The 72,089-nt window shown below is 32.7% G+C and overlaps 4 protein-coding genes and 1 long non-coding RNA gene across 5 annotated transcripts in view; 2 read left to right on the top strand and 3 right to left on the bottom strand.

Annotated features, from left to right (window-relative positions):
* Window positions 1–1,488: 1,488 nt before the first annotated feature.
* Window positions 1,489–9,986, bottom strand: LOC127848286 (perlucin-like protein). The gene is made up of 6 exons (XM_052380658.1): window positions 9,827–9,986; window positions 9,571–9,671; window positions 4,085–4,178; window positions 2,876–2,962; window positions 2,256–2,376; window positions 1,489–1,643 (listed from the first exon to the last, which is right to left on the bottom strand). Exons 1-6 carry the CDS (start codon window positions 9,870–9,872, stop codon window positions 1,610–1,612), a joined length of 483 nt encoding a protein of 160 aa, XP_052236618.1. The 5' UTR covers window positions 9,873–9,986; the 3' UTR covers window positions 1,489–1,609.
* Window positions 9,987–24,588: 14,602 nt separating this feature from the next.
* On the bottom strand, window positions 24,589–26,168 carry LOC127846932 (uncharacterized). Its single transcript, XR_008033738.1, has 3 exons — window positions 26,047–26,168; window positions 25,217–25,311; window positions 24,589–24,944 (listed from the first exon to the last, which is right to left on the bottom strand). It is a non-coding gene; the product is annotated as an uncharacterized LOC127846932 (long non-coding RNA).
* A 1,318-nt stretch (window positions 26,169–27,486) lies between these two features.
* On the top strand, window positions 27,487–33,544 carry LOC127848067 (perlucin-like protein). The gene is made up of 6 exons (XM_052380360.1): window positions 27,487–27,630; window positions 27,966–28,066; window positions 28,642–28,732; window positions 29,646–29,732; window positions 32,041–32,161; window positions 32,880–33,544. Exons 1-6 carry the CDS (start codon window positions 27,585–27,587, stop codon window positions 32,911–32,913), a joined length of 480 nt encoding a protein of 159 aa, XP_052236320.1. The 5' UTR covers window positions 27,487–27,584; the 3' UTR covers window positions 32,914–33,544.
* Window positions 33,545–35,160: 1,616 nt separating this feature from the next.
* LOC127848970 (uncharacterized) lies at window positions 35,161–63,366 on the bottom strand. Its single transcript, XM_052381698.1, has 16 exons — window positions 63,307–63,366; window positions 51,123–51,236; window positions 50,570–50,686; window positions 49,136–49,220; window positions 48,416–48,571; window positions 46,500–47,080; window positions 45,926–46,047; window positions 45,591–45,682; window positions 44,890–44,930; window positions 44,002–44,163; window positions 43,293–43,406; window positions 42,142–42,750; window positions 41,501–41,618; window positions 39,326–39,385; window positions 36,101–39,015; window positions 35,161–35,821 (listed from the first exon to the last, which is right to left on the bottom strand). Exons 1-15 carry the CDS (start codon window positions 63,364–63,366, stop codon window positions 38,711–38,713), a joined length of 2,736 nt encoding a protein of 911 aa, XP_052237658.1. The 3' UTR covers window positions 35,161–35,821; window positions 36,101–38,710.
* A 2,631-nt stretch (window positions 63,367–65,997) lies between these two features.
* Window positions 65,998–72,089, top strand: part of LOC127848969 (uncharacterized) — a 10,864-nt gene continuing 4,772 nt past the window's right edge. The window contains exons 1-4 of the mRNA XM_052381696.1: window positions 65,998–66,114; window positions 66,332–66,461; window positions 69,021–69,167; window positions 71,485–71,553. Coding sequence (XP_052237656.1) covers window positions 65,998–66,114; window positions 66,332–66,461; window positions 69,021–69,167; window positions 71,485–71,553 — 463 coding nt within the window. The remainder of the gene's footprint in view (window positions 66,115–66,331; window positions 66,462–69,020; window positions 69,168–71,484; window positions 71,554–72,089) is intronic.

Genomic DNA, 72,089 nt, shown 5'->3' with positions numbered 1-72,089 from the left:
ATATGATGCGTGAGCACACTCAACTGTGAAACAAAGAAAGAATTTTGTTTTTTAGAACAGCCTTCCTTTAAAGGAGAAATTCCATAAATGTAGAATGTATGTGTAGATCCCTGAATAGCCTTAGAGAATTGTAACGGCCGATCTGGGACGACACCTTTTGCACATGCATGGTACTTATATGTAAGGAATGTTAAACGCTTCTTAAATAACATTACAGGTTAATTTCATACGACATTGTCTGTTGTTTCTACAATCATGTCAGATTTTCGAGGTATTATCTATACGAAATCGTGAAAACAAATAAGATTATCCGACGTGCACAGTTGTCAAACCTAATTTGTTAACAGATTAAAGTACTGTTCTGTTAAACAAAAAGGACAAGGTCACCTGGTAAAATATCATCTGGATGCTCGCACAATTTTCTCGCATTGTGACATTCGGCGCCCAACGTAACCTGTGTATTTTTTAATTAACCCATGGTGAATTGTATAACACCCACAATCCCTGTATTCGAGAATGAATACATATTTATAGTTGAGTATGTATGTCAAGGTATCAACATTGTCCCGTAAAAGCAGAAGTTTTGTGGCGGCCCAATGCTCAGTCGGGGAGCACTCGCTCTTATAGTTCAATTTCCTGGTTTTGAGTTCCAGGCTGCTTGCACATTTTTACCCCCCCCCCCACCTGTGTGATGTTAGAAAAACATTTTTTTCCACTCTAGGAGCCACATGCATCATATACTTTTATTATATTTTATAATATCTAGGGAATGTTAGAATGTGGGTCTTATGGGTCAAAACCCAGGAAACGAGGTACAATTTAAAGAACAATTCATACATGTCCACACAAAATTTAAAAGGAGTGAAATGGGGTAAAAGCAATCTTAACCCTGGCAAAAATATAATAAAACATATTTAAAACCTTTGCCTCATGTGTGACCTTGTTACAGCTCAATAAACATGTTAAACAGCCAGTGCCGTTTTTAAAGTACGGTCATGCATATGCACGTTTTAATTTGAATACTAAGTAGGTCCATCGGGAAAGAGAAACAACTCGGTATCTTGATCGCTATCCAAACACGATAAGGCGGTGACACGCAAGTGATACATTTTAATTATTTAATAGTGAATTTTGTGTATTATGTTTTGTCCGGTATAATATAGGCAACTGATCACTTGCCGTACATATTAAAAAGACGTGCGGATGTAAGCAACAATCTCCTGATAATGTTTCTCATACATTTCACATATGTGTAATCGGAAGATCGATGTGAAATAATATAACTTATGACCATTGCTTCTCCGTAAACCAAGTACAACTGGTAAGGTTTCCCAACCGAGAGCATGTTATCAGAAAGTTATGCAGTCATCAATACAATACAGAGGTTCGAAATTCCGTATACCATGGAAACCATTTTGCAGTGTTGTATTGCAAACCTTGACCTTGACCACCTACCTTGCCATTGGCAAAAACAACAATTAAGGCCTCTATATTATTATCGTTTAATTTCAATAATTGAATGCATCCAATGAAAATAAACGAACACACTTATCTATGGGACACGGTTGAAATGCAACATTTTCCAATATTTTAGGTAGCTGTTTATGTGTTAACCAACAACTCCTGGCTCGATGTGTTCCGATCTGAAACGTAAGATATATGTGTAATGTTAAAAAACGCCACAGGCAGTCTTGACATTTTAGTAGAGTATTAATTCACAAAAGTAACATATTACATGTTTAAAGTTCGTCCCAACCTCGACACTGTCTTTTCCAAAGACAACAAGTACGTAAGTATTAAGGCTGATATGCATTCAACTAAAATGTCTTAACTTACCTGTATGCGAGTGAAAGAAAAACAAGTCTCCGAAATCGTCTCTTTTATAGCTATTACAAAATATATCTATTGTATATAATTCAAGCGATTGATCTATCATTGTTGCAAACAAAAGTATTGACCTTCATAATAAACACTTTATATAAGCATGGTTTGTGTAATGAAATGAAGGCAACCAATGACAGTTTTAAAATAAATTTTCATTTCAATTTACAAAGATTTTTCATGTATCTTAAAGTAGGGCAAAAATCAGATTGTAAACATTTTTAGAAAATTATAAAGTTTGAAATTAGAATATAAATACCCTCATTGAACGTATTTATCAAACGTGTGTCTGTTATGCAAAATGGGAATAGATCTAACGTTATATACATGATATAATGTATAACCCATGACAATATACCTATCAAAATAAGTACCTTATTTCACATATTGGTGGACACTTATATGAACACTGCACGTCAGCCCAACGGAAATCATATACGGACGTAAATATCAAACAATCTTGGTCGAGAGTTTCGTGGTCATCCGGCTGAAAGTCTGAAATATAAAGGCAGATACAATTTAAATGCTGCGTTAAACATTTTATGGCGTACTTGCGCTAAACACAAAAGGAACATAAAGTTACATATGACGTATGATTCCAACGTTGTGCCGTACAACAGAAACACACCTGACACTCATATAAAAGATAAGAGGCAATCTCTCTCTCTCCCTCTCTCCCTCTCTCTCTCTCTCTCTCTCTCTCTCTCTCTCTCTCTCTCTCTCCTCTCTCCTTTCTCTCTCTCTCTTTCTCTCTCTCTCTCTCTCTCTCTCTACCTCCCTCCCTCCCTACATCCCTCCTCCCTCCCTCCTGCCCTGCCTCCCTCCTTCCCTCCGTCCGTCCGTCCGTCCGTCCCTCCCTCCCTCCCTCCCTCCCTCCCTCCCTCCCTCCCTCCCTCCCTCCCTCCCTCCCTCCCTCCCTCCCTCCCTACCTCTCTCCCTCTCTAGTTCTCTCTCTAATGTATTCAATTAAGATGGGAATACAAAAGTTTAACACCTGTGTACGTAGCGACACTGTCGTCGTCAAACCATTTCCAAATGCCTTCCGTTTCTTCGTCAGTGATGCCCAGCCACCAATGGATTGCTAAGATGGGAACGAACGTAACTGGTATTGATATATTGATAATCGTACTGACTAAACTTAAAAAATAATTTGTCTTGTGAGACATGCATTAATTATTAGGTCACATGGCTGCTTGTTAATGAATTGTCAAATGTGACAAAGAATACTAGTATATCGATATCGGATTATCTTTTAGGAACATGAATTTACAGACAAACAAACCGAATTAAATAGTAACTTAAGTATTCTTTGATAGATATATTATTGTTTATGACTTAATGTATGAAGTCACATTTGTGTTATGTTCAAATGTATCCATAAACCGATAATTGTCGATACTGAGTCTCTATTTTCAGAGGTGTTCGGTTTGGGAAGATTATCGCATAATGCAATATTATTTCATTATGAAAAACCTGTTGAAAATGTCTGTTCTTTCCGAACAATCAGATAGACACACTATTAAGTTTATACTTGCATTACTTTACACATTTGTATTGTTATTCTGATTATAAAATGTATAACTTGCACATGGTACAATATTAAACATATAAATAATCTATTAAACAATCAATGATCACTTAGACACATTTTATCGCACACCCACACACACAATGTACTTACGTTTGCGAATTCTCTGTTTAAGTTGTTTTTTTGGTTTGCGGTTTGATTTTCATGATTTACGCAAAGGTTCAACTCTGTACACGTTAAACGTTTACCATTAAGAATAATCATATGCAGATATGTGGGTGTTTTTTTACATAAAATTATAAAATAAATCAAGGGTTTGCTCAAACTTAAACATGTTTTAATATAAAAATGTGCATGTTGTCATATTAATTTATTTCCCTGCTATTAAATAATAAATATTAAACGTTATTGTCTCATCTTTAAAGAAAACAAACGTCACAAACGTTTAACATGTTTTCACGTGCGGGTTATTTACTTACTAGCGGATGGCATATTGCATGACTCATTGTGTGTAAACGTGTAAACATATATTGCGTTATCGGGATTGAATACTTGAATAAAAAACTGCTCGTTGTTTTTAAGTATTCTTTACATTGAAAGATATCAAATTCGCGATGCGCGTTTTCGATTCTGGAACATTAAATACACATTTGTAAACATAACTTAATAACTTACGTTTGCGTTCACGAAGTTGGTCCTTGATGAATGCATTTTCCTGAACGTTCTCCACGTGTATAAGATGGCCGCCGCCATGTTGACGGCAGTATTGCTGCAACGCGAATGAATTCGCATATAATGCCTTTATTTGAGCCATGTTCTGAGAAAACGGGAAAGTATGGGCGTAAATTCTCGTTCCTTATTAGCCTGAGCAGTCAACACCAGTAAGTCATTTACGATACTTTTGTAGGTATGGATATTTTTGTTTAAATAAAGTCTCTCCTAAACGCAAATCTAGTTTAGTAGAATATTGTCGAAATTATTGTGAGGACTATGCGTTAACCCCCCTTATATCCTGAACGCGGCTCGTTTTCACTGTTTGTACAATTAATAAATTATATAAATAATATTCAAATGGTTAGACAAAAACAAATATAGTGTATGCCTACTTCAAGAAAGTCACTTGACACATACTTTAGCACAAACCTTAAAAGATGAATGGGACGGAGACATCTACCTCAGTGGACAACATACTTATAAACAAGGCATTGCCTTTCTGATTAAAAACAATATAGGGATCACAGTCAATAACTTTAACGAAATAATAATTGGCAGACAAGCAAGTATAGATATCAAAATATATGAAACACAATTAACATTAATCAACGTTTACGGCCCTAACATAGATGATTCCACATTTTACGAAACATTACAATCGTTTTTAATTAATAACCAAGATGAAAACATTATAATCGGTGGTGATTCCAATACTGTTCTTACCCCATTATTAGATAAAAAGAAGGGAAACCTTTATGCTCATTCTAAAAATAGAAACATTTTGAACAACATAATTGAAAATTACAATATGATAGACATCTGGCGTACAATAGAATCCAAACGAAAGCAAATTCACCTGGCACTCAAACACAAAACCAACAATATTTTTTAGATTAGACTATTTTTTAATATCTGAGTCACTTTGCAACATTATTGACACATGTAACCAGGATTTATGACCGAACACTCTCTAGTTGAACTTAAAATACACAAAATACAACCTGAAAGAGGCCCAGGGTACTTTAAAATCAATAACAGCATAATAGTAGATACACAATAACAAACGCAAATAAAACAAGAAATACTCAATATAGTTCAAAATAATAAAGATGCGAACCCAAACACCTTATGGGAAGTAATAAAAGGAAATATACGTAACACAACAATTAGATACACATCATTTAAACAAAAAGAAACACGCAAACTTGAAACTGAAACCATTGAAATCATTGAAACCCTTGAAAAACAATTACATGAAACAAACACAAACGATACCAAAGACATTGAGAATGAAATAACATTAAAAAAAAACAAGTACTAAATGGAATTTATCATACACAACTTAATGGAATTATATTACGAGCACGTGCACAGCATGTTGAACACAATGAAAAAAATACAAAATACTTCGCAAACTTTGAAAAACGTAGAAGCGAACAAAAAACAGTACACAAATTAGTAGTTAATTGCGAAGATATAACACACAGAACTCAAATACTAGAAGAACAACGTTTTATTTTTCGAAACTCACTATAAACGAAAACATGTTGAAAATAACACCCTCTTTAAAAATACACATCATGCTTTAAATCAAGAAGAAAAACAACTGTGCGACGGATTACTTAATGAATATGAATGTGGATTAGCACTTAAAGAAAAGCAAAATAACAAAAGTCTAGGATCTGATGGCATCACAGTCGAATTATATAAAATATTCTGGAACGATATTAAAACACATTTAATTAATTCACTTAACTATTCAATAAACAACAAAAACCTAACTACGCTACCAAAACAAGGTATAATATCACTCATTCCAAAACCTGGAAAAAACCTTGAATCCTTATCAAACTGGCGCCCGATTAGTCTACTTAACAATGATTATAAAAATTGCAACTAAAAGTATATCAAACAGAATAAAAAAAGTATTACCATCAGTCATTTCAAGATCTCAATTTGGTTTTATTAAAGGACGATACATTGGTGAAAATGTACGTCTGATACAAGAATGCATAAATTACTTCAACCAACCAAACAATTCTGGCCTTATCTTCTTTGCAGACTTCGAAAAGGCTTTCGATTCACTAGACCATTCGTTTATGTTCTCTTGCTTAGAAAATATGAATTTCGGTGAAAGTCTAATTAAATTGGTAAAACTATTATATACCGATATTAACAGTGTAATAATTAACAATGCCTTCTTCTAAAACAGTTTTAACATCGAACGAGGGGTACGACAAGGATGTCCACTCTCATCCTCACTATTTAATATATGCATCGAGTATCTATCAAACTATATCCAATCAAAAAACATATAAATGGAATATCGCTAGAACCTGACAAAGAAATAAAACAGTCCCTATTTGCTGACGACACAACTTATTTTTTAAATGACAGTATTGACTCATTCAATAATTTTATAGAATCGCTTACCCTTTTTGGAATGACATCGGGTCTTAAACTTAACAAAAGTAAATGCACTGTGCTACGAGTAGGTAAATTCAAACAAAGTTATATTCAACTTAAAAAAGAAATGAAATTCCACTGGACATCAGATGAAGCAACAACGTTAGGAATAACCTTTACAAACAATGAAAATGAAACAGCTCCAAAAACATACTGCCTAAATTACAAAAAAATAAAATTGTTTATTAATAAAATCATGGCAGCATCGTAAATTTACACTATTCGGAAAAAAACACGGTGTTGAAAACGTTTGCACTCCCTAAATTAATTTATACACTAACAGTTCTCCCAAACCCACCAAATGATATTATTAAAGATATACAATAAGAAATATTTTATTTCATATGAGACGGTAAACCTGATAAAATTAAGCGTACTCAGTTAATTAAATCTGTAGAAAATGGAGGTATCCAATTAACGCGCATCGACTCATTCTTGAATGCAATCAAATGCAGCTGGGTTAAAAGATGTCTAGATAATACCAATACAAGTAATTGGAAATTATTCTACCAGGTAATCCTAAAAAAATATGGTGACTCCTTACCTTTTGAATGTAACATCAGCAATATCATTCTGCATGAAATTGCAAACGAAAACATCTATCTAATGTTTTATCGGCATGGACTAATGTTACTCATTATCTAGAAACCCAAATCACCAGTAAAACTATTTTATGGAACAATAAAGACGTAACTTCAAACAATAAAACTTTTTTCTATAAACATTGGTTTAAAGAAAACATTAAGTATGTCGACAAATTGTACGATTACAGAATAAAAGACTTCTATTCTTTTGAGAATTTATGTTATATATACGGAATACCTTCAGGTAATTTATGTATTACACATTCATTAAAATCATATCCATACATATTAAATCTACAATTAATACAAATAACACACCAAGTACTCAAGCAACATTCACGGAAAACATACTTGCAAAACAAACCAAACCAAACAAACTATAGTACAAACTACAAATTAAACACCCCGCAGAAAACCCCAAGATTCAAAATAAATGGCACAGCCTCTTCGAGAACAAAATTTTTATTGAAAACAAATATTTATCATGGCATATAAAACAACTATAGATAGCACACTGAGAAATTTCCAATATAGATATGTCCATAGAATCATAGCTACAAATAAATACCTTTTTAAGTGCAACCTATCCAACACAAATTTATGTGATATATGCAGCGAACACATTGAAACAATAGAGCACCTTTTCTGGGAGTGCAAAAATATTCAAATTCTATGAAACCAGTTAACAACTTTTCTAGAGAAACAACAATTAAAATTAAAACTGTCTCTCTTAAATATTTCGGTGTGAATACTTTTACAATACCAGAAATTAATAACTTTGTGAACCACATTATGATAGTAATGAAATATTTTATATTTCGCTTCAAATACAAAAAACAAATACCTACTTTAAACTGTTTTATAAACTATTCAAAACTTAAGATCCAAATTGAAAAAGAAATAGCCCTCAACAACGATAATCTTCATTTTTTTAACAAAAATGGAAACGATAAACTTTCATAACCCAGTCCAGTTGTCTTCTACCTAACTCTACGCAACTCATCTATAGGATTGATTATTTCATTTAAAAATAACAGCATACACCACATGCAATCAAAGCAAAAAAACACAACAGTATATCCTAGCATATCGTGTATAATATGTGTTTGACATTATTACTGTTGTATTATACCTCTTTTGTTCTTGCTTATGCACATATTTACATTGTATGTTTTATAATGGATAAAAAAATCGTATACCGTGATTACTCTTAATTCTCGGACACTTACAAATAATTATTTTGTGCGTGTCCGAAAATTTAGATACGAAAAATATTCAAAAATTACAGGTGTCCAAAAATTAAGAGAAAAAAATAAGGTGTTTTAAAATTATAATTATATTGTTTTATTGAAATAAAAGCGATATATCAATGAGCAATACTTGTATTGTGATTTGCGCTTCTTTTTCTGCTTTGAACTTACTACAATTTCACAGCTTTGCTAACTCTTGACTGAAATGATAGGACTAAAAAATAAAAAAATCAAACATTCAGCTACCTTAATAGGACAAAACTGTTGCAAATACTGTTGGGTGAATCCATTTTTTCTACTAGTATACATGATATTTACCCGAATCACTTGTGAATGTAATGGTCGATGGTCCTCAGGCGTCCATTTTCCAGTTTTTATTATCTTAATCCGGTTGTTAAAATTCATGCTCGAAGTGTCGCAAGATAAGCGAAAGAAAAGGCCGACGTCTTTAGAATAGCGCTTTAAAATATACTGACCGACCATTGGGAGTCATAAATTATGGACGAAAACCCGCATGCCAGAACGTTATGTCACGAAAAATTTAAATAAAATGCTAAAAAGAAGGGTGACCAAAAACGGAGAGTGTTCGAAATCTTAGAGTAATTAAGGTATAAATATTCGATATATTGTCATGTTAAGCCTTTATATATAAGTGCGACTTACACTCAGGGGTAATCCGTCTATGCTGTGGAATTCAATATTGTTCATAGAGAGAATATTAAGTTATTATGAGATAAATATTATGTTTAACAAGCGCAGCAGCTTTTTTTTCAAAGAATTTTCACATTTTCATTGTATAGCTAGAGACATATCATTGTCATAAACATACACATTTATTCGAAGTACTTTGTCTTATCTTTGCATCATAAAATAAAATGGACATTTAACTGTAACGATATTATCATAATTTTTACAAAGCTCTGTATGTCCTTGTATGTCATTTTTTTTTATCATTGATTGCCTTTAATTATTGTGTTTCCCCTCGCATTGTATATGCATTTTCTATTCTCTTACAAAAATGTGAAGGACTAAGTGTATCATGCGAGGCTGAGAAACAGATGAGCGCGAGGCGTTTCGATTGCCCATTGTAAGATGATGGTTATATACTTATTGTTGAAATTATGCGAAGATTATATTGGGGACTCACCTCAGCCGCTGTGAATGTCATCGGATTATCCTCATGTCCAAAAAGATAACAGGAACCCTCGTACGCTATCCAGCCGTTAGGACAGACGGATAACGTGTTTGCTTCAGATGAAAAGCCGGGCATTTTAAGTTTACTTGTATAACATATATTCACAATTGACTCATGATGAAATCAATCTTACCATTATTCAACTTAGAAAACTCACAAATATAAACGTGACATTAAAAACACGCCAAAACATACAATTATGCATTACCATCTGCGATGCCAATTATAAGCGCTATTATAAGCACGAGCTGCATTTTTATCAAATTGTGTCGTAGTCACCACCTTAAAGAACCGCGGCATGTATCTTTTAAACGTTCCTTGCTGTCCTTATCTTATCAAAAGCATTGGCACACATAATAGACACGGCAACATTTAGTATTCATATACAATATTTCGGCATTTAGTAGACACTGACCGATACGCATTTGTATTTAAAAAGTCGGTACGACAAATACAATTTCAATTAGTTTACGTTCCGACTCAATTAAAGTAATGTTTAACTCGAAACATTTGCATGATTACATATACATACATCAAGTTCATTTTGGCGAAGAATGCCTTCTAAATGAAAACATATGAGTCGTGCTCTGTGAAAAGGGGGTTTAACGCATGAGCGTATAGTGTCGTTCCAGATTAGCATGTGCAGTCTGCACAGGCTATTCAGGGACGACATTCCTTTTAATGATATATTTTGCTTCAAGAAAGTATCTTCTTAGGACAAAAACAAGTTTAGTGCATGTGCAAACTGCACAGGCTGATCAGGGACAACACTTAACCACATGCATTTAACCCCCTTTCAAAGAGCTTATATATGTGATACCTCAACGTTGAACAATTGACCCATCCGGTGTTATAGGGAGGTCACTCACAACGTCGTTTTAGCACAATATTCAGGTTCATTACGTTCCTTTTCATTTTCGCATACAATTCGTTCAAATCAGTGTTTTGCGTTTTTAAACGATCCTAACGTGTTTTAAAACTACAAATCGAAATCATCTATCTCACTTTCGCGCTTTGAGTAAATATCTGTTTACAAACGCATATATAGAACAAGCATTTAATTTAGACAACACACTTATAGGCACGTATCTGCTGTTTATCTTTTTTTTCGCAATTAAAGCTACTGCGTTTTAGAATGTTGTCTGCAGGACTTTTACTGGACCAATATTAAACTCTGTGTATGCCAATAAACCTTCATAATAGTGCATTTTGTTGTTTCTGTGTCCATTTTCTTCTTCCAGCAAAGGTCAATCGGGAATTACCGATACCATTTATTAATGCCATTGGTTCCGCATGGTCATTGCAAGTCAAAGCAAATTGCTGTTACATAGATATATGCAACTTCGATGTATAAAACACATTCACAATTGTAATGTATGTTATAAAACATTGTGGCATATTTTTCTTGCAAGAAAAATTGCGTAAACATTTTTCTATTTAACTATTCACCCAAATTATTTAAATTGAAAAACATTGCCGTATAAATCATATGTAAAAGAAACGCCATGGGATACACAGTATTGTTTACAGACTTGTATATTGATCCACGTTTTTGACAGGTCTGACATATAACTCGTATATAGGAACATACGAACATGCAGATACACTTTTTTTCCGAGGTAATTTTTTTAGCGACATTGCGGTCGAGCTTAGGCAGTTCGGTTTATGGTTTAACGTGGATGTTGACGACGAGGCAAATAAGTCGGTGAAAACATACAAGTGTAGACTACCTTGTAAAGTCTTAAACTGAACACGTAGGCTACAAGTAACTCTTCTAAACACAAAGTCTTTTTATATAAAACTATTAGGCTAGTTTCTTCAATGTTCATGTTTTATTTAAGATGAAAGATAAAACTGCTTCGACAGAAACACATGAATTGCAGGAACAACGGATGTTTTGAATGGTAAATGCATGGGTTCATAGTTTTATTATTATACTAGACTCATCTTCAATCGACTTTGACATGTACCCCCCCCCCCTCCCGATCACTGGGATATAAGTCGTCCGTTTACATTCGGCGCAGTATACAGCCACGGCATATTGGCTTATTTCCGTCACACATGTACCGATATATAGGACGTACGCGGCAGTTTAGCTTTACGCAAATTTGTTTTGACTGTAACAGCGGTTAAGCAATAAGCGTATGCTTTATCGGATATTCGAATAAAAACGGGATGCATATTCAATTAGGGAATGATACCAAGAAATAAAGTATTATGAAGTTCAGAAAATTTACAAACAATTTAAAGCCCCTAAATTTACACCATAAGAATCGACCATCATCCTAACGACCACACAAACCTTTATGTAATCAAGTGATTTTAACAACAAGCATGTATCTCATTACGGTAAAAACAGTCAATACTTCATTATAACTTAAAATGTTTGTGTCGCAAGTAAGACTTGCTGAAAAAGGGTAGCTTTCCTTTAAATTAAGCAATATGTTATTGAATCATTATATATGTAAAACATGCCATCAAAGTATATAAGTTATACATGTATGAAAACTATAATCAAAATCGTACTGTACGTTTCATGGTATGCTTAAAAATAAATCGGAACAATTTTATAAATTTAATTTCGCAAACAACGGCTTAAGATATCAACATCTATTTTTGTTGTTTGAGATAATTTATAACATAGAATATCTGATTCATCTAAGACGCTCTGATACGTCTGAACCATGTGCGGATTTGGTTGCATCTTGTCGCACGTGCATATAATACTTGAATAGTATTAATTTGTGTTCGCTTAATTTATTTCTTTTTGACCAATATGTTCCGAAACAAGTAACATTTTGTTTATTTTTGGTTAGCAATTAGCTGGTCAATCGTTAAGCAAAGGATTTGAACACACGCAGGTACCGCACATGCAGCCCATTTATAATAAACATATAACGTCATATAAAACGAATGCAATGCAATCTAAATGTTTCTACTTAAATATAGTTACATCTTTATTTTTATTTTTGAAACACGCTGAAATACTTAAGACACGACATGCAATCACGTGCAGCATAGGGGAATTTGATAAGGCCCGTATTATGAAATGGGAAAACAACAGCATTTAAAATACAAGTATATAATGGATTCTTAATAAGATATTTTCTTCTAACATTTAACAGAACAATGACCAGCATTATATTTAGCAAACAGGATCTGATATTTATGATATTTATTTATTTAGTGCATTTTCAGTCGTGATGTGTTGGAACTTAGCATTTTTATTGTTTGAATGCGAGTTGTTTTTCGAATTGTAATTGTGAACAAAAGAACCTGGTAACTGGTTAATATTACCCTCTAAAGGCGGAGCGATATAGACTTGGCCATGTCCGTCCGTACGTCAGTTCGTCCGCCCGTCTGTCACAAACAAAATGTAAGTTGGGGGGATATGAATTCAACGAATTTGCTTGTTTATTTGTTTTCTTTTTTTTCTTTTTGATAACGCACGAGTCCTTGGGGGTAAATTTGGATATAATCTATATGCGGGAAGGTATTAAAAGTTGAAAATAAGGAATTATATATATTTTTAATTGTCCAAATAACTGTGATTATATCCATTTGATTTTTATGATATGAAATAAAAATTGTAATCGTTATTATAAATGGACACAGAGAATTACATTATTTTCAACAGTTTTCTCACTTGTGTGCTCAGTTTTGTTCTTTAAGGCATAATTGCGAGGTGAACTCACACGTTGAAATAGTCGTTTAACTCAAAGCTCAACAAAACAAATAAAAACACCCGTCACCCTCAATTTCATTTTAATATGAGCAAAAGATGGATCTATGAAACATTAAGCTACATGTAATAAAAAATAATTGAAACTACCGCGTTCGTTCTTAAAATGTATTTTCTATGAATATGTGAGTAATTGTAGATTTAAAAACAAATACAGATTTCAGTATTATTACATTACAGTGGCGTATCAGCAACTAATAGATTATTATAATTTTTTTAAACTCATTAAAGATATAACGAAGTTCGTGTAGGTTGTGAATGATTGTTATACACATACGTCATAATTGCCTTCTGTAGTATCTCTATTCACATGGAAAAGTGTTTGTAGTATTTAAACGTTTTCCTAAAAATACTTGTGTTGGATAAGGTTTTTATCGTACACGAACTGTAAAGATAAAATTGTTTTTCAAATATATTTTCCTAGCAATTCCAATAATATGGTACTGCGTTTATAAACATTAATGAATACAAATGATATGCCATAAATCGGGAGTCGTATCAAGAATCACAATTAATACCGTTGATATGCCCCTGTAAGTGCATTGTATACGTGCTGTTTTTATTTGAATACTTATGTAATGATCTCGATTCACACCATTTATATTTTCATTATATTAAAATGTACATTTGCATCAATCAATTGGTAAAGTCAGGTTAAGAATTACAACAAAACTTGTGATATGCCGCTTTAAATGTGTTCAATTATTTTTTTTTTGTTTGGTTCCGTATACACTTATACACTTATACTGTTTGATTTTGCTACACATAATCTGTGTTTTCACTTAAATGTATCTATATATTATGTATTCAACTACGGAACTAAGTTGAATATATATCTTAAGAAACGTGTAAGTCGAAGAGTTAATATACCTTAATTTAAACCTGCTTCCGAAATTATTAACTTGTTAAACTTAAAAGTAGTATAAACTCTTATTAATAAGAGCTAGCTGTTTATCTCTTAAAATTAAACCGTCGAGCGTTGAATTCTCGTAACAAAAGCGAATGACTCAGATGATTGAGTTTAATTCATGTGTCTTTTAACTGCACCTATCCTACCCTGCTGGGCAATTACAGAGAATGTAACGCCAATTTTGATTAGTTTAAAATATGCTTGATGTTTATGTGGACCTTCCGAAAACAATGAGATGCATTAGTGTTTCTCCATCCCTATTGTTGATTGCATGCATGACATGTGATAATCAACTAGAAATGTATTCACGGCAATATTTTCATTAACTAACTAATGTGTTCTTTAGACTAAATGTTGTTGTATCATAACATATTGAAGTGCATATCGTCGTTTTCAAACAACATAATAACGTTTTATTGTTAAATAACGGCAATGACGCAGAAGCACAAACCTAGGAGCAGCTGAAACTCATTAAATAAATTTCTTTAATTCAACTGGGAATAAGTGCCTTTGTTTCATTAATTGCTTGACATCAGAAATACCCATAAGGGTTTCTGTATGTTGATTACTTTCATGTGATTAATGTATTTTATCAGATGATAATCGATAACCACCATTCACTTGTATCCGCGATTCTAACTACTTCATTTTTCACATTGCGTTTGAACGAAACATATACTTTAGTTTTCAAACCGGATTTAACGTTCATTTGTTTTTAACACATGTATGCCTACTCAATATTTTGGAGAAGCCTTCACAAATTATAAATCAACACAAATGAAAACCGTGTGGATACTAGGCTGCGGTATTTTGATAGGAAGCTGGTTTTTAGTTGAAGGGACTATGTCTAAACTGTATATAAATTTGACAACTGGATACAACAAGCTTTTACTACCAGTAAAAGATCATCGATCACAGGTTAACGTCAGTATCCAATCATATCTTGCCAGCATCAACAGTTTTGATGAAATTAACGGCGAAATAGCTCTAACGTGGTTGTTTACGCTCGAATGGACTGAAGAAAGGATGTCGTGGAATCCTGACGATTTTGATAACATAACATCCTTTGCGTTGTCAGCACGTGACATTTGGCACCCACGACTATTGTTGCAACAGTCTGCTGGTTCGATTCAGGAGTTGGGAAGTATTGAGAATTCACTGCGTATCTTTTATAATGGCATTGTACGATGGGCAACAGGAAACGTGTTCGAGATAGTTTGTAGCGTAGATGTCATGTTCTTTCCGTTTGACAAACAAATCTGCCGTATTAGTTTTATTGACCCATCGTACGGACTAAGTGAATTAGTTATAGTGCATGTAGGCAATGCAGTTGACATGAGCAAATTTGCCAAAAATAGCCAATGGACGTATATTGCAGGTAATGTACTTTCAGGAAGCAATATAGGAAATGTCCCATATTTAGAAATAGAATTGCATTTAGGAAGGCGAAGCGAGTTTTATATCGTATACATCATAATTCCTGTAACATTGCTAGGCGCAATCAATAATTTCGTTTTCCTGCTACCAGCCAGTTCCGGCGAGCGTTCATCAGTCGCGATCACAGTGTTTCTTTCGTTTGTCGTTTATCTTGAGATAGTTAATAGAAATACCCCACAAAGCTCTGATCCAATGGCTTTCATTTATTACTACCTAATGTTTCTGATGATGTACAGCTCAACTGTGTTCTTTTTCTGCATAATGGCTTTACGGATTCACGACCGCAAAGGAAACATTCCTTTATGTATACAGAAATTTGTGTTATATACGCAAAAACGACCATGTTGCAAGAGGAGATCAAATAGCGTGTCCGATGATGCCGTAGTAAAGATTCACCCCACCTTAGAAGACCACAACAATACTGAGCAACACGATCAGAGCAAGCAGTCATGTAGTGACACGGTTAGTGAATGTTGCGGTGTAACGTCAGAAATAACATGGACAGATGTCGGTAACCTTTTTGACGAAATTTCGGCTAAAACATTAAATGCCATATTCTGGACATTTTCGATAATAACAATTGTTCAGCTCTACAATAACAGTTATGTTATATATTTGACATGATACGTACTCAAGCATACATTATGACAACAAACGTTTGATGAATCATAAATCATTAAAATATATGCACGGTATTATATTTGCTTAGTGGTTCTGTGTAATTAGCTGCCTTGTATAGAATATCGTAATCTACAAAACTGCATTTTTATGAGATACATCATATATACATCTCTTCATTAATTTAAACGTGTTTATCCTCGAACACCAACTATGTTGTGCAATACAGTCCCGAATAAATTTGTCTTCGTATGTTGTACAACAATGATTGTGCTTCTGTAATAGTGTCTTCTATGTACATAGTATATATATATATATATATATATATATATATATATATATATATATATATATATATATATATATATATATATATATATATATATATATATATATATATATATATATATATATATATATATATGCTTTAGTGCTGATTCTTCGTTTTAATAATACAAATAAAGACATGTATTGTTTCACGAGTGTTTAAAATGTGTGTATAAATAGCGGCACTAAAATAGATATACTATATCAAAGTTATATTTTATCTATCTTTTAAGGATTAAACAACATGTTTGAGTGTGTATTTTTATGTTAGATTTTCGGTTAAATCGTATGCGCCTGATCATAAACATGTTGAGCTCATTGACTGCGTTATCGTATTTTAAATTTAACACAAAAATAATAAATGTATCACAAGCTGTCTGTAATTGTTTGGTTATAATTATAATGCATTTAATATAAAGAAGTTAAACTCCAGCTGCTGGAGCAGTCTTGCATCTCATTATATACAATTAGTTGGTCCTTTATTTAAGGCAAGTGACTAATTGCCTCAACAGTACAAGCCAGCACAATACAAAACAACAAAAACACATATTAGAATAAAGCTGGTGTCACCGCATTGGAACGATCAATGCAAAGCATTGGGGGTTTTAACCGGTTTAAGAGCGCTCAACCTCACACTTGGCCCAGCAATATTCATGATACATATAAGTGTAAATAAAATTTAACTTCATAGCATTGTAACTCAAATTAAACAATAATAAAAGGGAATTAAAACACATTCAATTTAATTACCATTTAATTACTCAATGGTAGGAAAGAGACCAGAGCAACAGAGTTACAACTTTTTGAGGAACGATCAAATTTAACTACAAACGAGTGTCAACTACATCCCTTCTTTTTAGAAAAAGATTAAATAATATAGCTTCATAAAGTTAATATTTCAGATCACCATCGCGCAAATACAGGAAGGATTTAAGTACACATCTTTCTACAGGTACATTGCTCATTATATATTATTTCAAATTGTGTAAATCATTAGTTATAAGTTTAAAGAATAATACAATGCACATATTTAGAGACATACTTCTATAATAATTTTAAATAAATGCAATACACTATATGTGTGTTGGATTAATTATACACATACTTAATCAAATCTAAAAGTGTACGGTGCGCTAATCTTCAAACCCTGTTACACCTTCATACAAAGAGAAACGGTATCAAACACCAAACGAATCCCAGCTCGATCTATTCTCAAATGTCGATTTTGTACCACCGTTGTTACATACAATGCAACGTACACTACATTATTCGGACTACGCATTATTATAAACGTCGTCAACAAGCGAAACACGCGATGCATGTTTGTTCTTCCATTTAATAACATGAAAGTTTGTAATGAAACGTCATATATCAGCCATAAAAAACATTACGGTTTCACATGAAAATTCGTGTTTCATACATACGAAATAGATGCTGGTCTAACTATTAGTATTAAATGAACATTGATCTTGTTGTTTTAGTAACGCAATCTAATATAAGAATTGTTAATACCTTAAGTTATGAAGACAAACCACTATACATAATCACCAGTATCCTTGTTACACATTATACATTGTGTGCAATATTTATGTCTTGTGCACACATATTTATTTTAAATATTTACTGAATGTGTTTTAAATAAAAAGCACCATTACATGGCAAAATAATAATACAAGATATACATTACTTTATTTCCATTTATCACATTTCAGTTCTATGAAATATGTACGACTTGTAAATACTGCCGTAAACACTAACACTGCCGCCTCGGATACTTTAAAAATCGTGTTTAATCAATATTTATTATATTTTTTTATTACCGATCATCATTAAGGTACTAGACAAAAAACATAATTATTTAAATTTAACACGGATTCATTACAAATCATGTCATGATTTATTTAGATCCTCATTATATTAGAAAAAAACTTGAATTTGACCTGTGTGGTTTTTTTCTTTTCCATTAACTTCCCTCAATTTAAGAACATTTTTACCTTTAAGAATAATTTGACGTATATATTGTATATTCTCGAAGCATTACTACTGATGCAGTGTGTTTTTACCAGTTCGACAAACGCCACTTGTTTTCGACAATGATACTTTTATTCGTTTAAGCTTAATTTCTTTTCGCTGAATCACCAGTAAACGCGTTTATCCAACGTAGTTTTTTTATCTAACTTTTGTTCTTATTAAAGTTATGTTTGAAATATAGGAAAGTACAATGTAAGTGTTAATATCTGTAACATTATTGTTAATTTTATTAATAGACAAGATGTTGTACATTATACTTTATTAAAGAAATTAAGCTTCAAATATTGCGAGAACTTTCCAAGCCAATGTTCAGTGTACATGTATTTAACTTTATCTGCTTTTTAATTAACATTTTCATACTAGCTGAAAACTGTGTATCGTTATAATTGTCGCATTTTCATAAATAATCTGATGGAGAATGAAAGTTCCATAACGCTTTTTACTGTCTGTTATGTCAATCTAGTCATTTAAATCTCTGTGTTGTGTTAAAAACTATATGAGATTATTTGGCTGCATGCTACATCAATTAGAAAGTGTTCTTTTTTACAGTGCAAGTATTGAACTATAAATATCGTAGAATATTACAACTCTGCTTGTATATGCTCATTGAAAAGTCATATATATCTAAATATGTGTTCTGCTTCATTTTAATGTTACGTCCAGTTATTTTCATTACTTTGCTAGTTTAAAAAACATAAAACTCGTAGACAGCATGCATTGGCAGTTACTTTAATTTTTGTTTTGTTTCATTTTTTGCAGTTTCTTACCGCCTCGCATGTATCAACACATGTTATTATTTCCAAACGTCTTTAGGTAATCTGTCCAGATGTTCAATACGGAACACAGAGCACAACAGCCTTGTTATGAACATTTAAATCGCAATATCTATCATAATATATGCATTTGTTGTTGTTGATTTGCTGTTTGTCTTATAACAAATTGCATTTTTCCTTGTAACGTAAGAAAACAGTATCATATAAGAACAATTACTTTATCTTATGACAAAACAGTTATAACCTATGTATATAAAGTTTTAAATGTTTAATTGCATTGATACATAATTATATACAGTCACATTTTGCCGCAAACCGATTCATTAGTTTGAATTTGACCAAAGTTTAAAACGAAGTATGTTCATGAACAATTTGTCATATATTACAAGAATCAAACAACAATATGAAACACAATCCACATCACTATTATTTATTCGTGGGTATAACTACTAATTTGATAATAGTCATTTATGACATTTGTTAGAAATTACTCAATTTACATTTCTTGATATAGTAGTAAGTTCAAACCAATGACACTTGAGGAAAGTAGGATAAACTCAATTTCATATATGTTAAGCGTGTAAATACGGTATGGAAAGAAGTGCCTTTATCTGAATTTATTATCATCATGCAATAGATTGTTACAAATGGATAAGTGTGCGATTATTGTGGCATGTTCCGTGTTGCAATACTTTTAACAATACACGTGATTTATGTGTACTCTAAATACGATCTTTCCATTCAACATAACACTTCGAATCAATTTGAATGTATATTATTTTAAATACATTTATAAGTTACAGGTACCAATATAATCATTTTAATCGTGGTGAGCGATATAATGTTTTAATACATAAGATAACGTATAACCTTTTAATAGAACTAAAAATACATTTTTCATTGTCACTTGTTTAATTTGTGAAATTGTCTTACGCTTTCTTGAGAAATTAGTAATACATGTTAAAATAGAATTTAATTTACGTATGCCCATGTTCAGAAAAGTGTTTGAAAATGTGTATTCACCACAGTAATCCTCTCATAAAACGTATTAAACATATAACACACTCTCTCAGAGATGCATTTGTGGAAATACGAAGGAAGGCGGTCGATATTTATCCAACAATTTGAATCTGAGTTGGTCTGAAACATAAACTTATTATGACAGTATTTGCACGCAAAAATTAGTATAACATTGACAAGCGTAAAAAGGATTATATATATTAACCAACTTATTATTTGTAATATTTAAGTACTTCCCAGAAACGTATGCTTAACAGCGAACACCACAAATCCGGAAACAAAGTTCATCTATTACTACTGCGACTACTACCACCGCGACTGCCATATAAATACTATTTATACTACTACTACTACTACTACTACTACTACTACTACAACTTCTACTTCTACTACTACTACTACTACTACTACTACTACTACTACTACTACTACTACTACTACTACTACTACTACTACTTCTACTACTACTACTACTACTACTACTACTACTGCTACTACTACTACTACTACTACTACTACTACTACTACTACTACTACCACTACTACTACTATTACTACTACTTCTACTACTACTACTACTACTACTACTACTACTACTACTACTACTACGACTACTACTACTACTACTACTACTACTACTACTACTACTACTACTACTACTGCTACTACTACTACTTCTATTACTACTACTGCTACTACTACTACTACTACTACTACTATTACTACTACTACTACTACTACTACTACTACTACTACTACTACTACTACTACTACTACTACTACTTCTACTACTACTACTACTACTACTACTACTACTACTATTACTACTACTACTACTACTACTACTACTACCACTCCTACTACTCCTCCTCCTAATACTACTACAAGTACAACTTTTTTCTATAACTATTACTAATACTGCTTGTATTTTTCATACTACTGATGCTAAGGTTCTGCAACAACGACTAGTATAACTGATACTACTACCATTTTTCGTGTAATTGATATATTTCCTCTACAACTTATACCTATCTTACTCTGTAATTAACTTCTACAAGGTCGTTTTACCTCGAGTCGCACACAGGAAACCAACGACCTTCGCAGAGATAATCGTGCCACCTATATGCGTCTTTGTTGTAAAGTAAAATGCAGCCCTCGAGGCCGCCATTGGGTTGGCCTTTCGCCCAGTCTACAAATAAAATATACATGTAAAAATCATGGAAGCTTTAATAACGTATGCCTTCATCGTGTTTGCTTTTTTAATCTTGTTTGAAAAATGTTGATTTAGTTAATCAGCATGTGTTGGTTAAACTATAAACCGAATGATAACTATTATAAATGAAATATGTTCCCTAAAGCGTTCACTGTTAACGTTTGAATGATAAATAGTTTATGTCCGTATCGTTACATGAAAGTGTGCCAGCTGTGATTACACGTATGCATAATGGTAATATAAATCACTTGTGTATTTCTGTACATATTTATGAAAGAAATGTCACATGCCAAGAACATGCACTGCCTTTTACATCGTTATTGACCTGTAAATTGTGCTTCAGAAATATCGTCAATCCACATGTAGTGATTTTCTGCCATCAGATCTGTTAAACTAATCCACAGCATTTCGTCTGTAAAATATATTGTTTCTTTAGATACTAACTATTCGACGGTCGTCATGGATAAATAAAATAGTAATTTAAATGTTTTGAGATCTGAATGACATTTAAGTAAATAAAATACTCAAGAGCACGCTCCTCATAAATTATGTATCAACATATGACGAAAAATAATATCATAATCCAAAGGTATCTAGTTCGCACGGTTGTCCTTTATTTACATCTTTCTACGGTATCTACGGTAGGCTGAATAAACGGAACCAACCGACAAATATAAAATCCATGGTCAAAATATGCCTACATATTACTTCACCATGTATAATACATGTTAAGCAATTAAATTTTGTTTTCATGATTTTTCAAGATGTATATGCACACTCCGGGTTACCTTCAATTTGTTGAGTGGCATACATATGTTTGAAAAGCTAAATACGGCGAACAAAATGCAATCTTTTAAATATATAGAGAATAAAAGGTTGTTGACGTGAATGGAGAATGGTTATCTGGCATGACGGAGTAATTTATCGGGTGAGCCGTTACCATTCTCCATCAACGTCACCAACCTAATATTCTATTGATAATGTCACATTTTTTACAACATTCGTACATAAAGCCCAACCATCTCTTACACGACGGTCCAAGCGTTCATCATGGAGGTTACAGTATACTCAACAATCTCTTGCACGACGGTTACATTACATTCACTGCATTAAAGAAAACCATCTCATACCATAATATCTTATGTCTTAATTAATTATTATAAAATTGATATGTTTTTATGTTAACAAACCCACATACATACATACGTCGAAGCTATGCCTATCGTTACTCAATAAAAATTATGTTCAATTGTTTACATTTGTGAAGTGCGTGGTATGATTCCATCTGCGTAAATGGGCAATAAAATAGTTCAAAAGAGTTGCATAAAAACTCGCAAGTTTTCGAACGATGTATCGAAAATTTTAAATTCCTATTTCATTATTTTTTGCCTCTGATCCTAAAACCCCAAAATTAAATGAACTTTGAATGCGTTTGTTCGGTTTTGCCCAGTTTCTTGGCAAAATGGCATAATGAGCCTACCGCAGAGGTGTATGTGAGAGCAAGGAACGATAACTCTGCGTGGTGATTGAAAGCCCAAGTGATGTTCCAAACTTGTTTGACCTTGTGTAGATTTCCTTACGTCACGCTATATTTTTATTACAGCGATCACAGTGCTAAAGCGCTTGATAAACAGTAGGTTCCACATAGTACTATTTAACACAATGTTTCGGTTTTTTAAATGTTTTATTTACAAAAACTCGGTCAACAAAAATCAAATCCAACCAAAACAAAACAATATATACATGTTAAAACAAACAGTTCTTGTATTTGGTATTTTATTAATAGAAAAAAAGGAGTCAGTCACCGGAGAGAGACTGACCAATATTCGAGGTCACGTGTTCAACTAGCTTTATAACTTTTTGGTTATTAGGTTACCTGGTTATCAGTGTAATATAAAGGAATGTGACAGGATAAATTGGAATAATTTCTGTGAACCGTTATTCAGTTAAGGTAAATAAACTAAAACATAGATTCATACATAATTGAAATGGCCGGATTTACTTCTGGACAACACTAAAAGCATCACCATGTGTATATTTTTGTGGAAGTTGATACTTTTCCAATCAAAATGTTAAATCTCTGAGCAAGAAAAAATAGGGAAATCTATGCAATACGGTTAACCGAAAGTGTTCTAAATATGGAAGGATTTTGTTGACCGTTATGTAAGGGTTGTTGGCAATTGTCACAATAACACAGATTATAGAATAGTCAACACATAGAGCCACACTTAAAGTACTTAATTATGCTAGCTGATTCAGAATGAACATAAAATCAAACACGGAGGTCACGGTGACTTTGAATGAAAAACATGTTTATGTAATACCGGGTATACATCACAGATTTGTTAGCATGTTTGAATCATACATTTTATATGGCACAAGAACAAATTGTCATCGTTTAAATGGTTCGTTTATTATGTATTTCATAGCTTTTGTTACTGGACAGGTACGGCAGTTGCTTAAGTGTTTTTGACCTTCTGTGACATCATGGGCTGTTAACTCTGATGTAAGGGCCGCTTTGTTTCAACAGAGCCGGATTCATATGTTATCAAAACTTCTAAAAGTAATGCTATTGAACAATATTTAAATACTTGAAATAATTAATATTATATTAAAGAACTCGTATATGTTCAAGCTTGTATTGTAGTAATGAAACGACGCCTTTGTGTATATGGTTACACTGACTCAAAGAAAGGCGGATGAGCAGATAAACATCTTTTGTGATTTCATTATGTCATCTTTATTCGTTCAATACGGTTAGTTAATGTATTCTGTTTTTTGTGTGAACATACAATTGGTACTGGGATTTAAAGTAAACTAAGACGCATAACTTTAGTAAGTTACACCGTCCGATTCCGAAGTGTGCACATCAAAACTGTATACACAAAGAGGAATAGCAAACACGTTTGAACTTTGTACAAACACAATGTAGCAACATATTTTTAACAAGGTTAATTGTACAGACACACGAACAGACTGACGAACAGACGACTGAGGTGATTCCACTACCACTGTTAATCCCCCTTTATTTTTGGACGGTATATACGTCGTAAGTATATTTGGTTAATCGTTTTAATCCAATACGGCTTTTCACGATTTGTCTTAACGTACACAATTTTTACTCATGAACTAAATGGTGTTTTCTTTTGCAATTCTGATACCTACATGTTAGTGCAACAGCATAGTGTTTATGTAGTTGTTCTCTTGAGCTGAGTCGATGTGAACCAGATGTCCGCCATGTTCTCGACAATAACGCTATAAAATACATAAACATGTATTTTCAAATAGTAAAAACCATCAAACATGTCATACAATTAGTTCTATTGTGTAAGACTTTAAGCATTTATTAAACAATACTAATACTTCACAGATATTATTCGTACTATATACAAACTGTAAGTCATTTCAACCACAAGATACTCTTTCAGCAGAAAGGCAAGTGCACTATATAGGTATATTTTTTTCACTGACATTATTTTAGCACCGTTTGAATTTATCTGAATTAAAAACTTGCAAACTTGCAACACCTCCGCTTCAATGAACGTCATCGATACATTTCCGAAGTGATAACAGGATCCAAACGCACTCATGAACTCATTTCGACAATCTGCCGAAGTTGCATCTTTAAACAAATCAAAAACATAAACTTTATTTCAGAATGGGTAACTATTCGGATCCTTTAATATATATTAACACTACTTAGAATTGTTACACTATTTACAAAAATATATAATTCTCAAACTTTGTAAAGGACTTTTGGTTTGTTCATTTTCTGATTAAATAGTTGCATTTAACTGAGATTGTATTATACCAAAGTTAGTTGTGTGCTTAATTCTGAGGTAAGTGTGGGGTTCGAATAGCCCTATACCAGTTTAACCCCCACCCAAATTATGCAAGGATTGATCAATTAATCACAATTAGTTGATAAGAACAATACTATCTCTTCAGATAAAGTTCATGAAGTTTGATTGTTTGCTTTATTCCATTGATTAATACTATAACAATATATTGGATATGTTTGGACGATTGAAATTTGCTACCGAATGTCTAAATATCTTAATAGGCGTGTGACTTCTCTCCATAGTCGTGTTAATAAATGACGTATTATTACAATTTACAATAATGTTATTCACCTTTGTTTCTATTAACGCTAACCGGGTTGTTTCCAACAATAAGCAATCCGTTTAAGTGTAAACTAGCAATTATTACACCTAATCAGATAACATTTGGTTTGATGTTTGAACTTTAAAAACAAGTGTTCTTTAAAATGATATAAAGTAATAAAGTAAAAGGAAAGTGTAACTGTGTACACTAAATATTAATAATTGTTTTACTATAGTAACAAAGCTTCACTTACCATATTGTTGAAATTAAAAAGTACATCCAATTCATTTTCAGAATAAACATGTATGGGGCAATCTGATAAGAAATACTAAAAAGAGAGGTGTTGTTTCTGTCAACATTAAACGTCGAACGCACACATATAGCTGACTACAGATTAAATGAAATTCCACGCACGATTCATTTTAATTTGGAATTATTGTACAAGCGTATTTAATGTTTATCTTGAAACTGGGTATGAAATTAAATGACACGTTCATTTAAATTGTCCATAGATTTCACGTTTTTAAACAATCAGTCATTACGATATGTTTAATGAATTGGAGGGCTACACGTAGTCCTAATTTTAAGCTATCAGACGTTTTTAAGCGTTATTATTTACATTATGCTTTTAAATGGTTGTCAATGCACATGGTTTTGAACTTTAATCATAATTTCTACTTATGGCACCGGATAACAACGTTTCAAGGATTATATCATGCTGTTAAGATTTTTAGCAAAAATTAACAAGCGGACTCATTATGAGCTATTGTGGTCAGTTTATGTCATACTTTAATGGTCAACATGGATTACGATTCTAACGGTGTTCCAATTTTCACCCGGTATTGATGCAATTTAGTCATACTGGCTATAATGAAAATATCTAGATTGTGTTCAAAGTTGGGTCACGTGCATCGGAAAACTAAATCACCAGGTCAAATCTCAATAAAGCACGTTTAACACTCTAACAGCAAAATGTATGACTAAATCTTGATTGAAATTAATTAGAATGTTTGTTTTTAAAATTTATTTGAGTAGTGTACATCCGGGTCTCTTGCATCCATCTACCCGGAAAGTGCTCGACATTAGGGCTCTTTAGGACCAGGTCAGCGTACTATGGTCTAGTATAGTATCTTCTGTACCTACGTTTCCTTCAATAAATGGGTAGTTTATCCTAACATACTTAAGAAAAACAAATGTTTTCACTGTTTCATATGCCGTTAATATAGTACTTGTATACATACATGCTCTTTTCCTAACATATTGTTTTTGTTCTTGTACTTTTTGTGGGAAGAGGACACGACAACGAGCGAGGCATGGTATAGGGGTGATTACCCTGGGTAATGGTTGGGTTAAGGGTTAAGGTTAGGGGTCGGGTTAGGGTTAAGGTTAGGGTTAAGGCTAACCCAAACCCAAACACGACCCAAAACCCTACCCCTACCCATTACCGTAACCCTCTCCCCCCCCCCCCATGCGCATTACAATACCATGCCTCGCTCGTTGTCGTTGTCGTCTTTTCACTTTTGTGTAAGGGTGTTAACAAATAAAAGCATATTTTGCATCGAACACCTTATAATACTTATTCGGTGTCTGGAAACTGCCTTTATTCGTATAGCTGTTGTCCTTGTTCAGACAAAGGAACACTACCTTAAACTGGTTGGCAACACTCTTAACTGCGCCATTGAATGATAAGAAAGCCAGTCCGTACATCTGTTTGCACGATGTCCTAAAATATCAATCTATGAGGACACTTCAACTTGATAGAATATTGAAAACATTGTCTATTAAACCGAAATGCTTTTGTTCGTATTATTTGCGTGTTTGATTTGCTGTAATAAAGGTACGCGATTTAAAGATTATATTTCTGCTATTTGCTATTTTTAATAGTATATACGCACAATACATATAATGTAACCGACAGTTAAATATATTGATTTGATTTCTTATAAATTATAATCAGTATAAGAAAATAAATATTGTTAGTAATATATTCTTAACCTCTTTTGCTGCGCATTGACTATGTTGACAAACTGTTGGTATTTCTCACCGTGTGACTTATCTCCACCCACAATAGAATGAATGGATGACTAAAACTTATATCATAACATACACTATCTCTCTTTAATTTATGTAAGAACGCGATCTGTAATTAACGTGACAAAATCTTATTTACAGGAGTAACATGTACGAACTGCCCAAACGGTTGGATCGCTCACGAAATTTCGTGTTACCTCTTTGGTCATGAGGACAACTTACTTGATTTCACTACTGCCGAGGTTAACAATATATAGGGCCGCATACAAGGATTCATTTAAGACCATATTACATTAAACGCTTTCATCAATAATGTATTTAGCAATTTAGCAATAACACTTGTATATGTATTAAGCTATTTCCGGGACTGTAATGTTATCACATGCGCTGCAACAATACAGTTTCTTATAATTTAACTTCGCGTGATCATCAACAACGTTAATTCACCATACTACCGTAGTATGTCAGTAACTTAAAAAGAAAACACGAATATTGTTTTTAAATGCAAATAGTGTTGCATAATTTAAAACTATTTACATTCGAATGAACAATGTCTTTTGGATTGCAACGATAGTTGGTATGAACAAAAACAGTTAACACAGTAAAATGATTCCGGAAAAAAGATCACACCTAACCAAGATTACTCTAGCGCATCGTTAGAATTTGTTTTTGTTTCTTCAGATGTGAACTCCACTTAAGTCCAATCATAAAAGTTAACCATATGTTTCTTCGCTCATTATGCTGGCCATGATAAACTTTTTTCAAGTAATATATAGTTATAATATTTAGTACAACATTATGTGAAACTGCATTGCAGCAATTCTGTCGCCAGCGCGGCGGTCATCTGATTCACGTGGATGACGCGCAAGAAAACGCCTTCATAAAGGACCAGCTAAATGAACGCAAACGTAAGCTTAAGTTTTATGTGTGATAGTCATGAAGTAAGTTTGCAGATATCTGTGTTTATTGTGTAACATAACTATTTCGAGTATTGGTGCATATAAATAATAGTACTAGGTGATGTTGTGAAATATATTCTCACTATCTTCAGGTTTATGATAAAGTTACTTGTATTTCTGTCTAAACGTTTGGTGTTTTATGACGTACTTCAGTATAGCTTCTAGTTCAGTAAAAAAAATTATGATTAAATTTTCTGTTATTCAAGCTTCGATTCGCTTGTACTAGATGTCCCATGGTCTTAGTCGGTCTTAGTCGGATTGTGTCGTGAATAAACGTCCACATATTCAATTAACAGCAACGGCTTACGCGATTGTTTTCCAAACATATTCGACTTTAAAGCTGTATTGATTGTTTCCGATGAAAGGCGACCGAATTTAAAGAATGATTTGGATAAGAGTTGTGTCATTATTGTAACTTACCTAAGCTTTTATTGTAACTCGAACATTGTGGGCTATTTAGTATTGTTTCGTTTTTAAGTAAGATTGGTATACACATTTATTTTTACTTATTTCCTAGTATAATTCAATTTTGCATACATATTTAATTATTGACAGGAGTATAAAGTGTGCTTGGCTTTTGAATTGTGTTTCGCTTTAATTATCGTGTCTCAAGCGCTACAAGAAATGTTCACGATTTGTTTTATAATACTGTAAATTTTCCTTTAATACTGAAACAAATACCGTACAATCATATTTGAGTTTCGGGGTTCAGACGTAATAAATGTCTAAATGACTGTACAGATAATATGGTCTTAAACGATTTTATTTTGTATAGTGATGCTATTATGCCTGCAAAACTACTTATGTCAAGTGTATTTGTGAATATTTGTAAATATTTGTGAATATGTTCTATATGTCTCAGCTATTCATTGGTGGCTTGGCATAACTGACGAAGACGCGGAAGGGGTCTGGAGATGGTTTGACGATGACACTGTGGCTGAATATACAGGTTACTGAACGTTTTAGTTAGTTTTGGTTTGTATAGTTGTCTTACCATTTAAACCGGTTACCTTATCATGAATTTAGTACGTCCTATATTTGTACGCCACGTGGCTTTTATCAGCATATTTCAGACGCTCGGAAAATACAGTCACCTTTTTGCAAGTGAGTTTGTCGCTCGCGTCTCATTCTTCCTTAAAGCGTGATTCATTAAATAATCCACTCACATAAAGTAACTCAAAATGGTAGCAGCACATAATTGCTTACTGATTTAAAACAAATTGTCATGCCCTTATGGTTTATATGTAAATATGTTTCCTTAGACCTCAAATCTCAAGAGTCAATGACTCTTGGGACCAAATTTTCAAGAGTCAAAATCAAATTTATATGAGTCATAATATTAACGCAGGAGAGTCAAAGATCTTTTGTTCTTTAAGCAAATTACTGAGATATAATATATAAAAAGCAACAAATTTACAAATATCTAAACATTTATTCCTTATATTCCAGTCAATAAAAGCGATAATGCAAACATACATTGTGACCAACATTGTGAGCATAATGAAATCAGTATTACGAAAAAAACACTCACACTTGTAGTGACATAATATATATCAGGGGTGTAAATTGTCCCAAATTCGACATACGGAAAACTAAGCAGAGATTCTAAGACCGTAGGATAAAGGGAATAGAGGGCAGAGCCCCTCGAGCCCTTGCTTATTGTTATTCTTTATTTTCTTTCTATGTTCAATTTCTTGTGCGTACAATGCGAAATTTTATCAATCAGACCATCCGTAACACCGCACGTATATTCGTCATTCTATAAAAAATGTTTAAAGTCTGTTGGAAATAAATTAAAATCGACGAACCATACCGTATCCGAAAACGACTGTCCTAAAACAGGTAGAGATACGTCGTTTGAGAATGAAATAAAATATGTGTTTTGTTTGTCTGCAGTTAATGAAAGCCAGTAATAAGTAACCAAGCATATACGCAATAATATATTATCGGTTTACATATTGTTTTAAGTATGATATTGCAGTGCTTTACTTTGCTAATAGATAGTTTATAGTTGGCGAACATTAGCAACGTTCGTAGAATGGTACGGTTTTCGGAGAGTAGCGAAGATGTTTCGTCAGTTACTGCTCATGTCAGTGCCAGCCGTTTATCATCGAAATACCTCCTTAAACTTACTAATCGGATTTACATTTATCTCAAAATCGACCCTGGACGGCTCAAATCCGGATTTGATTATTTCATGTGCCATCTTTACCGAAGACGTGCGACAACACGCCGATTTTATATGCCGTCTCAAATGGTCAATTATTACACCTATATTGTAATCAATTAGCACATGCAGCATCCAAATTTGTCACTTTGCCACACGGTCAGTTATACTAGTTATATGGTTATTTTTAGCAACTCTGATGCAAAGCGCGTAAATTGACGTTGTAGACAGTACATATGCCGGCATAACTTTCGCGCGTCTTTGAACGGCGCAAACATGGAATAAAACAGGGTTGGGTACACTGTATTCAGCATTGGAAATACATCTTGACCTATTGTGGAAGTATTTCTCAAAATATTGTGGATATGGATGTTATAATTATATATTGGATATTATTAAAACTGACGCGGGTGAGTCCATTCTGTTTTAGTGGGTTTAATACATGTCGTTTCTGCAAACAACTGATAACAAACGCTCAGATAAATAATGGAACGTTGATACACGCGTCATCGAACCAGCAGTGTTTTAATTTGTCATTACTAGATTTCTCAAAGGACATAACTCCTCCTACTCGGCGGACTTGTGATTCAAATCTTGGAAACGGGCGATAACGGTTAGCGTCTACCAAAATATACTCCGCCCCAAGCAAATTATCAATTACTCTTAACAACATTTGATCTCTTTGACGCAAGTCGGTGCATTCCCCCGGGTCAAATGTGACGCATGACGTAATTTTGTCACGAGTCAAACTTAGGTATTTTGTAATTTTCAAGGGTCAAAACACGGGAGTTCGGGTCAAAGGAAAGTGATTAATTGTATTTGTAAAGTTTTAAAATGTGTGTTTTAATTAATAGTATGTTCTTTACATGAATTTAATTACGTGCCTTAAATAAAACGTGCGCTACTTCATGTAGTATTTGTTAGTATCTTAACTTAATATACCAGTGATTTTAAAGGTATGTGTCTAAACGTCCTGTCCACGGATGTGTATTTCAGAGTTTAAGTCTAATGACCAACATATTGTTCACGAATGTGTATTTCAGACTTTAAGTCGAATGACCAACATGATGTTTACGAATGTGTATTTCAGACTTTGAGTCGAATGACCATTCCCATCCAGGAGAAGACTGTGGGTTGTTTGCATCAATCTATGAGTTCAGGTGGGCTGACATTGAATGTACGGCTCACTACCCACCTCTTTGCGAACTTAGGTGTGTGTGTTGTTTCTTGTTATACGTGCGCGTGTTGTATTTTTTTGCATTCCAATTCCAACGTTCACGCATTAATTTAATTTTATTTACTGAACATTAATGGGTATATGGGGGCAATATCCCCGATACATAAATGGGTTTGACAAAAAATGATCCAAATATTTGCGCCTTAAAATCATTACTTCAGTGTTATTTGCACAATTATAATGAGTTTGTAAGCGGTATTCATACAACACATGCACATGTTAATACTTCTAGTAATTTTTCTTTTACGAAAAACGACTAAGTTTCCTCCGCCCGTAAAAGTTACACAGTTATAATTGTTTCAATTAGTAGTATTTTACTGACCTAATAAATGAACGCGGTATACTGTATTACGGAACGGTTGAACATTACAAGCGGTTTTCACTTGAACGTAAATGCTGCACTGTGATAGGAAAACCACCCAAGTGATGTTGTTTCTGTATTTCCCGATGAGCACATCTAATATACAAAAGTATTGATGTGTTTGATAAATTTAAATATACTAAATATTGACAGTGTTTATTTTAATGTCAACACTATGCCGTAATCAAAGAGAGACTCGTGTGTCTGTGTCTGGAAGTCCGTTTTGAGAATTCGAGATTTATAAAGTTTGAGCAGTGATTTCAAACATTGAATAATATTGTCTGCATATTATCGGTGGGGGCAATTATAAATGACTTCCTTTCTATTTTAGTGCACGCAACACTGAGGTCGAGACTGTTGGCTAATATCGATGAGATGACATCTTGACACTTTCTTACTTCTTTTGTGTACAAGGACGAATATGTGTAATTAATGTACCTTTGAAAATCAATATAAGACATAACGTATTTGGTTAGATATAAGGCTTCATGTTAGTTTGATAAAACGAATATATTATCGTGTATTGTCGCACACACGTGGAAGCGCGTAGGCACTTAATAAACAAATCCGATGAGATTTGGGGAAGAAAATCGTGTAAACTATATTCACATGTTGAAATTTATTCAAACAACAGTCATATCGGACATGCTCAAATTAAGGCATTACCACTGGCTGTTCTTAGTTGGTCATCCAACTGTTATCATTTAATATATACTGGTGTGTTTTGTTTCATTTAATATATACTGGTGTGTTTTGTTTATAGTCATGTTATAATATATATGCAACATCGGGAAATGCCTTCATGCACAATGCCTTAACATTATTATAGAGTTTCAATATGTATTCAATATGTATTTATTTCATAATTTAAACCTATAATGAACTTAGATTTATATTGTCTCATTTAAACATTTTTACCCCAAAAGGTCTCTAAGGATGTGAATAAACTATAAACATGGCAATAATAAAAAGAATATCTAAGAGGTTCTAACACAATCAAGCGTTAATATCTTCTTTGATGTAAATGATATGGCCACGCATTTACATCAATTGGTCCGTGTTCCATTGTATGGTATGGTTACTAACTACATTACCATTCAGTTTAACATTTATGAAAATGTTAATGTGTTCCCGTGTCATAATTCCCCCTATCCTGTACCTGATGGAACACGCCTTTTCGTTCGTTCTTCCTTCCTGATCAAGGTAGGCACCAATAATTGTGTTAACAAAATAGAGGATTGGCAACTTGAAACAGACATCAAGTAGTAAAGTGTATTGTTTTGTATGTGTAACGCTTTCGTCTTCGTTTAACACCTAACCCATTCATTTTGACCATTAATAAAAACTAATTCTGCAAATTTGTCACTGGTAATTCAACCGCGGATCTGTAATATTACTTGGTTTAATAAACACACCCTCATGAAACAGGTATTCGGTATAGCAAGTTCGAGAAACGCACCCGAAATGATTAAATTTTTGAACAGAACATAATAGTTTATTTTTGACTTAAGCATGTGAAGCTCATTGTCATTAACATACATATAAATAAATAGCAACATGTGTACACACAAAAGCACACATCATTTGAAAAAACAAATACTCTAAATAAACACGAACTAAACATATTTCGTGAACATATGTCGTGAGAATGGTACATGGATGGGTTTAATACACAGTGGTCACATAATGTTATGCATATAGCTTTACAAATATAGCTATACTTACATAATTCGGACCTTATTTTCTTTGTAAAAAATGCATAACTATTTAACACTACATATATATTATTGTTTAGCCTGACGAAAATTTAATTGCACCATATGTATAGAACAGAATTATGATTCAGGAAATAGCCACAGCGGACTTTACTGCTATTGCTAAACTGCTTTTACAAGAAAAAAATCAACTCTTCATTATTAGGAACTAATTTCGACCATGGAAGGATACACAATGAATAAGTCAAATTCAAACACGTTTAATATTTCAAAGCACTATGAGTGTTCGGTATAATAAATCAAAAATACATTTCAATGTATAGAATTTTGTAACTAGCGTATTTCCACTATATAAAACAAGCTTCTTGACGGAAATTCCTTTTGACAAAGTGTTACCAATTTTCGTTTGTCGTCTTGCAAAAAGTGTTGCTTAAGAACAAAATATTAACAATGCCATACATGATATAAAGTACAGTGTAATGCTAAAAATTATGCAGCATATTGTTGACGATACAATCAATCATGACATTGGTGCAAAGAAAGAGGCAACATTTATTTGATACATGCAAGCTCACTTTTCATAGTTGTAATTAACAGCTCACGTGGCATATCACGTGGAGAACATTATTAACAACAAAGAACGATGGCATATACAATGTGAGCACACTTCATTCGCCACATACATTACAAGCGAAGCTTGTTATATACATAGAACAATATCAAAACAGAATACATTTGGCTTATATTCATTCCAAAACTGTAGACTTAGCATGTTTTATTATAAACGCATCGGAATTCTATGAGGGAATATCCTTTGATATTCCCTTTTTTCGTTGCAAAATGAAGAAAAACAGGTGTTTTTTTCTCACTTTTATTGCACACAAATTGAACCTTGAATCAAAATGCATGAACAGGAATTACCAAACTTGTATATTTCCTAAAAAAGTGCGTAAATTTACGAACATTTTTAATGCAAAAAGAACACATTTGACATCAACTAAGAAATTATTCGTAAATTTACGAACATTTTAAGGGAGAAAAATCATAGTTCGTAAATTTACGAACTAGTAAAACTTTTCAGAAATACTCTCAACCAAATCTTACTTCGTAAATTTACGCACTATTAAAAATTTTCAGAAATATGAGGTTAATTCATATTTTCTTAACAAAACCATACTTCGTAAATTTACGCACTATTATATATTTTCAGAAATACTTGGTAAATTCATAGATTCTTAACCAAAAAATACATCGTAAATTTACGCACTATTAAAAAAAAACTGTTCATAAATTCTTAACAAAACCATACTTCGTAAATTTACGCACTATTAAAAACTTTCAGAAATACTTGGTAAATTCATAGATTCTGAACAAAAACATACTTCGTAAATTTACGCACTATTAAAAACTTTCAGAAATATGAGGTTAATTCATATTTTCTTAACAAAACCATACTTCGTAAATTTACGCACTATTATATATTTTCAGAAATACTTGGTAAATTCATAGATTCTTAACCAAAAAATACTTCGTAAATTTACGCACTATTAAAAAAAACCTGTTCATAGATTCTTAACAAAACCATACTTCGTAAATTTACGCACTATTAAAAACTTTCAGAAATACTTGGTAAATTCATAGATTCTGAACAACAACATACTTCGTAAATTTACGCACTATTAAAAACTTTCAGAAATATGAGGTTAATTCATATTTTCTTAACAAAACCATACTTCGTAAATTTACGCACTATTATATATTTTCAGAAATACTTGGTAAATTCATAGATTCTTAACCAAAAAATACTTCGTAAATTTACGCACTATTAAAAAAAAACCTGTTCATAGATTCTTAACAAAACCATACTTCGTAAATTTACGCACTATTAAAAACTTTCATAAATACTTGGTAAATTCATAGATTCTGAACAAAAACATACTTCGTAAATTTACGCACTATTAAAAACTTTCAGAAATACTTGGGGTGAATTCATTCTAAGACTTAACAAAACATACTTCGTAAATTTACGCACTATTAAAAAATTTCAGAAATACTTGGTGAATTTTCACCAAGTATTTCTGATTTTTTTTAATAGTACGAAATTTCCGAAGAATGTTTTGTTAAGAATCTATTCAAAACATACTTCGTAAATTTACGCACTATTTAACCTTTTCAGAAATACTTGGTAAATTCATATTCTTCTATAAAACCATACTTCGTAAATTTACGCACTATTAAAACTTTGCAGACATAATTGGTAAATTCATATTCTTTAAAAATAACATACTTCGTAAATTTACGAACTAGTAAAACTTTTCAGAAATACTCTCAACCAAATCTTACTTCGTAAATTTACGCACTATTAACAATTTTCAGAAATAAGAGGTCAATTCATATTTTCTTAACAAAACCATACTTCGTAAATTTACGCACTATTATATATTTTCAGAAATACTTTGTAAATTCATAGATTCTTAACCAAAAAAAACTTCGTAAATTTACGCACTATTAAAAAAAAACAGAAATACTTGTTCATAGATTCTTAACAAAACCATACTTCGTAAATTTACGCACTACTAAAAACTTTCAGAAATACTTGGCAAATTCATAGATTCTGAACAAAAACATACTTCGTAAATTTACGCACTATTAAAAACCTTTAGAAATACTTTGGGTGAATTCATTTCTTAACAAAACATACTTCGTAAATTTACGCACTATTAAAAAAAATTCAGAAATACTTGGTGAATTTACTAACATTTGCAAGTGCAATCAAATTCCATATAAAATGAAAAAAACCTCAATTGTTCAAATTCTTTTCAAATACACTAACACATAATAATTGTGAGAAATACTTTGATAATTTATGGATTCTTAACACAAAAATACTTTGTATATATTTACAACCATTTGCAAATACATTCAAATAAATTCATTAAATGCATCAAATTCAATGTAAAAATTACAAAATGGACATTTTTCAATACTTAGTTCATTAAACAACTATAATAATAATTTACATATTGACTAACATTTGCAAGTGCAATCGAATTGGTCATCAAACCCATAAAATTCCATATAAAATAAAAAACATCTCAATTGTTCAAAGTCTTTTAAAATATACTAACACTGAATAATTGTGAGAAATACTTTGATAATTTATGGATTCTTAACACCAAAATACTTTGTACATGAACATTTACAACCATTTGCAAATACATTCAAATAAATTCATTAAATGCATCAAAATCAATGTAAATATTACAAAATGGACATTTTTCAATACTTAGTTCATTAAACAACTATAAAGAAAATTAAAATACTTTGTTACATCATAGCTTCAAAACAGCTAAGAACATGTACTCTATGTATTAACAAAAATAAGAAAATTATGACTTTGCTAAATGTGTAATAATAAATCAAAATGTTGCACCCAATTCTTGGCAAAGGTAGAAGGCGTAAATTATTTAATACTTGGAAATTTAAACATTGTTGAGAAACCATTTCCAACAGTTGATAAAAAAATGTTTTAAAACATAAGCAGTATTCATGAACTATCACAAAGTAAATGGTAAATTATGAACAGCACCTTGTATGACCTGTATTATTATTTTACTTTTCACAACAAATCAATAGTTATAAAATGGACCTTTTGTCAACACTTAAAACCAACTTTAAATGAAGTGAAAATAATCCCTAACTTATATATGCATTGTATCACACACAATTAGTTATTACACTCAAAACGATTTACTTTTATCAATCTGTCTTTTTTTTTAATTCTTGTTTACTCATTTATAAAAAAAGCAAATATGCAAATTTTTTAACAACATAATGATGAACACGTTTTCAAATTCATTGCATATTCTACCAAAATTATTCGAAATTGTAGAATACTGTTAAATATGAAACTTTTAATGATGCACATGTTTCCAAATTCATTGCATATTTTACCAAAATTATTCGAAATTGTAGAATACTTTTAAATATGAAACATTTAAAAGTGAAATTATGTTTCACCACATACTGATACTAAATTTCTTTTAGACTTATGCCAAATAACCAATTTCAAAATAAATTCCTCTGATACACACATTTCCATATTAATTTCATATTTACCCCCCAAAAAGTTGAAACTATTGCTAAATATGAAACATAAACATTAAATTATGTTTCACTTCATACTCAAATCAACAAGGATAGATCTATAGTAAATAACTCAATTGATACAAGATGTGATGGTCAGGGTTTGTGTTCATGCTATACAATACATGTATATGGCATATATTGCATAGCTTGAACACAAATCCTGACCACCACATCTTGTATCAATTGAATTATTTACTATTCATCTATCCTTGTTGTTGGCTTGGTACGAAGTGAAACATAATTTAATAATATGCCATATATTGTTTAGCTTGAACAGAAACCCTGAGCATCACATTGGTTAATTAATACCTGTATAGCTGTTATATAATGGAGCTTGAAAACAGCTATACATGTATAAATTTACTGTTGCGGCGAAATATAAATGCATTCTGAGCAATTCCCCAAATAATTCCCTAAAATAGTCCAACAAAGATTGACAAATTACTGTACACAAGAATGTCCAAACATGAAATATATAAGCTATTTGTATACAGTTTATAAGTAGCAGTCTACACATTTCATATAATATTATCAATAGTTGAATTTCTGTTACTTTTCTTTTCCTGTACGACGAATAAAAATACACAACTGCCTTCGATACATCTGAAACAAGCAGGTATTCATACCCTTAAAATAATGCATTCCAATAAAATTTTATTCAAACCTGGCTAGAATAAATCTTAATTTTGTAGTATCAAATGTAACTTTCCTTTGGCCAATAAATTTTAAACATTAAAATGAATCAGTTAAGTTTTAGTTCATTGAACTTATTTTCAAACAAGTTAAAGTTGTCTTAATTATATAAACCGATAATAAATGAGGTATTCTTATGCATATTGTCTCAAGTCAAACTTATTCTTATTAAGGTCGTTCTTTGTATGATAACATTGCTTTTATGTGACAAAATACTTACAAATGAATATTTTCTTCTTCTTTCCATCGGTTCTGATTCTCGGAAATGCGTTATGCTTTCCTGCAAATAAAATGACAATTTATATCAAATGACAATAATAAATTAACTTGGATTTTTATTAATAACTAAGGTTATAATTAAATTTTCCTGCATTTGCATATGCGTAATTTTGGTCAAGAACCAAACAAGTCAGGCATGTGCCAGAATTGTTCAGTATTTTACATTAAAAACCAAGAAAACAAATATTGAACAACAAGTGGCTGAGGACGAATTGTCACCATTCTTCACATTAAAGAAAACAATATTACACTATTTTGTATAAACATCTAACATCGGCTATTAAATACTTTTGGTCCATATATTCATTTATTCTTTTATTATGTGTATGAAGCTGATGACTGTATATAACATTAAAACAAGGGGCACAATTGTCACAAAACCAGGTTTTCAGTTGAAAAAAGTCTGATAAAGGGTGACAATTCAAAATGTGTATTGTCAACCCCCTTGTGTAAAATTGACCTTGATTTCAATTAGAAAACAAGGGCTGTTTGTAAAACATGCATGCCCCCCATATGGGCTGTCAGTTGTAGTGGAATCCATTGTGTGAATACGTTTTTTGTCACTGTGACCTTGATCTTTGACCTAGTGACCTGAAAATCAATAGGGGTCATCTGCCAGTCATGATCAAAGTTCCTATGAAGTTTCATGATCCTAGACGTAAGCATTCTTGAGTTATCATCCGGAAACCATTTTACTGTTTCGAGTCACTGTGACCTTGACCTTTGACCTAGTGACCTGAAAATCAATAAGGGTCATCTGCCAGTCATGATCAATGTTCCTATGAAGTTTCATGATACTAGGTGTAAGCATTCTTGAGTTATCATCCGGAAACCATTTTACTGTTTCGAGTCACTGTGACCTTGACCTTTGACCTAGTGACCTGAAAATCAATAGGGGTTATCTGCCATTCATGATCAATGTACCTATGAAGTTTCATGATCCTAGGCATGAGACAAGCTCATTTATGGCCATTTTTTACTTCAAACTCAAATTGTGACCTTGACCTTGGAGATATTGACGTAATTCTTTCGCGCGACACACTGTCTAATGATGGTGAACAAATGTTCCAAATAATTTTAAAATCTGACAATGAACGACAAAGTTATGGCTTGGACAAGATCATTATGGCCATTTTCGACCTTCAAACTCAAATTGTGACCTTGACCTTGGAGATATTGACGTAATTCTTTTGCGTGACACACCGTCTAATGATGGTGAACAAATGTGCCATATGATTTTAAAATCTGACAATGAACGACAGAGTTATGGCCCGGACAAGCTTGTTCTGCTCGCCTGCCCGCCAGCCCACCAGCACACCCGCCAGCCAGCCCGCCGACATTTGCCAATCTAATAATCTTCGAAAAACCTGGTTAATAATGTCTTTTGCAAATAAGGCACATGAGGCGACAAAAGTTAATTACCCGGTATGTCATTAAACTATATGGTTGGAAGGGTTATGGGGCAAGTACAATAATAGTAATACACAAACAATTAACAGTAATTCTATAAACAAGAGCTGTGTTTGTGAAACACACTGCCCCTTCTGCGCTTTGAAGCTGCGAGCTATTGTAGAAACAAGGTTATATCTTGAATGTAAAGGTCGCAGTGACCTTGACCTTTGACCTTCTGACTTAAAACAATGTTTGATTGTACATCTCAATGAGATGCATGCACATGATTGTGAAGTTTAAAGGACATAGACCAAAGAGTTTTCATTTTATGAATCAATATTCCCCGATCATTAGATATGGGAAGCATGAAAATTTGAAAAGCAGAAATTCATTTATGACATTTGCATTTCAATTGTAACCTTGACAGACATGTCATCATGTAGAGAGTAAGCCTAAGCTGAATGGCAGAAGAAACACTTCTACTTTTATGCCCAATCCTTTGAAAAACATCATTAATTTAGGTGCAATTAGATACTGTACCACACACATGTTATGGAAATTGAGAGACATGGAAAAGTACCATGCATTCACCAAACCATAAACAGATGCTGAGACTATGTATCTGACTTTGGGGGCATAACACATTGATCTTTATTATTTTAATGAGAAGAAAGAAATATAAGCAAAACATTTTAACCTAGTAATGCATAGAAGCATGACTTACCTAATTTAATATTCCTTAGCATTTGATGTCCTTTTCGTGGCTTTCCTGCTTTTCCAACGCTTTTCTTCACAGCCAATGCCTTTGAGGATTTCAATTTTTTTATCCGTTCACATGATGTCTAAAAGCAAAGAAACCAACATTCCAAATACTGCCAATAATGTAAAAATACATGCATCTGAGTAACGTAAACTAAAGATTGAAAGATTTTTCAAACATATTATAACAATTATCCCAACTACTTTTATTTAAAACGTATAAGAAGGAACTGTGAAAAAGTAAAAATGTGTCTGTTGAACAAAGAGGCCCCCACACTCCACTATGAATGAAAATATTGAGCTGCACAAGTTCTCATGTTATGTTTGTAAAGTTTCCACACTATAGCAACAATACTTTTTGAGTTACAGGCAACACAAGAAAGGTAATTCTTTTTCTTATATCCAACAGAACAATGTAGGTTATTATGCTCCAATGACAGTTAATACGGTTGTACAGTTTCATTCCTATAGCACCAATACTTCTATGAATTAAGCGCGCAAAAAATAATGGACAGATGGAAGGAGTGATGGAATGAAAAGGGAAAATCTACATCATGTTCATCCCAATCTCATAAAGTGGAGGCATACTAACAATTTGAAACCCACCTGTGGTTTGGAAGTTTCTTTCTCCAGCATGGTACGTGTGATAGGATCCAGACAATCCATATTCCTTTTCATTTTTTTATTATTTGGTTGCCTAGGGAGTTGTGTCATCCAAAACTTATCTTTCGGTTGCTGATTCTTTTCAATCTTGTCCAAAAATTGAACCCACCATTCAAAACTATTTTTATCGTTAAACAAGTTTTTAATATTAAAAATTAGTTTCGAAAGTAGCTCTTTTTTTTCTTTGATTTTATCAAAATTTGGTTTAACAATACTGGGTCTTTTGGTAGGAATCCTTTTAAGAAATGATCCTCTACCCCCAAGAACTGTCCATTGAGTGTGCTGTTGGCCTTTGAACTGTACACGAATGTTCTTTCCATGGCGGCTTATCTTTAAATGCAAAGGTTCACTTATTCCTACAATTTTATTCATTTCTGGAGACAACCATTTTTTAACGTCCCAAATATAATTAATCTTCTCCATGCCACTGACAAGATTAATTATGTCTGGAATTGTTTCCGCATCATTCTTTCGTAATTTTTCCGATATTTTGCTGAATGCAGCATCTATGTCTTCATGGGTATGGCCAACATAGAGGAATGAAATGTGGACCTGAAAGTTATAAAAATGCAGCTTCTTACACATTTCATAGCTGAACTATAATAAATCAAACATAATGTTCTATTCAACAGCACGAGCAAGTGACCTTTGGATAAAAGGGATTTTGCCTTAACTACCTGGCCATCCTGGCTGTAATAAATTATATCTTATACTTTATGGAAGTAATCCATGTTTCAACATAATTGATTAATGAATGGAAAAAACAGAATTGTTTCAAAATATTCAAGTGTTTTGCGTTTGCAATTTTTAATAATTTTATTTCTTGCAAACAAGGATAATTCATAAATGAAGCTGCATTTTCAGCATGAGTGTACATGAGTGTACGTCATTACTTGTATTTTGCTCCTAATTGAATGCTCTTTCATCTGTGACTTTAAGTTGAAACATAGTAAGTTTAAAGAAAAATACCCGTTAATTTCATTCTATAAATAAAAAAAAGATTTATTGATGTTGTGATATGAAACAACCAAATAGTAGTTATTTATTCTCTGCACTCAAAATAGAACAGTTTAAAGAATAAAATATGGTCTTACCTCATTAAAGATGTTCAAACGAACCAAAGCTTCGCAGAATGACATAACATATTTGTTTTTGTTTTCTCGTGAGCAATTGTCCAGCTGGATATATAAAACTGGAGGTAAAAATCCCTGAAACAAAATTTATAATTGTTAAAACTCTCAAAATATAGAACTAGGTATAACACTTCTTCTTCTTTGACCTAATGACCTAAAAATAGGTGTGGCATGTAGAAGTCATCAAGGTTTATTTACATATGTTTTAAAGTTGGAGGTGGAAGCACTTGGATTTTGGAGTCAATGTTAAATTTGTAGCACGGCGGATGGCAGACGGCGGACAACAAGCTGGCTATGACAATACCTCGGGTTTTCTCCGAAAACAGCCAAGCTTAAAAATGGCTGATGAAGTTTGTTTGAAGATCATAATTTGTTTCAGACGAACAAATCGTTATTTATTAAGCTTTTTTGCATATGAATTTGCGTTATGATAAATTTTGTCAACCGCAAAGAGTGTAGATGTGAAAATCATGCATTTGCCTCAAACGAAATATTTCCCGTCTACAGCTTTATCAATGAGGTTAGAAAGAAACTAAGCATAATTGGTTTTGCGTGTGTTTGTTTTTTCATTTGTATTTTTTTTAATATGAAGAAAAGTATTCCTTTTTTTAAGGGGGGCCAATACTCATACTCGGCGGTAAAAATGCAGATCAAGGGCCCTGCAACATACCTTTCTTTCAGCAATTTTTTCCAATGTCTTCAGAATGACATTTATTGTTAAATTGGGATCATGTGGAAATTGCAAGATGTCCAAAAATGATGCAAATAGACCATCTCCATGGCTGATTACTCCAGTAATGTGCGTCTTTAATAACACTGCAGAGTTTATTGCCTGAAAAATATTTAAAAAATAATTTTCAAGTAAAAACATCTCTGTAAAATTTCAAATAACTTAAATTGGTGAAATATGTGTCTCAGTCATCACTGAAAAGTGCATGATATAGAAAAAGCAACACTTGCTAAATTTGAACAGCTTAACAAGTTATTCAAGATTAATTTCTAAAAATAAATAGAACAGTTATTTTCAAATGAGCTGAATTAAGTTGTGTATGGGTTCACATATCAGATCATATCATAAAATATCAGAGAAATAAATTGTTTATACATAGTGGATAACAAGTATCTATCCTGTTGTTTTGTAACATAAAGAGGTGTGATTAAGGTGAAGTCATAGGGGACGAAAATTCTGTCATATAATTTTGAACAAACAGATGTCTTACCGCAGACATTGAAATGAACACGTCATTGAACTTAACACAATTTCACATAGAATATTTTGTTGTATTTTTGCGGAATTTTTATAGCGACTATCTTGCATGAAATTTTACCTTTGAATAATGAGGTCATGGGCTTTTGAATTTATTTTTTAAAAGAAAAAAGTGTATGTGTTGATTTTAATGAAATTGTGCGGAATGTTAATAATTTTAAGTATGATATTTAAAATTAAGTCCCAAAGCAAACTTTAACCAGTTAATTTATTTCTAAAATGTATTCGCACTTGATGCCTATCTAACTCACAAAACAACTTTCCAATCTCTGCTTCTGAACAGAACATTACCTTTGATTGTCGTCCTGTAAAATGCGGTAGATCAGTTTTCGCTGAAAAATTAAAACATCAGTTTCTTATTGATTGTTAGTACATTGACAAGCCAGCTGTTTGAAGAGCAGTGTTTTCTCCTTTACATGAAAAAATATGTTGGTCAATAACTAGTGATGACTTATTCATTATATCATGAAAGCTTGAATCGATCTACCCAGTTTTTAGTAAAGCAACATTGACTAGACAATAATGCCCCACAAATCTCAAAGGCAAGTCATCTAATATAATATTATTAAGTATCAAACATTCAGGACAAAACATTTTACATCATTTTTTTTAATTGCTTGTTAATGACATACTCATTATTTCAAATATCACAAGTTAAAGCATGTAGTGATGTTAATATACAGCATGTTCTAAGTTTGAAACTATATAGTTACTACGTAACTGATTTCAATTCTTGTTTTCAATCTTGTTTTATTTGTGGTCATGAAGGGAAATTGATAATTTTACTTGTTTAATTTTGACTTGCTTAGTTTTATTTTGAAACTTTTGTAACAAAAAAAACTGGGAGTATATTGTACAGATAATGTCCTCAAAGCAAGCAATGCAAATTTCTTTTAATTCATTTCAAGAATATTTCATTGTTTGTATTTGCAAGGTTGGGGATTAACCGTGAAAACTATGCAAGTGCAAACATTATGTTATAACATACTCACATTGATCCATTCCATCCACAATCAGAGACAAAAATGCATCTGGATTGGATTTTGCAGCCTGCCGTTTTGCATAATAATATTTTCGCTCTAACCTAAAACACAATATCTACGATTTATAACAAATAAAGAGTTGGTCAGCATATAAAGTTATGTTAGATCCAAGCAAATAATGATACAAAACAGGTAAGCATCTCAAGTAAACCAGATCAATGTTTTAAACATTGTCATAACTGCTTTCAGATGAAATTGTTTTTACAAAATGAACATTTTTATTTGTCATTTCATTGTTTTAGTTGTTTTTTATACACAAATTTAAATGCTATTACAATACTTACATTTGTCGCTGATTGTGAAATGATCTTTCTTTCCTTAGTTGTAAGCGCGTTTCAGGGCATGTTGAGCTCTCAAACTTGCGCTGAAGAATTGCACATTTCGCGCACTGGGAAAATGTGCTGGACTGAAACAATTGAATATAAAATAAATGTGGGAAGTACCGTATAAGTTATGTATCAGGAGGGTGATTAAAGAACTACTTCAGGGGAGGAAACGCCCTTCCCCCCATACAGGGTTTCAAAATTCTTCATTTGAAAGCAGATCCAACAAAGTTCATAACTATGTATAACATTGTATAGACATTGAATAAGAGGAATTCAGCTGCAAGGAGGAGAAATCACACCCTGTGTATACATTTTTGTGGGTCAGCTGTTTATCTAAGAAGTAAAGTGCACAAAAAAGTATGTGACCATGCAGAGATCTGAATCTGAATCTCAGATCAGCTGATTCGATCCTAATAGTTAACAGCAAACTACATACACTTTAAAATCAAAGTTATTCAACAAACACTGAAATAGTTCCGCAGTAAACTAGCGATGTGTAAGTGTAATAGAATGAAATAAACAAAAATTGTACCTTCTTTATCTTCAGCTGTGGAAAATGGTTCTTCCATATCGTGAAGAAAGTCTTTTCAGAGACAATTGAATCCATGTCTAATTTGTATGCCTCATACACATGCTTTTTTAATGTTTTGAATGGCAATAATATGTCTTTCGAATTTGGGATGCGATCGCCATACATGGATGCATACGTCTCTAGCCAACTGATGCACTCGATACTTTGCGTTTGTATTCCTCTCATAGTTGGAAAAGATGCCAAAACATTATTTCGTGAATTCCGCCTTGCTTTAGTTAGGGTATTTTTATTGATATGTAGAATATTTTGTACTGCTTTAAGACATACTCCTTGACCATTGTCCAAAAAAACATAAGTAAACTTTCCTAACTTTTGGCTCATTCCAACTTTGGAAGACATCCAGCTTATTCTTTCATGGTAGGCTTTGATCCAAAAACTCTGGCGCATTTTTAATATTGTGTCTATGGAAAATTTGTCCATACAGTTTAGGCCACACTTGCACAAATTTATAGAATTTTGTTCAATACTGCCAAAGTTCAGGGCTCTTTTAAACAGCTTCCTTGCGGAATCCTTGTGGTATCCTAAAAGATAGAGGTTTAATTTTTTTGAATTGCTTGCAATAGATAAACACAATTGCTGTAATAAAACGACGTATAACTATCTTAACAACCATAAAATCAAAAGGGCCATGGGTCCTAAGTAGCTCACCTAAGACCCTAAGTAACTCGACTATTTTAAGAAGGTGAAAAATAAGTAGTATATGAAGCATAAATATTTTATTGCTAGGCACATTATGACAAATATTTGATGAAATTTCCATCAAAGAATAAATATGTACATATAATTATTTAAACCCGAGATTAATTTATGAGGATTTGTCGCTTGTGAATTATTTATAGATCAAATGTTGATATGCCTATTTCAGTTACTAAAAAATCAAATACGATTCATATGAAACATTTCTTCAGGTTTAACTCGGTTTATCACCATGTGATTTTCTGGAAAAAATATATATACTAATATTAATAAGTAATGGCAATATTTGATTAGAGTAAATCAATATAATTAGAAATTTGGGTTGTTGTTCACAATTCTGAAGCCATTACCAGTATAATCAAAATCATCATAATCATAATCGTGAACCACGAACATAAACAACTTTAATATCATAGCATTTCTTAAATGACCTCAATATTCCAGTTTCAAACTCGGCCAAGATATCATTTGGATAAAACTTTTGACAAAGTTTCATAAAGATCAGAAAAAAATGTGATTCCTAAATTGCCTACAAGGTTAATGTTCACGACGTACAATTCACAAACAACAGACCATCATAAAAGCTCACCATGGGCATGAAATATTTTAACTTTTCAAACGTGTCCATTAAAGTCAGTAACTGGTTCATTTAGTTTATTATACAGTAATATAATTCTGCAGTACCCACATTAGTGTTTTTTATCGCCATTTTGGGAATGAGCTTTAGTGTAAAACAATTAATATATAAAAAGCTCTGATATGACAAAATCAAAGCTAGAGTAGCCAAGTGCAAAGCAATATACTCCCGATGTATGAATTAGGGGCATTTTTACAGAACATATTGCAAAATTTAGTGAAATTCTATTGTTTAACCAAAACTGCAATGTGATTACATTGTTTCAAAATCTTTCCTATGGAATTTTTTGAGTTACTACTTGAAAAATGTTACTAGTCTTTTACTGCTTCCTGACCTTTTTCACATGGAAAAACTGACTTGTCTGATTTTCAAATATCTCTAGTAATGTTCCTCATTACTGTGTCTGGGCCGATAGACCAAAGAATGGAGAGGCAAACCTCCATTGAAGAAATTGGGTGCATTATATTGAATATTTAAATAAAGGCATTATGTCTACAATAACTATTTTTGTGTAAATTTTCACCTGTGGCAGTTGAGATAAAGGTTGTCGCGAGCACAGAAGAAAACTCCTCCACATCAATGAATGGAAATGGAACATGGTGCCCTCTTACTGGTGTGCTCGACAACACAAGACTGTGACCTTTTGATGAAGTTTCTTCTGCACAAAAAGTCTGGTCTCCTGAAATAAAATGTCACTGGCATTACGTCAGTTTGTTTGTTAACAATGGGATGATAAATATTTCCCATGAAATACAGCATATCATAGTAAAAATGCCTGCAAGTTTCAATTTTTTACAATGCAGAGTGTAGACTGACTTCTGCAAGTAGTGTGCCTATGGTAAAACCTGATACTCCAAGTACAAAAGGAGGATTAAATCATGCTGGACAGCTCAATACAGTTATAGGTCTAAATCTTGTTTGTGCAGACGTTGAACACATACTGTAAGTTTATTTTAATATACGTTGTAGCCATAAAGAGAGGCATTTGTTGCACACAAACTTTTACCTAAATTTACATATTTCTTCTATAATACAGGTCAAAATTATAGGACTTGGTCCATGACCTCCCATGATGATCACAGACATAAGTTTGAAATTTCAAATGAATACCTGACCACTGTACTAGAAACATAGATGGGGAGATGTTGCATGTTTAATAAATAATCAGATGCTGACAAATTGCTGGGTAGTATAGCTCTGATTATTGAATTCGGTGAATAGTCCAGCATATGAACATACATACCTTTTAATGGACTTGGGCGATCATCAGTCAAAGAAGCTCCAAGATCTAGTTCACCTAGTTGGGAACTGCCACTTATGTCTTTCGACTAAAATTCAAGCATAATTAGCATTTACTTAAATATGTTGTATTTAAATGGACATGTTAATAGCTAGCACAGCTTCTTTTAAATCAAAGTTTTAGGATTACCAGGATTACACAAAGGCTCAAGTTATCAAATGGTTTCCAGGTGTGCAAACATGAACATTTCTCTGAATTATTAACAATCAAAGTGCTGGTAAATATACACAGACAAAATAAATAATTGTGCACAATTCATTATTGTAATAAAACATGTACATCTGTTTATAAGTACATTCCAACTAATGAGAGCTCAGTATACCAATATTTAAGATACTAGTAATACTTTCAATATAGGTAATAAGATATTACTTTTGAAGTTTTGATATCGCTTTTGTTATGCAAACTTAGTAAATTTCTCAAACTGTAGCTGATACATCCCTCAATCTGTTAAATGTATCAAAAGGCGGAATCAATATGCCCGTAAGACAGAACCATAAAAAAAAATAAACTCCTCAAGATATGGAAGGCAAATTTCAATTTTGAACAGAAGTAGGTACCTGCTCATATGCTTGAGTCATCAATGCTCAAGTTACAAGTTCTTATTGAAATATGCATCATATGACCTGTTTTGCAAACAGGGGCATAAAAAAAGGGTATTTCAGATTATCATTTCATTTATTCAATGGTAAAAAGTAGTATTTGTTCAAATAAATACTTGAAATACTTAAAGGGGCCTTTCCACACAGATTTTGGCAAGTATTGAAGCTTGTCACTAAATGCTTTATATTGATAATTTAAAACATTGGAAACTAAAAATCTCCAGAAAAACCAAGAATAAAATTAAACAAGAGATATGTTAGTAAGAAACACAAAGCCCCAACTGCGCCACTTTGATTTTTTTTTCTTTTTTCAATTTGCAGGTACAGATAATTATCTCCCTTTGAAGGTTATTACTTCCCTTGAAGTTGTTTTTTATAACCTTTGACCTTGAAGGATGACCTTGACCTTTCATCACTCACAATGCGTAGCTCCATGAGATACACATGCATGCCAAATATCAAGATGCTATCTTCAATATTGCAAAGGTTATGGCCAAATTTAAAGTTTTCGGACAGACAGACAGACAGACAGACAGACAGACAGACAGACAGACAGACAGACAGACAGACTGACAGACAGTTCAACTGCTATATGCCACCCTACTAGAGGCATAAAAATGTATTCAGAATACATTCCGATTACAAAAGCTAAAACCAGTGACTCTGCTTGTTTTAAACATATACAAATTGTATGTATCATATACAAATTGCATGTTGGATTTTCACTAACTTCATTCAAAACGTAAAGGTAATTAAATAAGATAGCAAAATGTACCAGGCCTAGTTGCATCAAGGAGCATCCTAGTGGATGATCTGCAGAATCATTGTTCTCAGATGCAATATAGCTGTGTCCCACAGTGTCATCAAGAGCAGGTTCAAGAAGTGTTGTTTCCTAAAAATATCCTTAACAAATCACAAGACTATACTGGCATTTGTGATCAAGTGTTGTTATTTGTATGCCGAATGGAGATCAAGTGGTGTTACTTTTATGCCAGATAGAGCCACTTGCCTTGGCGTGGGGCAGTATATCATAAGTGTTTTTATTTGGTAATTGAGAAAATATTTTTCATAAACTAAATTAAATCTCCTACTTATTGGGTTGAGATTTTTCTTTTAACTTGGTGATACAATTTTCATTATACAAATTCTTTCCAGCTTAATATATATTATGTATCCAATTAAAGTACCGGTACACTTTTTTAGAATTTTCAATATATATTTAATGAGGATTTTTGAAGCAAATGACAGAATAAGCCTTGATAATGTGATTTTACAATTTAAAAAAAATAAATACATATAAAGAAATATATAATCAAAATTATGCCTACTGTATCCAATTCAATAAATGACTCTCCCAGTGGTAACATATCTTCGTTAAAGCTGATCGACAGATAACAACCAGCAGTGGTTGCATCCAAAATGGCACTGCCACTTTCTTTTTGCTGAAATAATTAATGGAGATAGAATAGATAAAAAAAGTACAATTAAATCTCAACCTTTCATTTATAATAAAAAATAACACATAACTTATTGTTGTGCTATGTCGTTTGAATTCTTGAAATGTTGCTTTAAATCCCCCAAGCAGTTTGCTTTGTAAAATTGTACTATTAAAAGGTTGAGAACAAATATACTGGTCCGAATTTGTGATTACAGTGACTGACAAGCAATTGTCGCTAAGCCTTAGCACTCTGCTAGCCTACCACTATTACTATAGACAATCCCAGAAAGGATAAATTAACCGTCGCCATATTGGGTATCACGTGACCCTGTCGCCTTCTTGGTACTGAAGAATTTGACAAATAACAGCGTTCTACATGAGTGACATGTAGAACTTATCTGTCAAATACTTCTTCACGTAATGTTTAAGGCCAAATTTGCTGTATTTCTTTTTAAGAAATCCTTTCAGTTATGCATTTTTCTTAAAACACAATTATTGCTTTATTGAATTTTATTATTCAAATAATTATAAAGGTTATTCCTGCATATAAAGTCTGAGGTAAACTTTGTGATTTTTATAATTCCGGAGATGTTTATAAGCAAAATTTTTTAAGATTTATGACCGAGATATACAATTTCTGCGAAAATCAGATATCTGCATTTGATTTATATAAATATTATTATTTCTTTATAAAAAAGTATAAAGTTCCAGATATGCTCATTAAGAAAATGTATATGATTCAATACCGAGACAGACTTTTTTATTGAATAGTACATATCTATGTTCTTCTAAAAATGTATTAATTCGTAAAAAATACTTCTTATTAAAGTATCATTTGTATAAGGGTAATGTAAAAGTTCTAGCCGAAATAAAATTTGTGATTTTACCTAAAATTCGCCCATAAATATTTATAAGCAAAACTCTGTGAGATTTCATGTAGAGGCAAACTTTTCTTAATAAAAAGCATATGGTTAAGTCTAAATCTCTGTTGTTTTTTATTAATATATTTTATTTTAAAATTGCTTTCAAAGAAAAATCTCTAGCCAGAAAATATTTTTGTGATTTTAAATATTTTAATGAATTGGTACACAAAGATAATGACAAAATATAAATAATTTGTGCGAACAATATCGACTAAGTTTTTCAAAAATAAAACATATTCCTTTCACAAGTTTTATTATTTCTATCACTACACTATGTTTATTTGTAACTATGCGTATGCGTTCTTGAGTTATCATCCGAAAACCATTTTACTATTTCGGGTCACCGTGACCTTGACCTTTGACCTAGTGACATGAATTTTCATGATCCTAGGCGTATGCGTTCTTGAGTTATAATTCGGAAACCATTTTACTATTTTGGGTCACCATGACCTTGACCTTTGACCTAGTGACCTCAAAATCAACAGGGGTCATCTGCAAGTCATGATCAATCTACCCATGAAGTTTCATGATCCTAGGCGTATGCGTTCTTGAGTTATCATTCAAAAACCATTTTACCATTTCTGGTCACCGTGACCTTGACCTTTGACCTAGTGACCTCAAAATCAATAGGGGTCATCTGCAAGTCATGATCAATGTACCTATGAAGTTTCATGATCCTAGGCCCAAGCGTTCTTGAGTTATCGTCTGACAACCACCTGGTGGACGGACCGACCGACAGACCGACATGAGCAAAGCAATATACCCCTTCTTCTTCGAAGGGGGGCATAAAAACAATAAATGCTCATTAAAATCTACTTCATCATAACACATTTAAGTCTTTTAACACATTTAAGAAATTTAAGATATGTACCGGTAGCACCTTTTCATCACATATTTATCATCATTACATGTATATTATCATTATCCCTATGATAGCTTTTATAACAAAACACAATCTAACTGCATGGAACATGGAGTATATCTATTACTGTTTATCCGAATACTATTCATGTCCGAAATATGTACACTTAAGAATTTAATTACCTGTAGTAGTTTAACTTTAATAATCCAAATTTTCCTTGTTGTTATCTGGTTTAACAAACCTAATCAAATGTTTGTTAAATCCAGTTAATGCTTTCTGCATTATTGAATAACCATGACTTGTAATTTGAATCTGTTCCCCGGCGAAATGTTGTTCATGATTTCATGAACACTTCAAGCCAATCAAGAACTGTTCATGAACGGTTCTGAAAAAGTTCCTGAGCTTGGTTCATGAACTTTTGGACATGAACTGTTCTTAAGACATGTTCATGAACTGTTTATGAATTATTGTTGAACATTTCAAAGTTCATGAACAGTTCTTCATCTAACCATAAATACTTAGTGATGAACATTTCATGCACAAGTATTTCTAATGACTTTTCTGAGACAGACTTTAAGGATCCATCATGAATAATTCATGAATTCCTTTGTGCTAGATGTTTCATACATATTTTTGAAAGTAATATTGAAATGTCTAGCATACAAATCTTTTAGATTTGTGAAACCTGTGAAGTTAGTATGAATATGCATAGTACTTTCACCACTGTAAGTTAGAGTTCTTGACCTGTTCTAGAGAATTTTAAGAACATTTGTACAAGAACTGTTCAAGAACTGCCTTCAGGAACACTTCAATAACTTTTTAAGGACCTTTCCTGTTCTTGAATTATTCTTAAACTATTCTTGAACACTTTAAGAACTTTTTTGAACAACATGTTTCCTTCTGATGTTCTTAAACAGGTCTACACAATGTTTTTGAATGTATGATGGACTTTTTAAGAATCCAATATGTTCTTAAAAGGATCTGTCATTGTTCTTGGAAGACTTAAAAGACAAGTTTAAGAACGTTTTAAGGACATCTTATTTCAAGAACAGTTTAAGATGATATCAAGAACTCAATGTACATTGCATTGCTGTTTTTACAAAGGAAGAATATTGTGTGCACAGGAAGTTGAAACGGAAGGCACATGGTTTATGTTATATTTGAAAATGTAAGTCTTTAATAAATTACCGGCTGAACTGATCAGCCATTGGTTCCATTTCAAGTTCTTTGGCACTGTAAGTGTAACCATTTCAGGGAAACCATTGATTAGTAAATGATTCTTGAACTGAAAATGAGACTATTCATAATCTTTTCAATACATGAATTATTCATGAACATATAGTGCAAAGTTGTATTATGAAATTTAAAGAGTATTATCAAACCACTTGTATCTCAGTTATAAGTGTTATATTTAAATTATTGTTATATGTTGCTATCAATATGTTAAGTGCTAATACAAGACTTGTTTCTTCTTACCCTGACCTGTTTGTTGAGCTTTAGTAACACTTATGATAACCTTTGCATAAATTGACAAATTCTTGTTCATGAATAGTTCATGAACACTTCATGCCACCTCAGTTCATGAACTCTTGAAGAACTATGGTTCATGAACTATTCACTTACAGTTCGTGAACAGAAAATGAGCCATTGAAAAATAGAAGGAAAATGTTCATGAACTGTTCGTGAACAGCAAAACCCTGAAGAATTTTTCAAGAATTGTGTTGTTCATGAACTGTTCAAGAACACTTCATGCCATTGATGTTCATGAATAGTTCATGAACATTTCATGCCATAATGGTTCAAGAATAGTTCATGAACACTTCATGCCACACGGGTTCAAGAATAGTTCATGAACACTTCATGCCATTAGGTTTCAAGAATATTTCATGAACACTTCATGCCATTAGTGTTCATGAACAGTTCATGAACTAAAATTTCAAGAACTTTTCACAGACGTGGCTCATTTTCTGTTCACGAACTATTCGTGAACAGTTCATGAACTCAGTTCACGAACAGTTCATGAACTGTTCACGAATTATTCGTGAACTGCAGAACAACATTTCGCAGGGGTTGTTGTTGAATCGCCAGCTTTGAATTTAACGCGGGTTGAATGTTAATTTACAATATGTCCGGCATTTACAATGTTGAAGGTCATGACGTAGCAATTTAATTCTACTTGGATAAATTATATCTAATCAAGGAAATGTGTTTTCTCAATGTTTATGTGTAGTATTATGACTTGTTAGTACATGTATAATAAATGAACTGTGATTCCAGTTAATATAAGATGGGTGTTACTCATAATTATCGGTGGATTAACAAACTGACAAAACTCGCTGGACTTAATACAGTAGTGGATATACGTAATTAATGGACGTTTGATCAGTTTTGTTTTTTCTTTAATTATTTTTGCCGACTCTCTAAACCGTGCCATCTGCAAAGTCTGCAAAAACCCTGCAGTTATCGGATTCTCAATCAATTATCACGTAATCACTGCTGCTTATTACCCAGTTAGTGTGCACGCTCTATTAAGACGGTGACATGTGTATTGGAAGAGATGAGATAAGATAAACAAAGCCCGGGGTATTCCTTCGATTATAGACCGAGTTTCAAATACTGAAACATTAATGTCAATTAGGAGCACAACGGGTTTTATTACCATGGAACTCGAGATGTTAACTGACTGACGCAAGTGTCAAATTTTCTATGCGTCAAAATGACGCACGGCAGAAAAAAGGGTTGCGTCAAAAGCGAGTCGTTTTTAATTTGCTCGCGTCAAAACGCAGGATTCTGCATCTATTGAAATCCCTGAGAGTATCTCATTATTTTTATTTGCAACTGTTGTTATCAATTTTAAATTAAAATATCATATGTTATGAACCAGTCAAATCTTTGTTATTCTTTATCTTATTATTTTTATTCAAAACTGTTATTATCGATGTTAAACTTTAAAGACAAATATAATATGGCTCGATTGGTCATTGTTGGCTCGGGTACTACTTACATGTACCCCGGGTACTCTTAAGTACACTTACATGTACCCCTGGTACGGCAAATATACTTAAGCGTACCCGGGAATTTTAAAGCTAAATTGGCCGTTGTCCGCTAATTTTTGAAATTAAATATGTTCACATTTATGTCAATTTTCTGTTAAATGGCCTGTATATTATCGAAACTCATACTCAAAAAGCATGTTGATGCAGTTTTTTTAAATAAGAGAAGTTTGTTTAAGATAACAATATCGTTATGGCTCGATTGGTCATTGTTGGCTCGGGTACTACTTACATGTACCCCGGGTACTCTTAAGTACACTTACATGTACCCCTGGTACGGCAAATATACTTAAGCGTACCCGGGAATTTTAAAGCTAAATTGGCCGTTGTCCGCTAATTTTTGAAATTAAATATGTTCACATTTATGTCAATTTTCTGTTAAATGGCCTGTATATTATCGAAACTCATACTCAAAAAGCATGTTGATGCAGTTTTTTTAAATAAGAGAAGTTTGTTTAAGATAACAATATCGTTACGGTAATCAGTAGCGCCTTATACAACATCAGATTTTGGGCGGGAATACAACTCAGGTACAGTTTAATATCGACTGGGTACGTTTAAGTATATTTACCGTACCCAGGGTACAAGTAAGTAGTGCCCGAGCCGACAATGACCAATCACCTATAATATGTTATGAATCAGTCAAATCTTTGTTAACTTCTACCATTACTTAATTTTCATAATTCTTATCATCCATGTCACCACACTTGTGTATTTTTGCATTTGGCTAAGAAGCAATTGTAATGCTTAAAAGCTAAAATATGTTGTTGTTGTTTTTATATAACAGATAAATGATTGAATATACAACAATATTTGACATTACTTCATTTCACAATTTTTTTTTAATGATAAAAAATTCAAAATCCCTTAATTTTACTGCAGTCACAAGACCAACACCACTGTCCATCATTCTTATTTATTACTATTACTATGTAGTGTATTTCCGAGTTATTTAAAATTGGTTAGTTAGCACTAAAATTTAAGCAAACATGAATAACAAATATCTGACATACCATCAAAAGCCGTGATAAATTAAGTTTATATAGTTGTAAATAATTGGCATAAAGACGCATGAAAAATGAATAAATATCAGCTATTTTCAAGCACTGTCCAGTTTTTCATTTCAAGATGGATTTTTAGTAGAAGTTAGTGTCAAGCCCTAGGTACTATTTTTAATCCTTATGTCCCTTTTAGAATTTTTAAATTTAATAAATAAAAACCAACAATAATATGCTAGATAAAACAAATCCAAATATAATTGTGTTGACATGTAAAAAAGTTTCTTACACAGTCATGTACATAAATCATCAACATGTAATGAGTCCTACTTATGCTAAATCTAAAAGAGCACATTTTCTTTCTGGCCTTCCGAATTTAAATACCGTCCGAATTTACACACACTCACCCAGTACTTACACGTTCAAATGTATTTGACGTTGCGCTGCCACACACATATGTATTATGTTACTTAAAATTGCAAAGACCAATCTGCTTTAATCAGCATTTCATTTAATGGAGATTCCTACTTACTCTTTTGATATGTGTGTCTATATTATTCCTGTAGATTTAATTTGGGTCCGTCTAAACTGCGGATATGACTAATATTCGCGAATATGAATGACACGGGCGAATATTGGCGAATAATTGAAATATCGATGCTTCCCCTGCAATGTTTTATCACCAAATTACTGTATAATGAAAAATAAGCATTATGTGCTAAACCTGTTTACATAAATCGATCTAGAGCAATTTACTAGACACTAATATTATATTTTTTCCAACTCTAAAGTCATGTTCGCGGTTTACCAAGGCGTCCGTAGATTTACATATAAAAATGTAAGAAAAAACATATTGAAACAGCCGATATATTTGTTCAAAGCGCCCCTTTCAGTCATATTCGCGAATATGAGTCATATACGCACTTTAGTCGTAACGTTGAACTTCGTTGTTCAAAAACAATAAACAAGTATGAATAGCTATATATTATATTTCCCTTATTGAGTGTTTTCAAATTTAAAAAGAGCTTTTGCAAAATTGGAATCACTTATACTCGTTGATGACAACTTTATCCAGAACTACAAAAAACATCTTAATTTTTTAAAGACAGTTTTCCAACTTTAAGACACAAATTAAAAAATAAAAGATATCTGTACATAGGGAAACAAAATAACGTTGATTTCGTAGAATCATGCTAAAAAATAAGTTTCGTTAATACAAAATTGTTATTTGCAATACAGTAGATAAAATAAAATTAGAAAGCAATAATCAGACACGCAAAAAAGTTGAACAATTTCTACAGTTCCGATGTCTACAACAACAACAACAACTTATACTACTATTGCTGCTGCTGCTACAACAACACCAACAACAACAACTACATCGTCTACTATTACTACTAATAAAACTGTTGCTGCTGCTGCTAATACAGCATCAACGACTACTACTACTACTACTACTACTACTACTACTACTACTACTACTACTACTACTACTACTACTACTACTACTACTACTACTACTACTACTGCTGCTGCTGCTACTACTACTACTACTACTACTACTACTACTACTACTACTACTACTACTACTACTAATAATAATAATAATAATAATAATAATAATAATAATAATAATAATAATAATAATAATAATAACAATAATAATAATAATAATAGTAGTAGTAAAACCACTATGTTATTTTTGTTTTTATTAATAATGAAAATGAACATACCTGACACGCATTGTCTTCTTTCGCACAAAGCCCCGTATTGAAATTCAGGCAAGTGATTGCGAACATCAAAAGTGCAAACGCACCCATGTCGTCAAACGAAATAGAATGACAAACTGTCCTTAGTTTTGAAAGCCAAGTACTTATGAGCATTCGGTTCCAACAGCGCACGGGCACAGCAAATATCGGTAATCAACCACGGACTCTAGATGAGAGTCAATATACGCTCCGTGAATCAACCAACCATTCAGCGATTCCCGTTAAAGTAGTCCCCTATTGGTCAGGTTTTTGGATGCCTACTTTAATACAATATAGTGCTAAAGTGCAGACGTTTTACAATCTACTTTAAAAATTAGTTATTGTCCCCAAAACCATAGCTATGCGACGTTATTAAATACAACCACTTCATTTTTTTAAACTTCAGTTGTTGAATTTGTATTGTTTTGACTTCAAGTTTCATAATCCTACAGGCTTTTTAATATGGATACAATGTACACTTATTAATAATTATTACCAGTCTCTTTTTAACGATGTCAGAATACTCAGTTTCATATCGAGTAGAGATAAAGATATACATTTTCATAGAAAAAAACACACTCTTTTATTATAATATTTCGCCCAGATGGGCTTTATCAAAGTTTACTACATTATAGTTATAAAAGTCATGTACATGTTTCTATGAAGATGTCAGAATAGTTTATCATAATATATTAGATATGGATAAAGTTTTCAACACTTCTTTGGAATATAAAGAATATTTAGATTTACTTCCTAATTATTTATCTTGTAACACGGATCAAGTTTTGAGGAATGCGGCTTGGTTGGGCCATAAAAAGTTGAAGTCCGAAAGCTGTGGGATCTTTGGTCCGAGTCTTTTAGAACTTTACCCCCCCCCCCCCCCTACATACACACAAAGTGGCTCATTATATGAACTGATAACCTGATAACATCTATGATGTCCCGTGATCTTGGGCAGTGTTATTAAGTACGTTTGACACTTCAACATTATATTTTACAATTCGAATAAGATAGTGTTTATTTCTCTAAAGTTACAATTCTCAACTCGTTTTTTTTGTTTGAGTACAATTGCAAAAACACAACAACTCAGCTTTGTTCAAATAATCAAGTATGATATAAACATTACTTTGTCCGATAATTTTAACAATTATGTTCCCAATTATATGAAAATTCCGAATTTATATAACGCGACCCTGTAAACGTAATTCCATTTTTAGTAAAATATATTTGTTATTAATTTTTATTTAATTAAAAAAATCATTATTTACACATAACAGTTCATTTATTAATACGTGTGTCTAATGTGTGTAATATCTAACTACACTTTAAGACTCGGACAATGTAAGTTTTCTTAAACTGTACAGACTGATAATAACTGATAATATCTGCCATGAACAGAAAATACCACTGCAAATGCTGATTAAAGCAGTGCAATAAACGTGTATAAGCAATCTTGTTAAAACTTCGTTCAACACCTTTTGCATTTTTGTTCATTTAATAGAATCTTAACGACTAGAAGTGTCAATTATTTTGGTGTGGGAATCTATAATACTACTATCATGCTAGTTAACCAAAGTAAGTTATCTAAAACCGTGATTCATCAACGTCTTTTTTTTCTTACTAATCGGTTTTATATGATGTGTGAACACTTAACGCTTAATTTCGGTTAAAATGGTATCTATCTGCAAAAAAAGCAATCAAATGACGGTGATTTAGAGAACAAACAGAACAGAACAATTATCAAAGGCAAATTAACATATTAAAAATAACAGTGCCCAAATAACAACATGAACTCACCACAGAAGGATTAAACAACGATATTTATTCGCTAGTTTATCAAGAACAGAACAGAACAGAATATTTATTTGACTTAAGCATAACAAGCTTATCGTCATATCGTTCTGTTCAGTTTATCAAGAACACTGTTTGTGTGGTATTCATGAATTAATGAATTAATTAAAGCGCATGAAATTGTAACGTAGCGGTTTAGCACAAATTGTTAAGATGCTGTTTCTTCGAAATCACATCCTTGTATACCAAGAGTCTATGCCATAGACATGTTTTGTTCTGTTCATTATATAGTACTATAACGACTGTACAATCAATTATCGCGTGACATTAACCAAGCTCGTCTAAACGATTTAAACTTCAAAAGACTCGAAGCGACTTCGATCCAAACAAACAAACAAACAAGACTTTAATTTATTATAGCTCAATAAACCCTCTACTGCCATTACTAACTTATACTCAACAGCCACACATCTACACTCACTCACTCACTCACTCACTCACTCACTCACTCACTCACTCACTCACTCACTCACCCACTCACCCACTCACTCGTATTCATATAACCTACCTTAATCCCACTCATACCACTCTTATTTACAAAATGATACTCACTCATTCACTCACAGAATACATGAACTATGTTTTACCATAAATGTGTTCATTGTATTCGATTGGATTTTTATTGTCTCTTATAATTCAAATTTGAATGGCCATTTACAGTTGTTGTAATATATGTGTTTTTATATCTTGTATATACTATGTTGTAAATGTAAATGAATGAGACTGAAATAAAATAAAATAACAAAATGTGGTGTACAAATTGTAACCGGGACTACGGAAACGCTTCGAGCCATCAGAAAATATGACCCTTGCGAATTCGATAAAAACGACAAAAAAAGTGTATGTATTACAATAAAAGCAAATGGTACTTCGAGGAGACTTTGAGTCAATCGGAAATTCGAGCGAATTGATTACAAGCCAACGAGATTCGACTTTAATTCTTTAATTTTGTTTATTCGCATCGAGTATTTTATCTGTTTATCAAACATTAAAGTTCAGATTGTTATCAATATATCTTGTATAACGGATAATTCGGGAAGACATGCAGTTTTATGAGGGCCATAAATAAGTTCGCAAGCTATTACAATCTTGGGTCCGAGTTCCTTAAGAACTCCACATGCCGTCTATCCACAAAAAGTGGCGCACGCACAAAGTGAGCTGATAACATCGATGATGTCTCGTGATCTTGGCAACGGAGTGTTATTTAATTCTTTTGACACAATCTCTTAATGTTTTGTGTCTCCAACTTATTTTTTTATAGAATGTGACCACCTGAAATATGTTCACAACTTTTCTTAAATAACTTATCTAAATAATCTAACTCAATAATATTTAACATTTTTCATTTCATAGATCACAATTTGAATACTTTTTAAAATATTAAAAGAACTTATATACCTTGATTGTTTTATATGATATTATTTACAACCGATATTGAATATTATGTAAGTGACTGAAATGTGTGCCTGATACATATATTAAGACTTGGACAGTGTACTGTTCTTAACCTGAACAGATAATATCTGCAATCAACTTATAACTGCAAATATTGAGTAATGCAAACAAAAAAATAAAAGTGTACATGCAAACTTGTTCACACATCGTTTAATTGTCGATTGTTTCCTATTTAAGTGTGGGAATATTTTATATCTCAATTAAGTTAATTAACCTGTAAGTAATTTTTGACCGTGATACAGGTACGTCCACTTGTATAACCAACGGTTTTATCTGTGGTTTGACAACTTCACATTTTTTTCTGTTAAAATGGAATTTATTTGACGTGCGCCTTCAAATGAAGATAATAGAAATTTTGGAAGATTTCCACTGTATATCGAGAGTTATATTAGAATGATTAAAAACGTTTTGACACTTTACTCGGTTAAACATGAAAATAGTATTTTAAACACCATTTAAATGATCAGTTGAATAACATTACTGTTAACCATTCTCGTACAAACTGGGCCTCACTGGTAATATCCTCACTCGGTTAAGATAGAAACATTCATCCCGAAGCTAGCCCAAGTCTCACTATTGCCGGTAGAGACCCGGTCCATCCCGGTTTGCTAACGCCGGTCGACCGGCGAGAAGCGGGATGATTTGTAGATTTAATTTTTTTAACGCGGTCACACTATTTCCCGGTGCCGCCCAGGTTGAAGCCGGTCAACAACCCGGCAGAGTCCCGGTCGATCCCGGACTAGCTACAGTTTATCCCGGTGAAGCCCCGGCAGAGCCCCGGTTGTCGCCGGTAATGCCCGGGTGGAGCCCCGGTGAAAGCCGGCAGCGTTCATGCAGAGCCCCGGTATACCGTAACTCCACCGACACTCACCGGGGCTATACCGGCATTAGACCCTGGCAGAGCTACGGCAACGCTCCGGTTTAACTACGGTCGTCGCCGGTAATGCCCAGGCGGAGCCCCGGTGAATGCAGGTGGCGTCCCGGCATGGCGCCGGTTCACCGATGAACCGTACCAATACCGGGACTCTGTCGGCATTCACCGGGGCTCCACCGGGGCAAAACCGGCGACAACCGGGGTGTTGCAGTAGCTCTGCGGGGGTCTGTATGGGCTCCGGTGGAGCTACGTTGCCGTCCCGGTTGTTCCCGGTGCCGTCCCGGTTTTTTTAAATACTTTAATACTTTACCGATGGAGCCCCGTTTGTTCCCTGTTCATCCCAGTCGTCCCCGTTGGAGCCCCGGTTCATCCCGGTAGAGCCCGGATCACGCACCGGGGCTCAGCCGGCATCATAGTGAGACTGGGCCTTAAGAAATCGACTTCGCAATATCTATATAAGCAATGTTTTGCTAATTAAAATTTACGTGGCGGTCGGAAAGTTTTCTGGCTGGGTTACACAGATATATATTTGCAGAATACATTTATCGTCCCACAATTAAATATGGAAATTGGTCGGAAATATATTGTTCAATATCTTGTGAGCTATTATATCCCGAAAGATCACCAATAATTTCCTTTCGTATGTGGTCGACTTTGGCGTATCATTCGTATGAGAGGGGATAATACAAAAATTAAACTTAATTATAACTGAGTGTAAAATATATCGAGGTATTATTTGATTAACGTCTTGACATCATAAAATTGTATTTTCCTGCACAAAACGAAAACATATTTCGAGTGTATATACAAATCGAATCACCATACAAAACAATCTTTAAAGAATCTGATTTTTTGGACCTAGTTTTGAGTTATTTCACACGCGCTGTTTTTTTATTATTATTTCACACCCGCTGTAAACGGTTTGTTAAATTTTACAGAAAGGTAAGGAATAAATTGATTATCCAAACACTTTTTTTCTAGGTTTATCCCGCTTTTATTGTTACCGAAATGTATAATGAAAATAAACAACGGATTTCCTTTTATGTTTTGCTATTCCAGAACTTATAATAAATATATGAAAATAGCATCTCCATTCTGTATAGATAATTGATATGACTACATTTTTTTTAATAACTCTTAATACACGATTATTTACAATTTACGTTCTCAAAATCATGATGCTTTCTTTTCGATATTTTTACAACAGAAATGTACTTGTTAAAATGTAACATATCTCATGCCAAGAATCTTTATATTGTTTATTTGTTAAACGATAAGCGTTACTGCTTAAGTTGAATAAATATTTTGGTTTGGTGATTTGGAAATGAACTTCACGCTTTCTTTTGAACTTGCGTAAAATATGTTTTGCAATAAACAGAAGCTTTTTTTTTATTGAATTATCATGTCTAGTGTGGAAATTAAACACCTTACAACAAGTATACAATGACGCTCATATACTGTCTCTCTATTCTCTTTTTTTTACTTTAAATTACTGAATGTAAAATAATTGATACATTTATTTGAAACAGCACAACTCAAAATATGATGCATATGTTTAAATCTGTTAACGAATCTAAATGCAGTCTGTAATATACTGTTCATAATCTCAATACATATTTTACTTTTAATTATTATCGATCTTGTATTTCTGATTACTTTCTATGAATTTGGTTCAGTGCGAAGTAGTTAACAAGCTATTAGAATCTTAGATCACAGTTCCTTTAGAACTCCACATGCCGCCTATCCACAAAAAGTGGCGCACGCATAAAGTGAGCTGATAACATCGATGATGTCTCGTGATCTTGGCAACGGGGTGTTATTTAGCTCCTTTATCAAAGCCTTTTTGTGTTTTGTAACTCCAATAAGATATTTATTTCCCCATTTTACAATTCTTATCTCGTCGTTTTCGTTACATTATTTAAATCGCAAAATTAAACACGATTCATGCTTAATGTCAGTCATTATTGAACATGTGTTTGAACAGTTATATCCGTCATATGGTATGTATATGTACTCGTTCTTCATTGTAATTCATTTGTGCTTTTTGCGAAAAAAAACTTATTATGACTGGGGCGGTTCCATTTAATTTTTCTATTAATTTCAAGTAGTTTTCAAAACATCAAGATCAAAACACTGTTACTTGAAAGCAAAACTACTAATTAGTAATTATCAAAGTTGCAAATGATATATAACTATGAATGTACACAATATGCCCCTAGACAAGAAACCAATACATGTGCACATTTAATAATTAAGTTTTTTTTCTTTTTAGGAGTAGATCTCAAATGTTTTAAACAGTGCAGGATAACACTAATTTTCTTTGCGGTTATTAACAATTTGAAACAAATAATTACTCTCGTATATCAATGATATTTCCATACACAGGAAAGCATATGACATACTTGGGCCCAATCTCAGGTACAAGCTATCAATACATATTTAAGGAATGTGGTTTAGTGTGGGTTATATAAAGTAAAAGCGCGCATACTATTATTATCCTTGACCCGAGTTGCCTTACATCTCAACCGCCAACCAACTCAAAATTAGGTTGCACACAATCTATGAAGCTAAAAAGGTTCATGGCTAACTATCATTACGTTATTAAACAATAATGATATTTTAACATCATCATCATCATCATCATCATCATCATCATCATCATCATCATCATCATCATCATCATCATCATCATCATCATCATCATCAACATCAACATCATCAACATCATCAACATCATCATCATCATCATCATCATCATCATCATCATCATCATCATCATCATCATCATCATCATTAAAAAGAACAAGCAGGGGAAGAAAAGTCGAGAGGCTCTTCTCGGTATCGATTGGTTCCAACTGTGTACCAATCAGATAAGTCGATTAAGCGAGACTTAATGTCTAAAGGAGGATTGGTTTGAACGAACACGTGATAGGGTTATTAATGGGCGCGTTTAAAAATTAGTATCAATATTGCACGTACGAGTACCCGTAACTGATGCAAAATGGCTTGGTGTTTTGTTTCGGACACTGTTCACGTCCATGTGGTAGACATTCAAGACATGTCGAGAACGACCAGAGTGAGAAAACTCACAGAAGCACTCAAAATGAAGACGGTCAAGGTTTGTCGTTTTTAACTAAAGCCAATTACTAACACAACTAGTTCAACGAACTTAAATGACAATATGTAATTTATGTGTGTTTATATTCTCTTCGAATATCAAGTACTTTTTATAATTAAAAATAAAAATGGTCGAGTTATTATTTTCGATAATAGTTAGATGTTGCACAAACAAATAATGATGATTAAGTGCTCAATTTAAAATTATTCCCAAACAGGCACACCTTGAAGATGGTGTGGTGAAGTTACTCAGTTTGGACACCTTCAAAGCAGAAACTGAGTTCAGTGAGGGCCTCGATGAAGTAACAGGATCAAGAACTGCCTTTGTCAAGCTGTTCAACGATAAAGGTTAGTTTATATATTTATATACGTTCACAGAGCACTAAGCGCCATATATATATAACCATCGTTTATTGTATGAAGAAGATTATACTTAGTCAATTGTTATGAGGTGATTCTTACTGGCCCTTCTATATATTAATTCATTCTACCGTAAATACACCCACTCTCACTGTATATTATGTGTTGTTGTTGCTTAATTATCGGCCGCCACAATATTGTACTAAAAATTGTACTTTGTTATATTGCCCGAATCGCATAATGTTATATACTTCGTTGAAAATACAATTATTGTTCTGTTCTATTGCATGCCAATTAACAAGTTCATTATTATGATAAGCGGATTAGTGAGAATGAATGTCCGTGAACGAATGTCTGAATGACGAAGCCGATTTCCAATTAGTATCTCCAATTTCAATAATAACCAAACTTTCGCGCATCTAACCTATATCGGCGCCAATTAGAGAAGGCGCGAATATTATGGGTTTTTATTATCAATCCATATAGACCAGACTCTCTCTATTAACGCATACTTAGGGTTACAATTAGCCCTTATCCTTAATATTTATTCGTTAACGCTATCGATACATTTTTCTGCATTAACGTCTAACAGGAAATGTCATGTGTCAGTTCAATACACGGTATAATGTGAGAGAAACCGGCGCTAATGCATGAGTTGATAACTTGGGATATGGCTTTCAGGCCTTTGAAAAGTCGTATTTTTATCAACATTGGTCATAATTATATTAGTAAAAAATTGATCTAATGACAAAGAATTCGAAACTGAATGTGTAGCGAATGTTTATAATGGTTTCACAATAAAATGAAATCGGCGTTACCGAATTTTAAGCAACAAATCTGTGTTTCTTGTGGACATTAGGCAAACTTACTTCTGGTCATCTTAGTAAATTTACCGGTATATCAATTATCGTATTTATGTTGGAGGATATTTAGTTAAGTAACTTTTTGTTTTGTTTTTTATAACAACAGTTGGGAAAAAAATATAAGAACGGAAGTCTTGGATAATAAGAAAACCCGCATCTTACAGAAAATTAGATCCACATAAACAAAGCTATGTACTGACACGTCTCTTACTAAGAAACTATTATCTTGTTCATAGTTAACCGTTGTTTATTAATGAATATCACCAGGGAAAGTGCATTTGATTTTCAAACTGTTATATACATTGTCTTACATGTAAAAAATAATTATTATGATCCAACTTAACTAATCATGTATCTAGTTGTTAAAAAAATAACTATGTTATTTCTAATTAATTAATTTCTCTTAATCTGTGTTTTTTTCCATATATCAACATTTTCAATTATTCAAATGCATCATCTGTATATGAAAGTCGATGAAAACTTTAGTATTATAGTTGGAATTATAGTTGCACAATTTGTAATTTGTGAAAAAAAAATGGACGTAACAGGTAGTTCAATTTATTCATTATCTCCATAAGGTCGAGCAAAACTCTCGTATTATTGCTGAATATTTTTAATTAAATAGAATGTATGCTAAATTTACGCGATCTATATGATACTGAGCTATACGTATATTCACTTTGACATTGGGTTATGTAGATATGTGTAAATGTTTGTTAATGATAGACAACTTTTAAGTTTTCGTTTATAAAACATTATGTCTGTCTGTCTATAATACTAATTAATTAAGCAGACGTCTAATGTTATTTTTGTTTTTAATTGTTTTTTTTTTAAACGGTTTCAATCGTTTAAAAAAAATCAAAAGAACTCTATTGATTTAAACGTAATCAGGCACGAACGTAAATTAAATGAAGAAATGTATGAACTTAAGTGTTTCATCTGATTGCTGGAGATCGAATAAATCGCCGTTATTATGATTGTTAGAAGATAGATACCGTCCAAAGGATTCAGTCAGTTTATAGAACATCGTAAAGCTTAATTATTCTCTCATTTCCCGTTTTAATATGCGTTTAATCAGTTTTTTCAAAGAGCAAGCTCTGTACGATTATGAAAGCCAATGATATCAAAGTTATCGTTTTTTGATTGTTTTATTGCTATTGCTTTTGACCAGGACTTGATACCCTTATGCTATATAAATGAAGAAGCCTTATTGGCAATCTGATAATCGAGCATGTGCATAAGTATTACATCAGATAATAAGATTGTAAGTACAAAATTAAAAATGCCATTCAACTGGTTTGTTACCAAAACAGGTACGCAGACGATATTTTGTTAATTGTTGTAAAGGTTATACTTTTCTATTGGCCTGGTGGCTTAAAGGTTTTTAAAACGTACAGCCGTCTGAAGTTTTCCATTCTAATTCAGTACTGTACGAAGTTTGCATTTACTGTTTGGCTTCAGAGCTCCATAAAGACATATTTCTGCGTATTAAGTACCGAATATCCATTAACAAAAGAAATCGGACGAGTTCGTTAACAAAATGCATTACGTATTTTTATAGTCGATGAAGTTGCTTAACCACATGATCAATGTATCCATTTATGATTAATAGTGAATGTTAGCCTTTGAATCGATTGAAACATAATCAAACAAACTCGGATTTCAAAATGGCGTTAACGGTTGTAAATTCAATCGAGAACAGACCGTTTCAAGCGAAAACAGTCAGCTTCTGCTTACAAAATATTCAAATATTTCAGTCGCAATCATTCTACGGATTCGTCTCAAGTAGCAAAAGGGATTCTTGCAGATCATAACCATAGGAAAACAAAAAGTAATGCTTTCGAAAAAATATCGCTACATATTCTTCTTCTTCTTTTATAATAATGGCTAGCCTATGTTCAATACTGATTCAAATTTCATTATGGCCATTCGTGGGGGGGGGGGGGGGGGGGGGGTAGAAAAAAATAGATTGATAGGTTACCCGAGTTACTCAATCCACCCAGGAAAATCCTATCAACAGTGATAAAAAAGCAGCAAAACCTAACACCTTAAGCAATTAAGACTGAAATATATTATATACATATACAGTCAAGTTACCATTACCAGATCATTACCCATAGCGGATCACTTTGATGTTCAAGACTGCGTATCGCGATAAATAGTTGACATTTTTAGATGAAATTTTGCACACAGCATCTTCAAGGTCTGTTCTTTAAAATGCATTGGTTGAGTCGTAATTGGACCTAATCTTTGTAAAACATTTCGGTATATTTTGCTGACTTGTATATATGACTTTGTTGACTTCCATCTCGTTTCCAAATCGAGGTTGAACAATTTTCGCGGCCACATGCTATAACTCTGTTGGAAAGTAAGAAGTTTACACATTAATTTAAAGGCCATTTAGTAGTCTTTCTGCATTCAAAAGTCCATTTCAGTTTTGATTCGTGTTTAAGATTTACACCTTAAATGAAATGAAGAATTAGGGCAATAACGGATCAAGCGTGATAATATGCTTATTGATAATATATTATATTGAAATATATAATGCAAATCTTGTTGATTCTTACAATAAATGATATCAATCTTAATGTTTATTTATGTTCAATGTTCAGTGCTTTCCCTAGGATTTTTGTCAGTTTCCCCGGGGTTGATAGGGGTGGTTCGGGAGAGATGTCCCCTCCCGATGTTTTTTTTTTTTTTAAATTTAACGTGTCAATTGATGTTCTGTGGTGCGTTATAACTCAAATAAAAACAGCGTCAAAAGACATCATTTGGTGCGCTATGACTCTTCAAGAAATTCCCCCAGTCATTTAAAAATATAAAATATATTGTTTAATTGATTTAAAACTTTTCTGCATAGATAGTAAAATCCCGACTCGAACGAGTCCCCAATACATCCGATTTTATCAATCACTTTCTGGTAAATACTGACGATAAAAGCTCTCAATTAATTCTTAAACACAAACCTTGCCGTTTTTCTATTGTATCAAATAAATTTTAAGTGACTATTTATATTTTAACCTTTATTTATATTTTACCCTTTCCCGCATGGATACGCATAATCCCAACATAAGAGATAAAATTGTTACATGCTGAACACACAGTTTACATTGTTGCAAAACGCTATGTAGTATCCCTTTTAACACCCTATACTTCACAAAATACAAATCCATGAAATTACCTATTAATGTAAATGCGATAACTTGTTTATTGCACATTTTCTATTTCGAAACGATTCTGGCCTACTAGCGGGATATTTTGATTCCAGACCTTTTCCTGGCCATTTTGGGAAAAAATGCAATTTCGTGATTGGGAATTTTTTCGCGCAAAAAGTCCATCAATTTGGTAAAAAAACTAATGTCATTTAAATCTTTTAAATAATTAAAATAAGAAAAATATCATATAAATTATAGTTATATACTTTGTTAGATGTAATTGAAATACAATTGAGATAAAATAGTCATTATTTATACACTTCTTTCTAAAAAAGAGAATAATTGAAATGAGGAAAGAAATCCATTTTTTTTAAATATTTTGCTTTGGGAATGGGTCCGTTAAACCGACCCGTACATTGTAGATACACTAGGAAAAGGCCTGTATTCAAATTTCATTGGGCGCTTAAAAAGGTCAGCTAAGGTGAAAAATGGAGTTAAACAGCTAAGCCGAAAACATATTTGACAGAATTTTTTTATGCATGCCAGATGAAATTTGTAGAAATCATTTTTGTTGCACTAGAGCGGACTATAGAGTAAACATCCATCTTTGCATGTCATCAGTCAGTTTTTCCCCAAAAACTGGTCCTGCACTATTTCTTGATATAAACAGAAAACAATTTGATTAAGCCTGGTTATGAAGGACATATGATGATTATGCATGACCCTTTTTTCAATGAGGTCAAAGATCTGGTGTAGGATGCTAAAAAATTACATGTAGAACAATAATTAATATTTTTACTCAACAACTACGAAAGATATGAGAAAAGAAATAAAAATAACTCAAAAAGTACATAGATTATCTTCATGATTGAAAATTGTTATACATATTTATGTGATGAAGGGATTATGAATGACTCTTCATTTCTGCGGATGTCAAAAGGCTTTTTTTTCGTTTTGTCATTGCATTGCATTGGATAACTTTCTATTCCTCAGTCCAGAAATTGCAGAATGAGAAGAGTCAGCAAAATGAGGACAGCGCAAGGGCATCAACTAGTACAAATGGTTCGTTTTTTTACATTATTTATTGGTTTAGATTAATCAGATTTAGCCAGATATAGTCAGTCTAAAATAATTATAATTCATTCATTTTTTAAATGTTATTAGCTCAGCTGTTTTCGGAGATATTGTCATAGCCAGCTTGTCGTGGTGTCCGCTGGCGTCGTGCTTAAGCCTTAACATTTTGCTCTAAAATGAAAGTGCTCCCACCTACAACTTTGAAACTTCTGACAAGCTTTCATTTATTCAAAACTGCACCTGCAGCCGAGCATTGGCATCTGTTATGCGGTGCTCTTGTTTTAAAATTACTTTAAGGTGAAACAAAAGTGGCCCTATCTAAAATGTCAAGGTCAATCATCAATTTTGTCCCCAAAACAGCTTGTCAAATTAACATATTTTTGTATTCATGCAGCAATTTTTTAATAACATACCTTTTTAATTGAATTTTATAAACAATTCCAGGTTGTTTTTTTCCTTCTTTGAAACACGCCGAATATTGGCCCTTTCCCCTAGATGTATTTTTCCCCTCTGACAGAAATTTT

The sequence above is a fragment of the Dreissena polymorpha genome, chromosome 10 (genome assembly GCF_020536995.1).
Source record: "Dreissena polymorpha isolate Duluth1 chromosome 10, UMN_Dpol_1.0, whole genome shotgun sequence".
In the NCBI taxonomy this organism is placed as follows: domain Eukaryota; kingdom Metazoa; phylum Mollusca; class Bivalvia; order Myida; family Dreissenidae; genus Dreissena; species Dreissena polymorpha.
Note: the sequence above shows the minus strand (reverse complement) of the source record. Positions and strands in the feature narration are given on the sequence as shown.

Bases quoted from the DNA above. Each gene is read 5' to 3' on its own strand.
- LOC127848286 (XM_052380658.1), bottom strand. From the start codon at position 9,872: ATGCAGCTCGTGCTTATAATAGCGCTTATAATTGGCATCGCAGATG. The intron at 9,672-9,826 runs GTAATGCATAAT...TTTCATCTGAAG, and splicing joins TATAATTGGCATCGCAGATG to CAAACACGTTATCCGTCTGT. The intron at 2,963-4,084 runs GTAAGTTATTAA...TTCCCATCTTAG, and splicing joins CCAACTTCGTGAACGCAAAC to CAATCCATTGGTGGCTGGGC.
- LOC127848067 (XM_052380360.1), top strand. From the start codon at position 27,585: ATGCTTTTGTTCGTATTATTTGCGTGTTTGATTTGCTGTAATAAAG. The intron at 28,067-28,641 runs GTTAACAATATA...ACTGCATTGCAG, and splicing joins TTGATTTCACTACTGCCGAG to CAATTCTGTCGCCAGCGCGG. The intron at 32,162-32,879 runs GTGTGTGTGTTG...TTTCTATTTTAG, and splicing joins CCACCTCTTTGCGAACTTAG to TGCACGCAACACTGAGGTCG.
- LOC127848970 (XM_052381698.1), bottom strand. From the start codon at position 63,366: ATGAACCGGGGCTCCAACGGGGACGACTGGGATGAACAGGGAACAAAC. The intron at 48,572-49,135 runs GTATGTATGTTC...ATTTTATTTCAG, and splicing joins TCGCCCAAGTCCATTAAAAG to GAGACCAGACTTTTTGTGCA. The intron at 46,048-46,499 runs GTACAATTTTTG...CAATTGTTTCAG, and splicing joins CACAGCTGAAGATAAAGAAG to TCCAGCACATTTTCCCAGTG.